This window comes from Panthera onca, chromosome D2 (genome assembly GCF_046562875.1).
Source record: "Panthera onca isolate mPanOnc1 chromosome D2, mPanOnc1 haplotype 2, whole genome shotgun sequence".
NCBI lineage: Eukaryota > Metazoa > Chordata > Mammalia > Carnivora > Felidae > Panthera > Panthera onca.
In genome coordinates this window covers 162,062-227,361 of record NC_138349.1, presented here as the reverse complement: position 1 = coordinate 227,361, position 65,300 = coordinate 162,062, and the positions used below count along the sequence as shown (strand labels likewise).

Sequence of the window (65,300 nt, the reverse complement as noted above, 5' to 3'; positions counted from 1 at the left end):
ATTCCATGAGTTTCCTCTTTGTCCATTATGTCGGCCACGAATAAAGACCATGTCAGAGGTACTGGGTGGTAAACTCGCTGCTCCTGGGCTTTGCACTTGAGTCCTCTCTGCTCTGCCAAGCCCACTCCATGTATCCAGTTTCTGGAGTTTTGTTGCTGCTGTCCTCTCTGTCATTGTCCTTAGTCTATGGGTTCCTTTCTCATCACTCTGGTGGGATTTAAGGCGGGAAGACGTGATGCTCAATCCACTATCTTTAACTGAAAACTGTGTCCTCACTGGGGCTGGGGGAGGAGACAGAGGAGGCCCTGGAGATGGCCTGTGGCGGGGGGAACGGCTGTCAACGGGACCGCTGGTGGTGAGGCGTTCCAGCCTACAGAGTTCTGTCTCCTCATCTGCTAATGGGTCATCCAGTTTCTTGTGGCTCTGGGGCATGGGGCAGGTCTGGCTCCACACTGCTGCTCAGACAGGAGTAGGGGCCTCCTCCTTGTCTGCTGCAATAGCCCCCAACTTCACAGTGAGCAGAGAGAGGGGTAGGAATATCCGTCTTCCAGAGTCTGAGGAAACAGAACAAATGGAGCATCAGATCAGTCAGTTCTGGCCCCAATGAGGAAGGAGCCAGCTGGATGCTCCCAGTGGATGCCAGGGGCCTCTCTCATGGCCTCCAGTCCTACAGCTGCCTTTCTCCCGGTGCTTGGTCCCTGCACCAGGGCACATGTGGACAGAGTGGCTGGGCCTGCAGGATGCTTCTGTCCACCTGAGGGTGGGGTGCCTGGAACACGTGTATATAGTACATGGACAGACACAGGTGGATACCCGGGGAGCTGGGGCAGTTTAGGGGATGTCTTTCTGTGTGAGCCCCACTTGGAGTCAAGCTTGTGAGAGGGGTCAGGGCAAAGGGGACTGTCCTCCTCAGTGTCCTCGGGTAGGGGCTGGTGAGACCTGGATCACAGGGTCTCAGTAAGGATTTGGGAATTTAACCTGTGGACAACAGGAGTCTGATGGCAGGGTCAAGTGAATGGGTGAGGGGTAGGAGACCAGGGTGGTCCCAGCAGGGGTTCTGCTTGGGGACGGTGTGGAGGGGGACAGAAGCACAGCCCTGCAGGGCTGGCAATGTGGGGTGAGCACAGGTGGATGCCAGTATTACAGCGTGGGGTCTCTCTGTCCCCCTGGAGGGGAAGTCATCCGAATTTGGTGGGAGGGGCCCCTGTGGAGTGGGGGCTGTTGAGAGGCCTGGAGCCCAGGACAGGGTGTGGGGTGGGGGTAGGTGGAGCTTAGGATGAGAATCGTCCCGGACCGGGTATGGCCTGGAGAGCAGGGGCCAGCTCAGAGAAGGGTGCCTTTTGTAGCTCTGGGGAGTCTGCTAGGGAGATTCCTCCTGTGGTCCTCGCTCAGAACGGGGAGAGCTGAGGGCTGGGCTCCCTCCCAGCTGAGGCCCTGGCCTGTTCCTGCCCAGATGGGCTACGTCCCTTTGCCTCAACCCCTCCCTCCTCAAGCTCTTCCCATCAGCTTACTCTGCAACAAGGAGCCCCCTCCCCCCAACAGCCGCCTCCTCTAGCAGCCCCCTCCTCCACCAGTGTTCCTTCAATGCCCTTTCTCCAGCTGACCTGGCAGGTGTGCCCCTTCCAGCACACCCTCTCCCTCTTCCACCTGACAGCCACCTGCTGATAAACCCAGTGGAACAGGTCTGTCCTCACTTGGTGCCTTACGGGGACCTCCCCCCTGGCCACCTCTCCTGCCTCAGGGCTTCCTTGCTGAGGGTGCTTCTCTGCTTCATCCCCGGCTGGTGACCTTCTCGTACTCCTGACGGCGCACCCTCTGTAAGCTGACGACTCTCCAAGTTCTGTTTCTGGTCACTTTTCCCTGGAGCTCCAGAGCCAGGAACCGGGCAACCTCTTGGGCTTTCCAGGGTCCTCCTTCTCAGACCTGCCTGTCTGGGTGGATGGACAGCTGACCACCCAGCCTCAGGTGGCCCAGAGCTCAGGCTCCTCTCTCGGGCGGTTCTGTAGCCTCACAGTCCTGCCCACGGTACCCGTGCCCCCCCAGACCAGGTCCTGCCCACGGCACCCGTGCCCCCCCGGACCAGGTCCTGCCCACGGCACCCGTGTCCCCCCGGACCAGGTCCTGCCCATGGCACCCGTGCCCCCCGAACCAGGTCCTGCCCACGGAACCCGTGCCCCCCCCCCCGACCAGGTCCTGCCCACGGCACCCGTGCCCCTTCCAGACCAGGTCCTGCCCACGGCACCTGTACCCCCTCCAGACCAGGTCCTGCCCACGGCACCTGTGCCCACCCAGACCAGGTCCTGCCCACGGCACCCGTGCCCCCCCGGACCAGGTCCTGCCCACGGCACCTGTGCCCCCTCCAGACCAGGTCCTGCCCACGGCACCTGTGCCCACCCGGACCAGGTCCTGCCCACGGCACCCGTGCCCCCCCGGACCAGGTCCTGCCCACGGCACCTGTGCCCCCTCCAGACCAGGTCCTGCCCACGGCACCTGTGCCCACCCGGACCAGGTCCTGCCCACGGCACCCGTGCCCCCCCGGACCAGGTCCTGCCCACGGCACCTGTGCCCCCTCCAGACCAGGTCCTGCCCACGGCACCTGTGCCCACCCAGACCAGGTCCTGCCCACGGCACCCGTGCCCCCCCGGACCAGGTCCTGCCCACGGCACCTGTGCCCCCTCCAGACCAGGTCCTGCCCACGGCACCTGTGCCCACCCGGACCAGGTCCTGCCCACGGCACATGTGCCCACCCGGACCAGGTCCTGCCCACGGCACCCGTGCCCCCCCTGACCAGGTCCTGCCCACAACACCAATGCCCGGCCTGGACCAGTTCTTGTGTCTCTGGCACCTCGGAGGCCCTGCTGTGTGGTGGGCCCGGACCCGAGCTGTGTCTGTTGCTTCCGGGTGTCTAAACCAGGCTGTGAATTCCCTGACCCAGCTGGTCTCTGCAGGGCCACACAGCACCCAGTGAGAGGCTGGCACTCAATACTTGCTTTATGAATTGACAAACCAGTGAGCACAATAGTATTTTCACCCCATGTTTTAAAGCAATCATTTTACAGTAGTTTGATTTGGAAGCACATCCACATGAAAGAGGGAGGTGCCTGAAATTGCAGACTTACAGGCACCTTTCATGGGACATTCGCTAACCCTAGTGGCCGCCACGGCAGTGGGGTCTGTGCCAAGACCCTTGGAAAGGACGCAGCGACGGGCTGGTCAGTGCTGGTCTGTCCAGCAGCAGCTCCCTGCTTAGCTCCGCCCATAGCCCTGGCCCCCGCTCCTTGCAGTGTCCTCCCTGGGACAACAGAGAGCCCCTCGCCGCCTAGCACCACCTCCTAACGCAATGATGGTCTGCTGCTACCTCGCTGCCCTGCGCTCCTTGAGCCCTTGCCCTCGGTAACACTGTGCTCGAGGTGGGGCCTGGTCTCACAGGCTTCGGGTCACGTTCAGCACAAGGCCCATCACACCCATTGAGCCCAGTGTGTGCTCAATGAGTGGTCTGAACCCTCAGTCTGTAGTGTGTTTCTGGGGTGGCCCTGAGAGTGAAGCTCAAAGCCCCCATCATCCATTGCACAAGACGAACATTCTAGGTTTCCCCAACCTTGCCAGCACAGTTGACATTTATTACCTGAAATCCTGCACAGGCACCACGAGATTTCTGACCAACTCTCAGGCTGCGTCTGCGGCACAGGCTGGGGCCAGGCCTTGTGACTCTAGAAGCTGCCGTGGAAAGTTCACGGCACCATCACAGTCATCTGCTGGCTCAGATGGAGTGCCTTTTGAAGCCAGGCGCCAAGGAGAGCAGGAGAGCAGGTGAGGGCTCCTCTGGGGAGACCCAGGTCCTGCTCTCCCGGGTCAGCCAGGCGTGCAGCGGGCGTGGACGCCACCCTATTGCCCCTTGGTGACAATGCGTGTGTGGGGGCTGTGGCTGGGGCAGGCATCAGGGCCCGCATACACTTTCAAGCCTGGCCTCGCTTACTCCACCTACTCCCAACAGAGAGGGATGCTGGTCACAGGGACACTGGTCAGGGGACGCTGGTTTCAGTGGCCAGTTCTGGCTTTCATTTTGGAATATCCACCACTCCTCAGAGTCTTATTTGCTCTGCTGGGTTGTCAACACACCTGCCCTGGGCATCACCCTGCACGGCCCAAGACCTCCCATAACTGCAGGGGGTCGTGGTGCTCCAGCTGACCAGGCCTCCGGGGGCCTGGTTAGAGGAGGGAGCGCCCAGCTGCCTGGGGCCTCAGCAAGGACGTGGGGCCAGCCTGCAACCTGGCCCCCCAATCTTGCATGATGTGGGGGACGGGGGTGTCCCCACCTGGGGCGGGGGCAACTGGTACTCTGCAGCAGTTGTAAAGTGTCCCAGGATGATACCTTGTGTGGCACCCGGAGAGGGTCAGGGTTGGGGGCTCCACACGGGGCGTCTGTTCCAGGCATTGGGAAGGGGTGAGCCAGGTTGGGGTGGTCACCAAACCTGTGTCCTGGGCAGGCACCACTCAGATGAGGGACAGGAAGGACTCTGCCTTCAGCCCCTCACCCCACCGGAGCCACTCAGGAGATAAACTGGAGACACAGAGGTCTGGAGCAGTTCTGAGGGAGCGCGAGGTCCCAGGGAGGCCCCTAGGACGGGGCACCCAGGGCCTGGGCCACCCTCTGCACTGCCTTGCGTAGGGCCTCCTTGACCTCCTGGTTCCGCAGGCAGTAGATGATGGGGTTGAGCAGGGGCGTGAGCACCGTGTAGACCACGGACACCACCTTGTTGAGGTCAAAGGAGTAGATGGCGCGTGGCCGGGCGTAGATGAAGAGGGAGGCGGAGTAGAAGATGACCACCACGGCCAGGTGCGAGGCACAGGTGGAGAAGGCCTTGCGCCGGCCGGCGGCGGACGGGATGCGCAGCACGGTGCCGAGGATGGCGGCGTACGAGAAGATGGTGAGCTGCAGCGGCCCCAGCAGGATGAGCAGAGCCAGGAGGAAGTCGACCAGCTCCGCCATGGACACGTCGGAGCACGCGAGGCTCAGCAGGGGGGACACGTCGCAGAAGAAGTGGTTCATGACGTTGGGGCCACAGTAGCCCAGGCGCGAGATGAAGAAGACCTTTCCCAGGGAGACGGCGAAGCCCGAGAGCCAGGAGCTGGCGGCCAGGAAGCTGCAGAGGCTGGGGCTCATGATGGCCGGGTAGCGCAGGGGGCTGCAGATGGCCACGTAGCGGTCGTAGGCCATGACCCCCAGGAGCGTGCACTCGGTGCAGGCCAGCGCCAGGAAGAAATACAGCTGCGCCATGCAGCCCGCGAAGGAGATGTGTCGGAACTGGGGCTCCGCCAGGCTGAGCAGCATCTTGGGCACGGTGACGGAGACGTACCACACCTCCAGGAAGGACAGGTTGCTGAGGAAGACATACATGGGCTTGTGCAGCTGGGGGCTGACCCGGATCACGGCGACGACGACCACGTTCTCTGTGACGGTCAGCATGTAGGCTAGCGTGAACAGCACCACCAGGCACACGTGGAGGCCCAGCGAGCCCGAGAAGCCCACCAGGATGAACTCTGTCACTTCCGAGCGATTGTCCCCGAAGGGCATGGTGTGCACCTGGTGGCAGAGACAATGGGTCAGATGCTGGCTGGTGGGTGGGGTGCTGGAGGCCACGGCCCCTGCTCTGCTGCCCACGGGTGGGCCTCCCCTCAGGCACTGGGTGGGATCTGGGCAGATGTGGGCTCTGCCCTGGGGCCACCGGCCCTGCCTGGCCGCAGACTGGATGAAGGCTGTGGTGTGCTGGGTGCCATGAGAACGTCTCAGGGGCCCGGACTGGGGACCTGCTCACGGGTGTGGATGGGGCCCCACAGGATGGTGGGGGAGGCCGTGGCCAAGGTCACCCAGGTTAGGAGAATGGGTGCTGTGGGGCAGGGGGCAAGGGGTTGGCCTGGGGTGGACAGGGACGTGCTGGGCTCCCGCCGTCTTCTTGGGTCAGGCGGGGGGGAGGGTATCTGCGGCCATGAGATGGGGCTTCCTCATCTGTATGCAGGACGACAGTCAGAACTTTCCCTGCAGGTTGGATGCAGACCTATCACACCTCCAGGGGGGTGGGATGCTGAGGAGGACGTCCGTGGGCTTGTGCCACAGGGGCTGATGGGGAACATGGCCACTCCTGGGGTGCCAGTTCCCTAGGAGAATTCAGGGTCCCAGGGAATTGGGAGGATGCAGGAGGCCGAGTTTCCCACCCTGGGTCCCCTTGACACCCTGTCCTGGCCAGGTGAGCCGTGCTCCCTGCCATGGGCCCTGGGGGTCCAGCCTTCCACCGCCCGACTCCATGTGTGGCTCGCCTGGTTCTGTCCAAGCCGCACTGGTACGGCCAGAGGTGTGCAGGGGGCCCTCAGGGCCATGACTTCCTGTGCCCCCCAATTCCAGCCCCTGCAGGGATGGCTAGGGGATCAAAGGGGCAGGACTGGCAGGTGGCTTCCTCGCCTCCACAAGGACCTGTTTCACAACAGTGAAAGGGCCAGACCCTAAAAACAGAAGTCAGCTTCCTTCACCCTGGGCATTCCCCTCCTGCCCGCCCACGGGTTTCCTGGCTCAGGGGCCCCCTGAAATGCTCCCCTGCACCCCGCCCCACATCAGCCAGGGCCTCTGTCCTAGGAACGTCCCTGCAGGCCACAGGCGTGCTTCCTGATCTTCAAAAACTGTGTCGGGACCAATCCACTCATTTGTAGGACGGTTGGGGTTTTGGCTTCTTACCTGCACCCTGAGTGCATCTGTACACTTGATGTGGAAGTGAGTTTGCTAAAACAAGCTGGCTGATATGGAGAATGGGCTTGGAGGACAAAAACCAGCCTCTGTTCTGCATCTTGCTGCCTTGAACCCTCAAGTTTAGTATATGTGCCGCTGAAGTGAGTGCTGCTGTGAGCCCTCAGAGGGCATCCCCCACACCAGGCCTTACCCACCGGGGCCTCAGACCTGAGCTTGGGGCCGAGCAGGGTGTGGAGGGCGGTCCTCCTGCCCTGATGGAGTAGATGCCCCTTCTGGGGCGGCCCTTGAGCCCAGGACCTGGTAGGGTGGGCTGCCCCCAGCCCAGGTGTCAGCTCTTCTCGGCTTCCTGCTTCTTCCCAGAACCCCAGAACTCCCCAGGGCTCCTCCTGGCCTGTGCCCTTGAGTGACCACAAGCCCTTTGCCTCTCTCCCCTGCATGCTGCCCCAGATCCCAGGCAGCAGATCCCAGAGCTCTAGGGTGTGGCTCTGGGATGGGTGGCTCCAGTTTAAACCCCACCCTCCAGGAGACACCTGTGCCTGGGATGGGATAGCCACCCTCTCTGCCTCGGTTGTCCCATGGGGTCAGAGCAAGACCCTTGCTGGGCTGTCCTGGCCCCAGAACGCCACGAGGGGGTGGGGATACACCAGCTCTGAGGACCACAGAAAGCCTGCACATCTGCTGCGTTCACTCGGGTGGGTTTGGTGGCCCAGGTGGGCAGCGATGCCTATGCAGCAGGAGGCGGCCTGGCCAGATCTCAGTGGGCCTGGTCAGCTCCCCCGTAGCTGGGGCTCTATCTCTCCCCGACCGTGGCCCCTGGTGACTCCAGCAGTGTCTGCTCAGACCTGCCACTGATCAGCTGTTGGACTTGGAATCAATGTCTCTCTCATCCAGAGCCTGTTTGTCTGTGTGAAAGAGGGAGCAAAACCATCCGCTTAGCCGACGGGATGGGAGACTGGTGCTTCATTAGGGGCCCCAAGATCTCGTCACACAGACAGGAGAGGACACACGGTGAGTCCCGAGGCTCCACCGTGATGCTCCATGTGTGCTCCCCAAACTTCACATGGGTGCAGAATCACACGTGTCCTCCCCCAAACAGATTCGCTCAGGCACCCAGCCTCCCTGAGTCAAAGCCCTGCACGCCCCACGAGAGGCCCCTGATGCAGGTGTTCATGCAGACACCAGGGTCCTGCCAGCTGGACGACGCACCTGCTCACGCCCCCCAGCAGATCCAGATCTGGCACACAGACCTCGGTGCCCAAGCCTTAGACACACAGATGCCCCGATAGCCCCGGTCCTGCCCAGGAGACGGGTGCTGGCCCCCACCCCCCACGGCCTAAGCCTCAGGAGCCATGCGCTGTGCCACAGAAACACACACGGACACAGGGATAAACCCCCAGACCACGGACACAGGGATAAACCCCCAGACCACAGACACCGGGCCCTCAGAGACACTGGTTCGAGACAGACTGTTCAGCTTGTTGCCTTCATCGCATGCGTGGGCACACACAAACTCACGAGCAGGAGCACACACAGACACAGGTGCACATGCCTGTGCACATTCAGGGATGCACTGCACACAGACACGTGCACCTTTCAGCTCTCACCTGTGTGGAGACTGCTGGTTTTAGGTGGGAGATCGGGTTTGGAATCCCAGCCCCGCCCGCCCTCTGCTCTCAACCCCCAGCCCCAGCTCCTCACGGGTGGAGGGGAGGGTCTCTCAGTTCTCTGGCTTTCCTCAGGACTCGGTGCTGTTCCAGCCAGGGACTCAGCAAAAGCGGGTCCCTACCTGGTCCTTGGGTGCTGAGAGGGGGCTCGGCATGAGAGGTGACAGAGGGCTCTGACAGGGCTGTGTCTTGCTCTCAGCTGAATGCTGCGCTGGGTGCCGGCCCCATGGGTCTCCCCCTCCCAGGGATGTCACATACCCCGTAAGCATGCAGGTCCAGGACAGAGCTTGGAAGACACGAAACGAGATGAGCCGCTGCGAAGACCCCTCCCCACAAATGAAAGAGACAAAGAGACCTCCAGTCCGAGGCGGCCACTGGTGCCTCCCCTGTTGTCTGCGTTTCACAGGACCAAGAGTCAGGTGTGGGGGGAAAGTACAGGGGACCCCCGGTTCGCGGCCTTTGGGAACATCCCCTCTGCATGGGGAGAGCTTGGGCAGCCCAGGAGCTGAGCACCCCCAGGCCCCCCAGACCACGAACGAGTGTGTTTCTAAAGCATAACCGAGCGGCAGACGGAAAGCTTACCTCAGCCCTCACTCACCATCTGCTCACTGGAGAAGGTCTCACAGGAGAGACAGGCAGAGCAGGAACTGGGCAGAGTGGCAAGGCTCCGTCCCTCCCCGCTGTCCCAGGGGCTGGTGCCCAAGACACCAGCGGCTCCTCTTGGGAAACCCTTGAGCCTCTGCTCAGGGACCCACACCCCCTGGGAGCAGCTTTGTCAGCCAAAGTGGCCAGAATCAGAGGCCAGATGGCCTCCCTGGCTTCCTCGTGGGCACAGGGCAGCTGTGACCTGATGGGGGTGGGGTGTGGGTATGGGGGTCACTCTCATCCAACCAGCAGCAGCTCAGTGCAGCAGAGGGGCCCGGAAGTCTCTGCCCCCACCCCGCCAGAACTGTGGGTGACGAGCAGGCCCAAGCTGGTCCCAGAGCCCTCTCCCCTGAATGGGCTCCATGCTGCCTCATGGTCACCCACCTCCCTGCTCTCCAGCTGGTCACTGTGAGGGTCACATGAGGTGGTCAGAGATGCCCCTTTGTCAGCTGTGACACAGCTGTGGGGCGGAGGTGTGTCCCTCTCTCCCACAGAGGTGGAGGTGAGAGGAAGGTGTCCAGGACCCCGCACTGGGCTACAGCCCTTCCCTGCCACATGGGGTCCAAGGTCTGCCCACACTGTCCTGTCAGTCTCTGTACTCAGTCAGAGAAGGGTCCCCACAGGCCACAGGGGACGGCAGACCGGCCCCTTAGAGGTGGGCAAGGGACCTGCTGTCTGCTGGGCCTGGGGTCTGTGCCTCAGTGGAATCCAGATCTCTGGAGCTGCCTCTCTGGTGGCCCAGGGCGGCATTGGTTGGCCTTGTGTCCCTGGGCCCCTAAGTCATTTTAAAGAAGGCACGTGTTCTCAGCAAAGTCTGCCGGCTCCTACAGCGTCTCAGCCGGGCCCTGGACTCCAGATACGACACTGAGCAGACAAGCTCCTGTGTGTGGCGCTCTGGTGCTGCAGGGAACCCACAAGCGGGATTGGGGAAGAGCGCTCCCGCCAGCGGGGTCACGGAGGAGGTCTGGGGTGCAGTTATAGCTTGTCCAGAATGCTGTGGACCGCGGGGGTGGCGTGGGCTGCCGGGTGGGGAATGGGGTGATTTCTGTGTGCTGGGTGTGGCGGGACAGGCCTGGACTCAGAGCTGGGGAGGGCTCAGCGGCCCAGCTCCCCGGTGGGTGCGGCCTGGCGGCGCCCCGGAGACGGCCCAGGTTCTGGGCAGAGCAGGGCTGCCGGGGAGGGGGGGCAGACTGGCGGGGTCCAGATGGGGTGCAGGCTGCAGTCCGAGCTCGCGATCGCCGTGGTGGCGCAGGGCGTCGCTGGGTTTGCTGATGGATCCGGCATGGGGTGCAGGAGCGAGGGCCCAAGGATGTGGGATCGGTGGCTTTTGGAGTCTTCGGAGGGGGGGCGGGAGGAAGTTTTCCGAGTGCAGATTTAGGATGAGAGGAAGTTAGGTGGGGGCGTGGACATGTGAGTCCGGAACCTCGCGGAACCTCCCGGAGGTGGGCGCTTGGGGGGCCAAGGAGGGTGCGGGAGCAGGGCTGGCTGGCTGCTCTTCCGTTGCTGTAGGCTAACTCTCACTCGCGCTGGACGAGGCTCTTCAGGTGTAGTGTGATGCGACAAGAGCGTGGCCAGCGCGAGTGGCCAAGAGAGGACGCTCAGATACTGGTCCACGTGTCCACACTCTCGGCCCCTATGCCATCTTCCCTGCTGGGCCCTGAGGCAGGGCTGACCATGGCGCCCTGGGCTCCACCTGTGCCACCAGGCAGCTTTGCAGAGAGGTGGCTGGAGCCTTCCAGAGCAGGAAGCTCTGTGACCCGTGTGAGTGTCCTCGCCCTCGCCCTCGCCCTGGCCTGCTTGGGGCTTCCTGCCCTGGTGCAAACCCCAGCACCCCTGCACCCTCCCGGGAGCCTGGCCTGTCTCCGGCAGTGGGGTCGGGGGTCTCTCCGCGGGTGTGTCTTGGGCTGTAGGGCTGCTGGCTTCTTGCTAGTTTGTTGCAGACTCTGGTGGCTGGGTGGAGTTTTTTTCTGGGGACCCCAGCATCCACAGACAGCCCTCCCCACTCACAGCTCCCGGCCTCCTGTTTCCCTGTGCCCGCTCAGCCCCTTCCCACAGACACCCCTGGCTTCCCATGGCCCAGAACCTCACCTCTGGATCCGAGCCGTGTAGATGAAGGTCCTGCCTGTTTCTCACATCACTCCCCCAGCACCTTAGTCCCACCTCGGGCCCACCACCCCCTCCCCAACCTCGGTGCTCACCCCTGCCCCCTGCAGCAAGATCTCTGGCAGCCTCCCCCCCGCCCCCCTGCCCCCCCCCCCCCCCGTCCCTGCCTTCCCCAAGCAGGTGTCCTAAACCCTGGCCCCCGCCCCACCCCTTCTCAGAAAACAAGCCAAGGGGCAGGGACTCTGACATCCTGCTTCAGACACCTTATCTTTATGCACACACATCCTGGGGGCTTTCCTGCTCCTGGCTGTGCTGAGCTCTGCACCTGGCCCCCAACCCCTAAGGGCCCTCCCCTGGCTTTTGCTGCTGGGTCTGCCTTCTAACGTCAGCATGGACACAGGCTCCAGCCTCCTGTTTGAGAAGCGAAAAGGAAGGAAACCCCAGCCCTCAGACTACACTCTCTGACCCTTGGTAGCAGCACCCGCCTGTCCTCATCCACCTTCTCCCCAGCTCTACTGTCCCTGTCAGCTGGGCAGCAGGCCACCCCTCCTGTCAAGAAGCAGAGAATCCCCTCCTAACCCTGCTGTCTGCTTCCGTCCACACTGGCTGGGCAACAAGCATTGGAGACCCCCACAACTGCGTTACTGCTAATCTAAATGGGGCTGCACAATTCTGATGCTCGTGGGTTTGACAGCTATGCCCGCCCATTCGGGATTCCATGTCAATTCTAGAATCATTTTGTTAGGTCCGGGATCCCTCCTTCAGCAGTTAATTTGGGAGATTTTTTTTTCTCTTTGCAAGATTGAGTCTTCTGGGCACCTGGGTGGTTCAGTTGGTTAAGCTTCTGACTCTTGGTTTCGGCTCAGGTCATGATCTTGGCTCATGGGATCGATCCTCATGAAGGGCTCTGTGATGATAGTGTGGAGTCTGGGATTCTCTTGGGATTCTCTCTCTCCGTCTCTGCCCCTCCCCTGCTCATTCTTACTCTCTCGCTCTCTCAAAATAAAGCAATAAACGTTAAAAATGAAGATAAACTTTTCTGACTCATAAACTTGGCATATTTCCATTCTTATTTAAACTTTGCTGTGATGTCTCAGTTGTCTGTGTAAAGGTTTTCCACATCTTTCATTAGAGTAATTCCTAGATATTTAATATTTTTGTTGTTTTTATAAGTGGTAGCTACTTAAAAGAATTCATTTTCTGTTTGCTGCTTTTATGTAGAAAGATAACGGCTTTTTGTTTATTAACTGTGTCCAGTGAGCTTGCTAAGTAAACTTTGTCATGAATTCTAACTTCTCTGCAGATTCTTCTGGATTCCCTATATTCCCGGTGACATTGTATGTGGGTAAGAGGGCTTCACCCTCCCATCCTGTCTTACAACTTCCTTCTCCTAACTGACTGCACCGTGAGAGCCCCCAGGGCAGAGCAGAGGCTGACAAGGTGGGGAGGGACAAGGTGGGGAGGGACAAAGTGGGAAGGGACAAGGTGGGGAGGGCTGTCCTGTGGTGTCTCCGGCCTCAGAGAGCCGGACACTTGCTGTGGCGTGTTTCCATGATCCTTGTTATCAGATTAAGGGAGTTCCCTGCTATTTCTAGTTTGCAAAGTATTTATTTATTGTAGTAAATGTTTTTTTTTAATATAAAACTTTTTGCCTCTTTTAAGATGATAATACGATTTTTCTCCCTTAGTATTTCAGTGTGACAAATGACAATGATGGATTTCCTAATGCCAAACCAACTTGGCACTCCTGGAAGAAAGCCATCATGGGCACCGCTGGTATGCTTTGTACGCATCGCTGATTTTATTGGTTCTGGGCCCAGGGTTTTCTTTGTGGGAGGATAATCTTTCCTTGAGAACAGGACTATTGAGGGACAATTGACATACATTAAATAGCACATATTTGAAGTGAACAATTTGATTAGCTTCGACATATACATATTTATATCTCCATGAAACCATTCCCACAACCAACGGAATGTGCATTTTCATCACCCCCAAAACTTTCCCCCTTCCTGCCCCTCCCCGTACCTACGTCTCCCGGCGACCACTGACCTGCTTTCTGTCACCGCAGGTTAGTTTGTAACCTGTTTGCATTTCCTGGAAATTTATGTAAGTGCAGAGGATGTGGAGGACCTGAAGCCCCACAGAGCACAACCACCTTGGAGACAGTTCCGACCTTTCATGGTGACTTACACACGGTCCTGCCGTCCGACCCCCCACTGTGCTCCTCAGTATTTACTTAAGAGAAATCAGAATATACATCCACCAAAAGGCTTGTACAAGAATGTTCTGAACAGTTTTATTTATAATAGTCCCAAACTGTACACAATCCAGGAAATACACTTTGGAACAATCCAGGGAGCTTTCTCAAGTTTTGCCGGTTGTGCATGTGCTCATTCGTGCGTCCGTGGAACTCACAATTTTACCACACGTGTAGCTTCAGGTGACCGCCACAGCAATGACGTGAACTCCCTGGGGCTGCCGCCTTGCATTCACACCCCTCCACCCCCACATACCTAACCCTGCTAACCTGTTCTCCATGTCTACTGTTATTTCAGAAATATCGTATACGCGGGATCATGCGATATGTGTCCCTTTCAGATTGCTGTTTTCATTCAGCATAATTTCCTTCAGGTTCACCCAAGTCGCCGTGTGTATCGATACCTTGGTCCTTCTTACTGCCGAGCAATGTTCCGTGTATGAATGCACCACGGTTTGTTAGCCGTTGAGCCACGGAAAGGCACCTAAGTAATTTCCAGTTTCTGGCTACCACGAATAAAGCCACTGTAAGCGCCAGAGTAAACGTTTCTGCACGAAGGGAAGTTTTCACTGCTCTGGGGTCAATGCCCAACTGTGCGGTCGCTGAGTCGTGCGGGCAAGTCTAGTCTGAGGGTGAAAAAGAACTGCTGAATTATTCCACAGGGCGGCCGTGGCTGCACTGTTCACCTCCCCACCGGCGATGCATGAGTGGTTTCGTTTCTTGACTTCTTGCCAGCATTTGGTATTATCACTAATTTTTTAAAAAGCCTTTCTGGTAGTTCTGTAGTGATACCTTATTGTGTTTTTTGTCTGCAGTCACTTAATGGCTAATGGAGGTGAGCATCCTTTCATGTCCTCGTATGACACATCTGTATGTCCTCTTTGCTGAAATGCTTGCACACACCCATTTTCTTTTCTTTTCTTTAAAAAAAATTTTAAAACATTTTAATTTATTTTTGAGAGACAGAGAGAGACAGAGCGTGAGCAGTGGAGGGGCAGAGAAAGAGAGAGAGAGAGAGAGGGAGAGAGAGAATCTCGAGCAGGCTCCACATTGTCAGCACAGAGCCTGGCATGGGGCTCAATCTCATGAATGGTAAGATCACGACCTGAGCCAAAGTCAAGAGTCAGATGCTCAACCGACTGAGCTACCCAGGCACCCTGGGTTATCACCTTTTCTATTCCAGGTATTGATTTGGGTCTTTTTTGATCTTTGTCAAACTTGTTAGAAGTGTGTTAATTTTATTTTTATTTTTTTCAAAAACCCAGCTTTTTGTTTCACTAATGTTTTGCTATTATTTTCCTGTTTTTAACTTCATTGATTTCTGGTTTTATCTTTTTTGTTTCCCTCCTTACTCCTTCCTTTATTCCTTTCCTTCCTTTCACTTTTTCTCTAGATTTTTGAGATAGCAATTCAGATTATGGATTTGAGATCTTTCCTCTCACGTAAGTATCAAACACTATAAATTTCCCTCTCACCATTACTTTAGCGGCATCCCATAAATTCTGATATGTTATTTTCATTTTTTATTCACTTTTTCGTATTTTCAAAATTTCATTTGAGACTTCATCATTAAGCCATGGCTTTTTTAGAAGTGTGTTTAATTTTCAAGTGTTTGCAGATTTTTCCATTGTCTCTCTGTTATTGAGTTCTTGTTTTTTTCTATTATGGTCAGAAAACATTCTGTATGATTTAAATTATTTTAAGCTTGTTAAGGTTTATTTTGTGACCTAGGATACAGTCAGTTTTGGTGAATGTACCATGTGTGCATGAAACGAATGTGTATTCGACTTTGTTGTAGGAAGTGCTCTGTGATCCTGTTGGTTGCTGTTCCATTCTTCCAGACCTTGCTGAGCTTCTGTTGATTGCTGTGAATGGCATCTTGAAGTGCCCAAGAATTGTGGATTTGTCTTTTTTCATTATGTAATGTCCCCCATTCTTCCTAGTAATTTCCTTTTATCTGAAAATTTTGTCTGATATCAATATAGCCACTTCTTTTTTTTGGTTTAATGTTCACATGAAATGTTTTTTTCTTGAATCAGCACACATTTGGATAATTTTTAAAAATTCACTCTGCCAACATCTGTCTTTTAATTTGTGTGGTTAGAACCTTTACATTTAAATTATTACTGATGTGTTGGGGCTTATATCTGCCACTTGCTTTTTATTTTCTATTTGTTCCCTTGTTTCTCATGTACATGTTTCTTTTTCTCTTGTCTCCTTGTGAGTTATGTGAACATTTTTTAGACTTCTATTTTGATGTATTTATAATATTTTTGTATTTTGTATAATTTTATTATTGGTTGCCTTGTATGGAACTTATAACAGCCTCCTGGTGTTGACATTTTACCACTTCAGGTGAAATATGGAAACCTTACTTAAATTTTGGTTTTTACCCTCCTAATTTAAACACATAATTGTGCTAAGTATTTCCTCTGTATTCCCTGAGCACTACTTCTGGTAGTGTCATAACATAAAATGTGATTGAAGAAACTCACAAAGTGAAGGACAGTCTGTTATAGTCACTCCTACTTTTATCCATTTCATTGTTCTTCTTTCCTTTCTGAAAGCCCCATCTTTTTGTTATCATTTTCTTTCTGTTTGGAGAGTTTTCTTTAACTATCATGTAATAATATGTCTGCTAGCAAGAAGTTCTTTTAGTTTTCCTTCACTTGAGCATGCCTTTACTTCCCCTTAATTTCTGCAGGATAGTTTCACACACGTAGAATTTAGGCTTGACACATCCTCTGTTTCAGCACTTAAAAACTGGTTCACTCCCTACTGGTCTCCATTTCAGAGGAGAAATTTGCTGTCATTCTAATTGGTTTTTCTCTGTAGATGATGTATCATTTTTCTTTGGCTGGTTTTAGGATTGTTTTAATCTTTAGTTTTCAGAATGTTAATTATGATGTGTTTTGGTGTGAATTTCTTTGGATTTATCCTGTTTGGAGTTTAGTCAGCTTCCTGAATCTGTAAGTTTATGTGTTGGGAAGTTTTCAGCCATTGTTTCTTCATATTCTTTCCTCTCTCCCCTACTTCTCAGATCTCCATTGATAGAAATAATGGATCTTTTGTTATTGTCCCAGAGGTCTCTGAGGCTATATTATTGTTGTCTGTTTTCTCTCTTTTGTTTATATTAGGTAAATTCTATTTATCTTCAAGTTGACTGATGCTGTCCTCTGTCATTTCCATTCTACTCTTGAGATCATTTGGTGATTTTTTTTTTTTTTTAAATTTTTTTTTCAACATTTTTTATTTATTTTTGGGACAGAGAGAGACAGAGCATGAACGGGGGAGGGGCAGAGAGAGAGGGAGACACAGAATCGGAAACAGGCTCCAGGCTCCGAGCCATCAGCCCAGAGCCTGACGCGGGGCTCGAACTCACGGACCGCGAGATCGTGACCTGGCTGAAGTCGGACGCTTAACCGACTGCGCCACCCAGGCGCCCCATTTGGTGATTTTTTAAAGCAACTTCAGTTACTGTATTTTCAGTTCTATAATCTCCACTTGGTTCTTTAAAAAGTAACAACTTTAGGGGCGCCTGGGTGGCTAAGCCAGTTGAGAGTTCAACTTTGGCTCAGGTCACGATCTCGTGGTTTGTGAGTTTGAGCCCTGCGTCAGGCTCTGTGTTGACAGCTTGGAGCCTGGAGCCTGCTTCAGATTCTGTGTCTCCCTCTCTCTCTGCCCCTACCCTTCACTCTGTCATTCTCTCTCCCTCTCTCAAAAATAAATAAACGTCACAAAATTTTAGAAAAAAGTGTATAATCCAGTAGTTTCTAGCATACTCAGAATTATGCAGCAATCACCACTAGTTGATTTCAGAGCATCTTCATCTCCCCCAAGGAAACCCCATATATATATATCAGCAGTCATTTCCATTTTCTCCTCCTTCCAGCCCCTGGCAGCCACCCAGCCACTGTCCCTGTCTGTGGATTTGCCTCGTCAGGACGTTTCATATCAGTGGAGTCATACAGGTGGTGTTTTGTGTCTGACAACTTTCACTGAGTGTGATGTTTTCAAATGATGAGTGATTTTCACTTGTGTTTTGGACAATTTTGGTTGTGATGTTATGAGACTTTTCCAGGTTGGCAGGTAGCCACCTGTTTGAGCTCAGGGTGTAGGTTCTGGCCTTTTGTGGCTTTGGTTCCAATGACAGTTCGGTTTTTAGGGGCTTCGTGAGGCTATCCTGGCCTGTCTCATTCTCCTGGTGCTGTGGGGCTCCCACTCAGTCCTTGCTGGTCCCCAGAAGTTGGTTGTCATTGTGTCACTGTCTGTGGTGGGGAGCCAGAGCCACTGGGCTTGGGTGGAAGGCAGAGGCACACAGGGCTTTGCGGCTGCGGTTGTGGGCAGATTGGACTACCTGCTTGATTTTGGGTCTGAGTGAACCTGGTCTGTCAGCAGTTATCAGTGTGAGAGGAAACCCGCAGCCTGGGGCCCTTGCTCATGTGCTCAGGGCTTCTGAGGCCCCTGATATGCTCTGGAAAGGCCCTTGCTGTCTCCACTGGTTCCTGGATGCCATTGGTGACTACTATTTCTGCATATTTCACTCTGGACTGAAATCTCTGCTCTTGTCCTAGTTGAACAGCAGGAACTGGTTGAGCCCTGGGGGTCACGGTGCCATGAAGGCAGCTCTCTGGGCCTTGGGACTGGGGACCCTTCTCCTCACTCTCAGGGCAGTCCCTGTTGGTAAGTTTCTCCTTCCTTCATCTATGGAGGCTTCTGGAGGCGGTGGTTCTGTAGAAGCTGAGACCCTGGGGTATGGGGATCTCCTGCTGTGACCAGATGTCTTTCTGGCTCTTGCTCAGCCTGGACGTGGATGGGTCGTCCACAGGAGGGCAGGAGGGCACGTGGGCTCCAAAGTTGTGTACCCCCAGAGACTCTTGTTCCAACACTGACTGAGCCTAACTCCAGGGTGAACCCAGGGTGCGGAGCTGGGTCAGAGCCTGGATGGAATGAGGGGGCATGGCTAGCGTCTGGTCCCAGTGACCCCGATGGACATGAGGTGCTGATAGGTCCAGCAGAAGGGCTGTTCCACCCCTGTCCCTGGGGCTGGGGTGCTGTTGGGGGAGTGTGAAAGCTGGCTGCACCTGGCATTGAGGGTGATCCCCAGCTCACTCACTGTTCCAGGGAGTGGCAACAACCTGGGGAGGGGGCCCAGGGGTGTGAGGGCTGCCGGGTCTAGAAGACAAGAGGCAGAATCATGGGCAGGAGCCTGTAGAGAGGGGTTCTGTCAGGTGGAACAGCACAGAGAGGCTGGACGTGACAGAATGACCCCTGGGGGTACTGCATACAGTAACGCGGAGCCTCTGGGTGAGTGTGTGATAGTATGTGTCAGAGAGGGTGTGAGAGCGTGTGTGTGTGTGTGTGTGTGTGTGTGTGGTAGGGAGTGTGTGAGAGCGTGCATGTGGGTGATAGTGATAGTGTCAGAGAGTGTGTGATAGCATGTGTGTGTGAGTGTCAGAGTGCATGCATGCATATGTGTGATAGTGTGTCAGAGAGTATATGAGAGCACGCACATGTGTGAGTGCGTGCGTGCGTGTGTGATAGTGTCAGAGAGTGTGAGAGTGTGCATGTGTGTGCGAGTACGTGCACGCATGTGAGTGGGGCAGAGAGACAGGAGAAGGTAGCAGTCGGTGTCCAGTGCTCTGGAAGCTGATGGAAGAACACTCTGTTGGGCAGGCCGATCCAGAGTCCAGCAAGGGGGTGACCTCAGGGCTGGACAGTAGGGGCATCCCGGGTGCTGGTGGCAGGAATCTGTGGGCAGTGATGCTGTCTGGCGGGAGCGGTGTGGGAACGCTGGAGGGGATCCCGTTTTGTGTTAAAGATGCAGATATGTGTGCACGTTTACGTCTGCAGAAGAACAGGCCGGCAGGGTGTGAGGAAGCTGTGGGGGAGGTTGCCAGCGGTGAATGACGACCATCACGGGGCGGTGAGAGGGGCAGTGAGAGGGGCATGCCTTTCTCTGGACCTATATGTGGGAGCCTGCGCTCTGTCCCCTCCTCACATGAGTTCAGGGTGGGCACTGGAGGTGGTCTGGGGTGGCCCAGGCTGGGACTGTGTGCAAGACTTCTTCATGGCTGCTGTTGTGTTTCTTCTGCACCAGCTGTGGATGGGATTGTGAGGACCAAGGGGCTGTGATGGGGAAAGGCTGTGCAGAGAGAACCAGGGCGCAGGGCCTAGAAGGGGCATGGTTGAGGAAGTGCATCCGTGGCCCTGGTGGGGAGGTCCTGTTGGTCCAAGTTCAGGTCCAGGGAGCTGCTGAGACCCTGAGACCTGAGGAGGCCGGCCTAGAGATTGTAACTGGAAGGGCAGGTGGCCGGCCGGTGAGGCAGGAAACAGAGAGTCAGGGGCCCCAGTGCCTCTACTGCACTGGAGAAAAGATTGGGGGTGGGGAGGGGTGGCCTGGCAGAGCCACCCCGCTTCCAGGCAGCGGAACACAAGGGCACTTCCTTGCCAAGAGGGTGGGGGTCACCCACATCGTGGGGGCCTCAGAGGGCTCGGGAGGGGAGCAGAGGCCGTGGTCCTGGAGGGAGGGAAGGGGGTCTGTGGAGGTGAGGATGCAGGGCTGCGTGGGGGCAGTAGGAGGGTTTCCATGTGACTCCACCCCATCACCTTTCTGGACTGTGAGTATCGGGGGTGGGGGTAGGGGGACCTGGCTTTGTGCTGAGGCCTCGCAGCAAGGCCTTGGAAGTGGCCCCAGGCAAACGCAGGAGTCTTCCTACCTCCCAGCGGGCGCTGGCTCACCCTCCACCCCGCGAACTGGTTCCGGGCCCCTCTGAGGCTGGCCTGTTCTTCCGTAGGTGGACCAAGAGACCTGAGGCTGGCGTACCGACACAGTCCCTGCGACGGAGTGGTGCTAGTCCTACACGATGGGCAGTGGGGACATGTGTGCAACCAGGAGTGGACGTTGGCAGAGGCATCCGTGGTCTGCAGGCAGCTGGGCTGTGGACATGCTGTGGGAGCCCCCAAGTACGTCCCACTGCCCGGGGAGATGGTGCGGCCCTGGCTCCACAACGTGTCCTGCAGTGGTGACGAGCCCTCCCTCTGGGAGTGCAGCCTCGGGGCCTGGACACAGACCGAGTGTCCCCATGAGTGGGTGGTGGTCGCTCTGTGTGCGAGTAAGTCTGAACAGGAGGGGGAAGAGGAGGAGGAGGGTGAGTCTGGGGGAGGAGGGGGAGGAGGGCTTGGTGGAGAGGGGGAGAGAGGGTCTAGTGCAGGGGGAGGAGGAGCCGGGTCTGGGGGAGGAGGGGAGGAGGAGGAGGTGTGTAGGCCTGGGGGGGAGGGGGAGGGGGAGGAATCTGGCGGGTCTGGGGGGGGAGGGGGAGGGGGAGGGGGAGGAAGCTGGCGGGTCTGAGGGGAAGGGGAGGGGGAGGGGGAGGAAGCTGGTGGGTCTGGGGGGAAGGGGAGGGGGAGGGGGAGGAAGCTGGCGGGTCTGGGGGAGGAGGGGGAGGAGGAGGAGGTGGGCGGGCCTGGGGGAGGGGTGGAGAGAGGGTCTGGTGGCTCTGTGGCGGAGGTGGGGGGCTCCTCCCAGGGCACTGGACCATGCTGACCTGTCATGGTTCCAGTCTCTCATGACTCGGTCACTCCTGTAAGAGGCCCTTCGTCTTTCACCCAACAGATGCTTATTCGCAAGGCTCTATTCTAGGTGCTTGGCCATATGCAGCTGTGAATAAACCAGACAAAAGTCCTGCTGCATGGAGCCTGTACTGTCCCGGGAGAAACAGTGAACAAATAAGTAAAACAGCAATGCGGGAATGTGGAGACGCAGAAACAGACGGGGGGAGGTCAGAGACACCTTGTCTTCTAGATGCCTGAGGGCCTGACACCCCTGTCCCTACCCCACCCCCACCCCCCACCATAGGTATTTAACATTAGGTATCTAAACATGATTTCAAAAGTGACCAGGAGGCAAATGCTTTCCCTGTGAGGTCTGTCGTGAGGGTCTTCTGCTGTCTCTGGGCACTTATGTGACAGGGAGCTCCTGAGGCCCCCTTACAACATCCTGTCTCTGAAGCTGACCCATGACATGGTTTATGGGCCCAGGATGAAGGGAAAATGCAGGGATCCTCGTTCAACAACAAGATTTTCAAGACAATGATGGCAGAATGTTAAACCAGGCATAGATCCCTCTGAGTGAGGGGTCCTCTGTGACCTCCCACCCAGAAAGGGCTCTCTCAGCCAGCGATGACCTTCTTGAAGGAGCAGGGTTGGTCTCAGGCTGTAACCCAGGCCCAGGGCGGAGGCCCAGGTAGGGGCTGCTTGCCCAGATGGCAACGTCTGGTCGCTGGGGCAGGTGATGGGCTCCAAAGGACCACGGGGCCCGCGGAGTCGGCGCCTTCCGTAATGTGGGCCTGTGCTTCTCAGATGGCACTTTTCGGGAGATCCGGCTGGTAAAGGGCCGCAGCCCCTGCTCCGGACTCCCAGAGATCAGGAATGCGAATGGGGTGGATCGCCTCTGTGGCCTCCATGAAGAGGAGGCCACGGTGTTCTGCCGGGAGCTGGGGTGTGGGCCTGCACTTCAGGCTCCCCGCCAGGATGTGGGCGTCGTTGGGAAGTATATGACGTGCCGGGGCACCGAGCCGACCATCCGGAACTGTAGACTCAACAACCGCCTGCGCAGGGGCTGTGACTTCCAGCACGATGCCGAGGTGGTCTGCTCAGGTGAGGCCCACCGGGCACAGCCAGGCTCTTGGGGGGGGGGGGGCGGTGCAGACCCTTGGGGGACGCTCTGTCCTCACATCTCACAGTGTGTCCCCCTCTTGATGCCTGTGCAGCCTGCTGTTCCAGAGGGACTAAGAGCGGGCTGGGTAGGCGAGGGAAGGCAGGGAGGAAGGCACTGTGCTGGGAAGATCCGCTGCTCTCTAGCTCAGGGTTGTTGCAGACAGAGGCCTAGAGGAGAGGGCACAGGAAGTGCTGGTGGATGGTTCACCGGTGGGTGTGTGGTGGGCTCAGGTCTGCGCCTATGTCCCAGCAGAGGTGTGCTGGCTCAGAAACCTGGGTCTGGGGGTGGGGGTGGGGGTGGGGGTGGGGTCCTGACTGTCCTGCAGCATCTGTGCTCTGATTATCGTGTGTCCAGTAGGAGTCAAGGTGGCTGGTGGTCACCCCCTCCCAGTCCTGTCTCAAAGGGGCAAGCGAATTGACCCTCAGATTCTGGCCATGTTCTGGGAATTAGGGCAGGCTAACGTGAGACGGAGAGGCCAGCCTCCTTGGTGCCCCTAAGAAGGCAGCGTTCTGTGGCCAGAGAGGTGCCTTGACCTGGCCTCCAAGACTATACAGGACCTTGATGCCACTGCCTTGGGCAGGCAGAGGCTATGTCACACATGTGGGCACCTGTAGGAGGTGACTCTGACCTCTGACCTCAGGGAAGTGACCAGGGACCCCTTCTCTGTTCTGGGTGCAGGGTGTATGGGTCTCTGGCTATCAGTTTCTGCCCAGGACTTGCAGACCCACTGCCTGGTCCCGGATGGTCTACCCTGGCCAGAGTCTCCTGTGGTCCAGGGAGGTGGCTGAACTGCTCACCTGAGAACACTTATCCCTAACTGAGAGTTTGTGTCTCCCCCAGGACACATGGAAGCCCGGCTGGAGGGCGGTGAGCACCCCTGTGCTGGGCGTCTGGAAGTGAGGCGCGGCCTGACCTGGGGCACTGTCTGTGATGCTGACCTGGACCGGGCGACGGCCCATGTGGTGTGCCGGGAGCTGCAGTGTGGTTCTGCTGTGTCCACTCCTGGGGGGGCCCACTTCGGCCAGGGCTCTGGGCTCGTGTGGACAGAGGCCTTCCGTTGTGCAGGCAATGAGTCTCTGCTGTTCCACTGCCCTCGGGGGCCCGGGCGCCAGTGTGGGCACCACCAGGACGCCGGGCTCAGGTGCTCAGGTGAGGCTGGGAGGGTGGGATCTGAGGCTCAGCCTTGCCTCCTTTCCTGCCAGCCTCCCTCAATGACTCCGCCTGGGGGCTCTAAGCTAAGCTCATGAAGGCCCCTCTGGCCAGTTGGGGGTGTGCGTGTCCTTGGCTAGGAAGTGTTGCTTCTGGGGGACAGGGGGGAGGGAAGAGAGGACTGTGTTCCCCACTAAGGCTATACCACAGACTGTAGGCCCATCTGCAGAGAGGCATGATCTGGATGCGGGGGGCTGAGGTGGGTAGGGGGCTGGTGAGGCAAGGGCCTGGCTCTGTGGTCACCACACTGGGTGCAACCGGAAGAAACTGCCCCAAGCTGGGTCTGTGGGTGAGGGAGGCGCTGACCCCTAGCCCCCTCTTTAGAGTTCCAGCTGGTTAACGGCAGCAGCAGCTGTGAGGGACGCGTGGAGCTCCAGGTGCAGGGGGCCTGGGCACCCCTCTGTGCTGCCCACTGGGACTTAGCGGATGCCACCGTCCTCTGCCACCAGCTCAACTGTGGCAGCGCGGTGGCCACACCCCGAGGAGGCCACTTTGGGGTCGGGGACGCTCCCATCTGGCCTGATGTGTTTCACTGTGTGGGGACAGAGCCCTACTTATGGAATTGCCCAGTAACTACCCTGGGGGCCCGGGTCTGTGCCCCGGGAAACGCAGCCACTGCCGTCTGCTCAGGTGGGTGCTGGAGGCTGGGAGTGGGAGGGGTCCTGCGGGGAGGGGTGGTCCTCTCCCCTTTGCAGGCTCAGGGCCCCTCCCCCGACACCCTGTCTCGCCCGCCGGTCTCCCCAGGTCTCCCCCACGCCCTGAGGCTGAGGGACGGACAGAGCCGCTGCGATGGCCGCGTGGAGGTCTCCCTGAACGGGGTGTGGGGCCGCGTCCTGGACGACGCGTGGGACCTGCGTGGCGCCCGCGTGGTGTGCAGGCAGCTCGGGTGCGGACAGGCCGACCGGGCGTACGACGCGCCGGCGCCTGGGCGCGGGGCGCTCCCCGTGGGGCTGAGCCGCGCGCGCTGTCTGGGCACTGAGACCCGCCTGACCCAGTGCAACGTGTCCGCGTCCCCGCTGGTGCCCGCGGGGGCCACGCGGGACGCGGGCGTCGTGTGTTCGGGTGAGTGAGGCCCGGGGTGCCCGCCCCTCGGCCCCTGGGCCCGCCGCCCTGACGCGGTGTCTCCGCAGGGAGCCGGCGTGTGCGACTGGTCGCGGGGCCGCACCGCTGCGCGGGGCGCGTGGAGGTGTTGCACGGGGGCGACTGGAGCACCGTGTGTGACGACGGCTGGGACCTGCGGGACGCCCAGGTGGTCTGCCGGCAGCTGGGCTGCGGCCGCGCCCTCCGCGCCCTGGGCGCCGCGCCCTTCGGTGCCGGGGCGGGGCGCATCTGGATGGCCGAGCTGGGCTGCAGGGGCCACGAGTCTGCGCTGTGGAGGTGCCCGTCGGGGGGCCGGGGCCCGCGGGACTGCGGGCACAAGGAGGACGCCGGCGTCGTCTGCTCAGGTCGGTAGTTGGGCGTCTTCTCGGGGCGGCTGGGTATCGAGCGGTGCACTGTCTTTGTGCGCCCAGGCCTTCTGTGGGCTTCCGCGGGCTTCCGTGGGTCTTCCGTGGCCTTCCACGGGACTTCCGCGGGGCTTCCGTGGGCCTTCCGCAGACCCTACTGACCCCTTCCCGAATGGGGCCCCCACCGTGTACCGCACCGTCCTCTTGCTGCCACGTTGCTGCGGGCCGGGGCGGGGCACAGCCAGGTCTCTCTCCCCGCTGCTCACAGGCTCGTCTCACATTTGTGCGGGAGGGTTCTCCCCCCAGCTCCTGGCCCGTGTTTCCGTGAGCTGCAGGAAAGGTGGTGTTTGGAGGGTCTTTGCTTTTCAGCTTGTGCATATCTGAGGTTCCTTACGTTGGTCTTGTCTGGGTGTGACCATTCTTGAGGGACAGGGTTCTGCGGTCACTGGGGAGCCTGGGAGGGGTGTGTACAGGGCAGCCTCCCGGGGACGTCTTCAGGCTCCCCTCCAGGGCGGGGGTGAGCATTCAGGTGTGGTTTCTTCTCAGTGATTTCAGCCGTTCCCTCAACTGTGTCTCAGATGATTGCATTCATTTCAATCGTCCTGTTTCTTTTAAAGTAACACTTGGGCTCATCATTTTACCTCTTCTCCATCCTTTTTATTCATTATCTTTTGGGGAGTCTGCTCTTTCTCATGAATTCTGGGAGAGTTTCCAGGTACCGTGCACATCACTGATTGGCTTAGCGTCTACACCGGTCCTACGTGCTCGGATGTACATTCCAAGTGGCCATTGTGCCTGCAGTTCTCCTCCGCCTTGTCTCATGGGCTCCCTCAGGCTGCTGGTCACCTGCCGACTGATAGGACTCTGCTGCTGGGGACTGGCTGCGGGCAGGGGTGGGGGAACGCTCTGTTTCTGTCACAATTCAACATGGAAGCAGTGTTCCCAAATCGAGAGCAGAAGCAGACGAGGCGCATGGGAAGCCCAGGCCTGGAAGGAGCGAGGGTTGCTCTTACCCCATGTGGTCAGTTGGCTGAAGTCCCAGGGCAGCCCAGAGTCAGGGGGGTGGGGACACAGACTCCTTTCTAGGGCTGTGGGTACAGGCAGGAGACCTTTGTGGACATGTTGGTAATCTGTCATGGATGTACTTCCTTCAAGTGTTTTTGTTTTTTAAAGGTTATTTAAATTTTAATTGGTTATGACTCTGTCACATGCAATTCATATCTTACTGTCTCCATTTATCCTGTGGAGGTATTTTTGATGTATCAGACATTCAAAACATAATTTTAAAGGGCTATCAAATCCTTTATTATTGGTGACATTATAGTCTCATTGCTTCGTCACACTGTTGTGGAGATTACTCTGCTTGAGGGCTTGGGCCCTGACCAGCCGGAGCTGCTGCTGTCTCCAAACATGGAACTCTGCACTCGTTACTTTTTTTTTTGCTTTTATTTTAATTTTTTATTTTTAAAAATTTGCATCCAATTAGTTAGCATAGAGTGCAACAATGATTTCCGGAGCAGATTCCTTAGTGCCCCTTACCCATGTAGCCCATCCCCCTCCCACAACCCCACCCGTAACCCTCAGTTTGTTCTCCATATTTATGAGTCTCTTACGTTTTGTCCCCCTCCCTGTTTTTATATTATTCTTGTTTCCCTTCCCTTACGTTCATCAGTTTTGTCTCTTAAAGTCCTCATATGAGTGAAGTCGTATGATTTTTGTCTTTCTCTGACTAATTTCACTTAGCATAATACCCTCCAGTTCCACACACGTAGTTGCAAATGGCAAGATTTCATTCTTTTTGATTGTCAAGGAATACTCTATTGTATATATATACCACACCTTCTTTTTTATTTTAATGTTTATTTATTTTTGAGACAGAGACAGAGTGTGAACAGGGGAGGGGCAGAGAGAGAGGGAGACACAGAATCTGAAACAGGCTCCAGTCTCTGAGCTGTCAGCACAGAGCCCGACGCGGGGCTCGAACCCACGAACCATGAGATCATGACCTGAGCTGAAGTTGGACGCTTAAACGACTGAGCCACCCAGGCACCGCTAAACCACATCTTCTTTATCTGTTCATCCATTGATGGACATTTGGGCTCTTTCCATACTTTGGCTATTGTTGATAGCACTGCTATAAACACGGGGGTGCATGTGTCCCTTCGAAACAGCACACCTGTATCTGGTGGATAAATGCCTAGTAGTGCAGTTGCTGGGTGGTAGCGTAGTTCTATTTTCAGTTTTTTGAGGAACCTCCATACTGTTTTCCAGAGTGGCTGCACCAGCTTGCATTGCCACCAACAATGCAAAAGAGATCCTCTTTCTCCACATCCTCGCCAACATCTGTTGTTGCCTGAGTTGTTAGTCATTCTGACAGCTGTGAGGTGGTATCTCATTGCGGTTTTAATTTGTATTTCCCTGATGACGAGTGATGTTGAACATTTTTTCATGTGTCAGTTGGCCATCTGGATGTCTTCTTTGGAGAAGTGTCTATGCATGTCTTTTGCCCATTTCTTCACTGGATTATTTGTTTTTTGGGTGTTGAGTTTGATAAATTCTTTACAAATTTTGGATACTAACCCTTTATCCGATATGTCATTTGCAAATATCTTCTCCCATCTGTCAGTTGCCTTTTAGTTTTGCTGTTTTTAAAAAAAACTTTTTATAATCACTGCTAAATTGATCATCTTGTGCAAAAGATTATTCTTTTTTGAATGATTTCCAAGGGTGGATTTCTGGACAATCAAGTGACAACTGCTAAGATGTTACAGCTGGCAGTTAAATGATCACCTGAGATTAACCGATACCTGCATCCTTGGGGTGGGAGGTTGCCACGGGGACACATGACTGACTTAAGGTTCTTGCTAGGGGCTCACTGGGTTCGATGCCCCTGAGCAGCATTGATTTTAGTGCTGGGACCTCTCATTTTGGCGTCATCCTTTGGAGATTTCTCCTGGCCTGACTGCTTTTGTCTTCCAGGGTCAGTGGCCCTGAGGCTGCGAGGTGGCACCCACCAGTGTGCTGGGTGGCTTGATGTGTTCTACAATGGGACGTGGGGTGCCGTGTGCAGTAATGCCCTGAAAGACATCTCCTTGTCCATCATCTGCAAGCAGCTGGGCTGTGGGGAGCAGGGCTGGCTAGAGAACAGGCCTGTCCACACTGGCTTGGGCACCTCCTGGCTGGACAACATCGAGTGTCGCAAGCTGAGAAACTCCACACTGTGGCAATGCCCCTCGGCACCATGGCACCCACGCTCCTGTGCCCATGGAGAGGAAGCTTGGGTCACCTGTGCAGGTGGGTCTCTGGCGGTTTTTGACAAGTCACCTGCAAGGCTGCCATTGATCCGTGACTTAGGGCCTGGAGTTCACTCAGGTTCCACACACTTCATTCTGAAGCTTTCAGGGCGTTTACAGAGGGATGGTCGCTGTTTAATCCCATAGGATTGTCAGAGAAAATGACACAGGATTCTGGGGAGACCAACTGCTCATCCGCCCACAGCTGCCCAGGTACCCTTCTGTCTGCCTCCCTGTGCACTCGTCACCTCGGTCCTGCCCTGCAGTGACCGCAGCCCCCTCTTCCAGGGGAGGGCATGCTGCGTGTGCGTGGAGGCAAGGACAGCTGCTCGGGCCGCGTGGAGCTCTGGCACGCTGGCTCCTGGGGCACCGTGTGTGACGATTCCTGGGACCTGGCAGACGCGGAGGTGGTATGCCGCCAGCTGGGCTGTGGCCCAGCTGTGGGTGCCCTTGCCGGGGCCGCCTTTGGCCCAGGCTCAGGGCCCGTGTGGCTGGACGAGGTGGGGTGCCGGGGCAGCGAGGCGTCTCTGTGGAACTGCCCCGCAGAGCCGTGGGGACTCGGAGACTGCGGGCACAAGGAGGACGCGGGCGTGCACTGCTCCCGTGAGTGGGGAGGGGAGGGGGCACAGGTGGGTGGGAGGGTTTGCCTGGGGCTGGGGAGGGGGTCTCCCCACCCAGAACATGGCCCTGAGGCCGTCCCTGTGCTGGGTCCCTCTGGCTGCCTCTGCGGCTGTCCCATGCCATGCTGGGCTCAGGCTGAGTGGGGCTGGGACACTTCCTGAGGGTGTGGGTGGAGGGTCTGGGCTGCCCAGGGCTGCGGCTGCCTCTCTTCCTGGGAGTCCCTCCCATTTCTCCTGCAGGTGACAGGGGGACCACGGTTCGGCCACCAGCACTGGGATGGACATCAGGTAGGTGTGCTCTCCCTCAGGGCTCAGGTCACGCCCTCTTGTCTGGCCCCGACCCAGAGGGGTCCTGCAGTGGGCTCTGCACAGAGGGGCAGTCTCCGGTGCGTGCCAGGGCCGCAGCCAGCCACTCTTTAGGCTGATCAGGCCAGGGTCAGGAGGGTCAGGACCGCCCACTCTGTCCTCTTGTGCTAGCCTGGGCAGAGAACCATGGGGAAGGACAGCAGGCCCAGCCACTTCTCTGGGGTCTTTCTTTCTTTTTTTTTTTTTCAATATATGAAATTTATTGTCAAATTGGTTTCCAAACAACACCCAGTGCTCATCCCAAAAGGTGCCCTCCTTAATACCCATCACCCACCCTCCCCTCCCTCCCACCCCCCATCAACCCTCAGTTTGTTCTCAGTTTTTAAGAGTCTGTTATGCTTTGGCTCTCTCCCACTCTAACCTCTTTTTTTTTTCCTTCCCCTCCCCCATGGGTTGCTGTTAAGTTTCTCAGGATCCACATAAGAGTGAAAACATATGGTATCTGTCTTTCTCTGTATGGCCTATTTCACTTAGCATCACACTCTCCAGTTCCATCCACGTTGCTACAAAGGGCCATATTTCGTTCTTTCTCATTGCCACGTAGTACTCCATTGTGTATATAAACCACAATTTCTTTATCCATTCATCAGTTGATGGACATTTAGGCTCTTTCCATAATTTGGCTATTGTTGAGAGTGCTGCTATAAACATTGGGGTACAAGTGCCCCTATGCATCAGTACTCCTGTATCCCTTGGGTAAATTCCTAGCAGTGCTATTGCTGGGTCATAGGGTAGGTCTATTTTTAATTTTCTGAGGAACCTCCACACTGTTTTCCAGAGTGGCTGCACCAATTTGCATTCCCACCAACAGTGCAAGAGGGTTCCCGTTTCTCCACATCCTCTCCAGCATCTATAGTCTCCTGATTTGTTCATTTTGGCCACTCTGACTGGCGTGAGGTGATATCTGAGTGTGGTTTTGATTTGTATTTCCCTGATGAGGAGCGACGTTGAGCATCTTTTCATGTGCCTGTTGGCCACCCAGATGTCTTCTTCAGAGAAGTGTCTATTCATGTTTTCTGCCCATTTCTTCACTGGGTTATTTGTTTTTCGGGTGTGGAGTTTGGTGAGCTCTTTATAGATTTTGGATACTAGCCCTTTGTCCGATATGTCATTTGCAATATCTTTTCCCATTCCGTTGGTTGCCTTTTAGTTTTGTTGGTTGTTTCCTTTGCTGTGCAGAAGATTTTTATCTTCATAAGGTCCCAGTAATTCATTTTTGCTTTTAATTCCCTTGCCTTTGGGGATGTGCCGAGTAAGAGATTGCTACGGCTGAGGTCAGAGAGGTCTTTTCCTGCTTTCTCCTCTAGGGTTTTGATGGTTTCCTGTCTCACATTCAGGTCCTTTATCCATTTTGAGTTTATTTTTGTGAATGGTGTCAGAAAGTGGTCTAGTTTCAACCTTCTGCATGCTGCTGTCCAGTTCTCCCAGCACCATTTGTTAAAGAGACTGTCTTTTTTCCATTGGATGTTCTTTCCTGCTTTGTCAAAGATGAGTTGGCCATACGTTTGTGGGTCTAGTTCTGGGGTTTCTATTCTATTCCATTGGTCTATGTGTCTGTTTTTGTGCCAATACCATGCTGTCTTGATGATGACAGCTTTGTAGTAGAGGCTAAAGTCTGGGATTGTGATGCCTCCTGCTTTGGTCTTCTTCTTCAAAGTTACTTTGGCTATTCGGGGCCTTTTGTGGTTCCATATGAATTTTAGGATTGCTTGTTCTAGTTTCGAGAAGAATGCTGGTGCAATTTTGATTGGGATTGCATTGAATGTGTAGATAGCTTTGGGTAGTATTGACATTTTGACAATATTTATTCTTCCAATCCATGAGCAGGGAATGTCTTTCCATTTCTTTATATCTTCTTCAATTACCTGCATAAGCTTTCTATAGTTTTCAGCACACAGATCTTTTACATCTTTGGTTAGATTTATTCCTAGGTATTTTATGCTTCTTGGTGCAATTGTGAATGGGATCAGTTTCTTCATTTGTCTTTCTGTTGCTTCATTGTTAGTGTATAAGAATGCAACTGATTTCTGCACATTGATTTTGTATCCTGCAACTTTGCTGAATTCATGTATCAGTTCTAGCAGACTTTTGGTGGAGTCTATCGGATTTTCCATGTATAATATCATGTCATCTGCAAAAAGCGAAAGCTTGACTTCATCTTTGCCAATTTTGATGCCTTTGATTTCCTTTTGTTGTCTGATTGCTGATGCTAGAACTTCCAACACTATGTTAAACAACAGCGGTGAGAGTGGGCATCCCTGTCGTGTTCCTGATCTCAGGGAAAAAGCTCTCAGTTTTTCCCCATTGAGGATGATGTTAGCTGTGGGCTTTTCATAAATGGCTTTTATGATGTTTAAGTATGTTCCTTCTATCCCGACTTTCTCAAGGGTTTTTATTAAGAAAGGGTGCTGAATTTTGTCAAAGGCCTTTTCTGCATCGATTGACAGGATCATATGGTTCTTATCTTTTCTTTTATTAATGTGATGTATCACGTTGATTGATTTGCGAATGTTGAACCAGCCCTGCATCCCAGGAATGAATCCCACTTGATCATGGTGAATAATTCTTTTTATATGCTGTTGAATTCGATTTGCTAGTATCTTATTGAGAATTTTTGCATCCATATTCATCAGGGATATTGGCCTGTGGTTCTCTTTTTTTACTGGGTGTCTGTCTGGTTTAGGAATCAAAGTAATACTGGCTTCATAGAATGAGTCTGGAAGTTTTCCTTCCCTTTCTATTTCTTGGAATAGCTTGAGAAGGATAGGTATTATCTCTGCTATAAACGTCTGGTAGAACTCCCCTGGGAAGCCATCTGGTCCTGGAGTCTTATTTGTTGGGAGATTTTTGATAACTGATTCAATTTCTTCGCTGGTTATGGGTCTGTTCAAGCTTTCTATTTCCTCCTGATTGAGTTTTGGAAGAGTGTGGGTGTTTAGGAATTTGTCCATTTCTTCCAGGTTGTCCAATTTGTTGGCATAGAATTTTTCATAGTATTCCCTGATAATTGTTTGTATCTCTGAGGGATTGGTTGTAATCATTCCATTTTCATTCATGATTTTATCTATTTGGGTCATCTCCCTTTTCTTTTTGAGAAGGCTGGCTAGAGGTTTGTCAATTTTGTTTATTTTTTCAAAAAAACAACTCTTGGTTTCATTGATCTGCTCTACAGTTTTTTTAGATTCTATATTGTTTATTTCTGCTCTGATCTTTATGATTTCTCTTCTTCTGCTGGGTTTAGGCTGCCTTTGCTGTTCTGCTTCTATTTCCTTTAGGTGTGCTGTTAGATTTTGTATTTGGGATTTTTCTTGTTTCTTGAGATAGGCCTGGATTGCAATGTATTTTCCTCTCAGGACTGCCTTCGCTGCGTCCCAAAGCGTTTGGATTGTTGTATTTTCATTTTCGTTTGTTTCCATATATTTTTAAATTTCTTCTCTAATTGCCTGGTTGACCCACTCATTCTTTTAGTAGGGTGTTCTTTAACCTCCATGCTTTTGGAGGTTTTCCAGACTTTTTCCTATGGTTGATTTCAAGCTTCATGGCATTGTGGTCTGAAAGTATCCATGGTATAATTTCAATTCTTGTATACTTATGAAGGGCTGTTTTGTGACCCAGTATATGATCTATCTTGGAGAATGTTCCATGTGCACTCGAGAAGAAAGTATATTCTGTTGCTTTGGGATGCCGAGTTCTAAATATATCTGTCAAGTCCATCTGATCCAAGGTGTCATTCAGGGCCCTTGTTTCTTTATTGACTGTGTGTCTAGATGATCTATCCATTTCTGTAAGTGGAGTGTTAAAGTCCCCTGCAATTACCACATTCTTATCAATAAGGTCGTTTATGTTTGTGAGTAATTGTTTTATATATTTGGGGGCTCCGGTATTCGGTGCATAGACATTTATAATTGTTACCTCTTCCTGATGGATAGACCCTGTAATTATTATATAATGCCCTTCTTCATCTCTTGTTACAGCCTTTAATTTAAAGTCTAGTTTGTCTGATATAAGTATGGCTACTCCAGCTTTCTTTTGGCTTCCAGTAGCATGATAAATAGTTCTCCATCCCTCACTCTCAATCTAAAGGTGTCCTCAGATCTAAAATGAGTCTCTTGTAGACAGCAAATAGATGGGTCTTGTTTTTTTATCCATTCTGATACCCTATGTCTTTTGGTTGGCGCATTTAATCCATTTACATTCAGTGTTATTATAGAAAGATATGGGTTTAGAGTCATTGTGATGTCTGTATGTTTTATGCTTGTAGTGATGTCTCTGGTACTTTGTCTCACAGGATCCCCCTTAGGATCTCTTGTAGGGCTGGTTTAGTGGTGACGAATTCCTTCAGTTTTTGTTTGTTTGGGAAGACCTTTATCTCTCCTTCTATTCTAAATGACAGACTTGCTGGATAAAGGATTCTTGGCTGCATATTTTTTTCTGTTCATCACATTGAAGATCTCCTGCCAATCCTTTCTGGCCTGCCAAGTTTCAAAAGAGAGATCAGTCACGAGTCTTATAGGTCTCCCTTTATATGTGAGGGCACGTTTATCCCTTGCTGCTTTCAGAATTTTCTCTTTATCCTTGTATTTTGCCAGTTTCACTATGATATGTCGTGCAGAAGATCGATTCAAGTTATGTCTGAAGGGAGTTCTCTGTGCCTCTTGGATTTCAATGCCTTTTTCCTTCCTCTGGGTTCTTTCTTTTACCCACTGGGGGCATTTGACCCTGGAACACTGGCCTCCCCCCTCCCTCCTGACCCTGGCCCTGTGACCTCAGCCTTGTGACCTCTGGGCCATCTCTGGGGGAGGAGCACTAGGGCCATCTCCTTTGGGTGCCCTCCCCCTCCCTGAAAGGTTCAGGTGGCCCAGGCCCAAGGTCACAATACCCCAGGCAGCACAGACACACAGGGGAGACCCCACCTCTCACTGTCCTCACAGGCGCCCCCCTCACCCCTCCAACTGCCCTCAAGGCCGGGAACCTGCCTATGACCTTTTGTCTTGTCCTGGCCACCCTCCTGGTCATCGTCTCCCTGGTCCTGGGGGTTCAGTGGTTCCGTGGAAGGAGAGTCTGCCAGGGTAGGTGGGTGTGGCCGGGGCGGGTGACACAGGACTGTGGGGGAGGGAGGTTGGGGGCATACTTGGAGACCCCAGCCCATCACAGGCCCTTTCTGCCAGGTCCCACCTGGAACCCTGCTGCATGGCAACTTCTCAGTGACACTCATGGGGCCAGGAGTAGTTGGGGTCAGGGGACCCTGGGCCCTGCTCCGCTTCTGAGGGGTGCCTGGGTGTGAGGACAGGGCCCCGGGGGTATCCCGATTCCCCATGTCATCTGCGTAGTAGGGCTAACTGCCCGGCTATCTGGGACGTGGCTCTGGGTGGGCACGCGTGAGACACCCCACGGGTCCAGCAGCGGGTGGGCCCAGACTGTGAGAGTGCCTGTCCTAGAAGCTGTGGCATGCCCTTTGCAGGTTCCAGAATGTTGGGGAGTCTGCCCTCAGAGGGTGTTTATGAGGACATCGGAGTTGTTCCCATGGGGGAGAAAGATGAGGGGCCCAGAGTGTCCCTGAACCTGGCCCTGGAGGAGGAGTATGATGACGCTGGGGAACCGGAACAGGGCCCTGAGGAGGAGGACGCGCCCCTGAACCCCGCCGGTGTGCACCTCTGCGCCTTGGCGCCTGCGCTGCTGTTCCTGCTGTACTCTTACGCCCAGGGCTCTGCTCTGGCCAGCGCCTACATTTAAAGACCCTGAGAGCCACCTCTCCACGAGTCCGTGACCCTCACTCCTGTGTCCAGGCTTAGACATTAGGGGATTCAGCTGTCCCTTCAAAGTTGCTCCTTAGACTGGAATCTTCTTGTGGGTGGACGTGGAGTCCAGGGAGGGTCCTGGAGTTTTATTTGGGTTTCTTTTTGTGGCTGCCCACAGGGTCCTTCTAGCACCTTGTCTCAGTCGGCTGCAGGGGGCCTGAGCAGAAAGGGTGGGAGGGTGGCCCCAGCTCATCCCGTCCTGTTCTTGTCTGATGTTCTGGCTTCAGGGTGCAGTGACACAGCAGGGCCCAGAGACTGTGGGGGCTCTGAGGGGTTTCCAGGGGGCCCAACGTGCATCTCTCTCCTTCAACACAGGTGGGGTTCCTTGCAGCCTGGGCCCCCAAGCTCCTGCTGAGACAGAAGAAGCAGCATGCCCTAGGACCTGATCACAGTGTGCTGGCCATGGGACGTCAGCGAGACCAGAGTGGGGAGAGAACCCAGGCCCCGGGGTCTTTCATTATCTTCATTTCTAAGAGAGATGTCATTAAACTCCCTTGGAAGTTCCTCATTCACCCATTAATTCATCTCAGAAGCATTACTCAGGCCCCACCACAGCCCGGGTTGTGTTTCCTCCCGCTTCACCCTGGTCAGATGCGGGCCGAGTGTGTCCGACTTCCTCACTTCTGCACGCACCGGGGTGGGGTAGCCAGTGAACCAGCTCCTTGCCACCCCTCCTCACATCTGCAGTGGTGTTCCGATGTTCCCTTGTGCCAGAGTCCCCAGTACTCCAGGAAGGACCCAGCCCTTTTCAACCACACCCTCCCTACCCCCACCCTCACACCTTCCTCTGACCACACCCTCCCTCCATGACCACACTGCACCCCACCCTCACACCTTCTTCTGACCACACCCGCCACGACCACACCCCGACCACACCCTTCCCACCATAACCCTCACATCTTCATTCCTGATCGCATCCTCCCCACTCAACCCTCTCTGACCACATTCACCGTGACCTCACCCTGACCATACCTGTCCCTCCCTCCCCTCCCATCCCACTCACACTGGATATCCTTGGGGCCTGGGGGTTGGGGGAAGATGTGCAGCAGGAGGGCATCCCTGGGGTCAGGAGGGAGAGAAATGAGCAGGCAGGCAGTGGTGTGGGGGTCTGAGTATGGGACAGGAGACCTGGAAGATATATGGGGAGCAGAGTAAGGATGTCAGCTGAGCAGCCCGAGTAGGTTGGGACTTAGAGGAAGGATGCAGGGCTCCTCCATCTGTGCTGCCCTACCCCAGTGCGGACTGCTCCCTGTCCCTTCCCCAGTGTGGACTGCTCCCCGTCCCATCCCCAGTGCGGAATGCTCCCCATCCCTTCCCCAGTACAGACTGTTCCCCATCCCTTCCCCAGTGCGGAATGCTCCCCATCCCTTCCCCAGTGCGGAGTGCTCCCTGTCCCTTCCCCAGTGCAGAGTGCTCCCCGTCCCTTCACCAGTAAGGAGTGCTCCCTGTCCTTCCCCAGTGTGGAGTGCTCCCCTGCAGAGTGCAGAGTGCTCCCTCCCCTGCCACAGTACAGAGTGCTCCCTGCCCTTCCCCGGTTAAGAGCACTCCCCTGCCCTTCTCCAGTGGAGAGTGCTTCCTGCCCTTCCCCTGTGCAGAGTGCTCCCTGTCCCTGCGCAGTGTAGAGTGCTCCCTGCCCTTCTCCAGTGCAGAGGGCTGTGCCTGTTTTTGTAGTTTTTCTGGCAGGAAACTAATGGGTTGCTGATCTGTTTGCTGCTTTTGAGGTTACATGTAAGTGCCCTGGGGTTGTCTAGAGTAGTCTTTATTCTGCAGCTAAGTTGGCCTCGCATCTGACCTACAGCCCTTCTGCATCCTCCACGGAGTATGTGAAGTCTCTATGAATCATGACGATGGGCAAACACATGTCACAGAGGAGGAACAATGAGTGCAGATTACATCAATGATGAAATAAAATTTCACTTTCAGATTGGAAATTTTGGTGAAGAGAAGGGGAAATTAATACATGTGTACATTGTTTGTATTTTGTGAACAAATAAAATTTGTCAGTGTTCATAAATATCCCTTCCAAGATTCATCCCCCTTCCCAGACTGTGTTCTGCATAAATACCCAGTGCTCAAATATTTATGAAAATACCAAGTGTAGCATTTTTATAACAAAAATGAAGTAATCAAATTTCCATCAATAAATGCCTGGCTAGGGGTGCCTGGGTGGCTCGGCCAGTTAAGCCTCTGACTCTCGGTTATGGCTCAGGTCATGATCTCACAGTCTGTGAGATCAAGCCCCATGTTGGGCTCTGTGCTGACAGCATAGAACCTGCTTAGAATTCACTCTCTCTCTCTGCCCCTCCCCTGCTTGTGCTCTCTCGCTCGCTTGCTCTCTCAAAATAACATTAAGAAAATTGGGAGATGAATTCTAAGTGACTAAAGTGGCCCGGAGGGCCCCGTTGAAACCGTTTTGATCCTGCTGAGTCACAAGCTGCCAGTGCTGTGTAACATTCTGTAGCCGGTTCATTTATCTTTTGGAGTCAGGCAAGATGAGAATGATAGAAATGCAGATGGCTGGATGGTGGTTGGAAACATTCCTGTGATTTCTATTTTGATAGAATTTGGAAGAAATCTTTTCCCTGTAATACTATCTTCAGAGCTCAAATACTGCGTTACCATCCGAAGCAGTGTGTGATCCTCTACAGCCTTCCCACAGCGTGACCATGCTGCCAGTGGTACATCAGGACCTGGTCACAGAGGGACTCATGTGCCGTGTGGTGACCCTTCCACAGCAGTGAAACATAACCTTCATGGAGCCTCTGGGAGCTGCCTGTGGCTGGGCCTTGCAGTGGGGAGATGACCCATGGCCTGCAGGCCATTGAGAGGGGTGTTCTGGGGGACACGATACACTTGCCAACCAGCTGAGCTGCCTACACTTACTAAGAAGGGTACTTCTGAAACCTCACATTATGATACTGGCAACTTCTCTTTAAACAAACAGTATATGAGTATTTCTGCTGAGTGAAAATTAAAAATTATCTGCTAAATGGAGGAATTTAGTTGAGGGGGTCCTCAGCTTTCTCTGGGTTGAGGGAGAGTATCAGATCCATGACAATACAGGAAAGTCATGCTTTTACCCTGGATCAGGAGTACTCACACCTTGGTTTACATGGGCATCACCCAGGGAGCCTGTTAAAATGCAGACTCTGATTCATTAGGTTTTAATGAGCTTTCCAAGTGATTCCTTTTTTAGTAGTAAAAATTAACAGTAAAATTAAAACTATTTTTAATCATGTGAAATTTCAAATGTATACGTGTAACAAGATGCTGACTTCTTGCCACATTTGCTTTATATCTCTGTGTAAGAAAACATCACAGAGCAACTCAAGTTTCCCATTTAATCTCTCTCCCTCCTTGCACACCAGATGTGACTGCTATTCTGAAGACTGAACATCATTTCATATGTTTTTGCATATATTTATTTTAGTAAACAATACGATGTATTATTTCAATATTTTTACAAATACGGCAATGCTTGCCACCTGTCTGCCGTCACTTTCTACTTGCTTTCCTTACTTGACATTATGCTTCTGCTGTGTGTCCCTGTGGAAAAGGCACATCCAACATGACAGTCCACGTGTGATGTGTGCCCACATTAATATGTATGGATTTGGGATGATAATAAATGTGTGATGAATCCATGGCTTGCTAATTTATCTTCCCATGGGCGGGTGGTTAGGTAGTTTCCACTTTTTTACTCCTGCACAAAGTGATGGAATAAACAACTGTGACCCTGTGTTGTACACACAGAAGTGAAATTGTTGTATAGTAGATATGTGCATCTTCACCTTGAATAGATGTGCAAAGTAAGACAGTCCTGTGGATCATGTGTCATTTAGTTATCACCTATTGTGTTCCAGGTCCTGTTTTCTTGCTGAGGATACAATGGTGAGCACAAACTATAGCCCCTCTCTTAATGAAACCCAGTATGAGAAATATTATGTAATCAACTGAATGAGTAGCTCTAAGGGAAATAAGAAGGCACTAGGAGGGCAGACGGTGGAGGGAGCTGACTCAGTCTGGTTAGGGGGAAATCACTTAGGATTTAACATGCAGCTGGGATGTGAAAAGAGCATGAGCTAACCAGGCAAATAGCATTCCGTGCAGAAATAATGTGTCCACAAGACTCAAGGAGGCATGTTGCCTTGGGTCATGAGGTTCTTATCCTATCCTTGGACCAGAGATTCTAGGGCCATCATTAGATGGGAAGGGGGATGTCTTAGGGTTCTCTGGAGAAACAGAACCAGTGGGAGATATACATACTTCTGGGCTTATGATGATTTATACACACACGCACACATATACATAATATGCACATACACACATGTGTATAACATAGTATAACTAATATATGTGTAATTACATGAACGGCATTATACAATATAGCGTACAATACACATATACATACGTATGGAGGCTCATTATTGAATTGGCTCATGCAGTTATGGAAGTCCCCACTACCAGCCATCTGTAAACTGGGGACCTAGAAGAACTGATGGACTAATTCAGTCCAAGTCTGAAGGCCTGTAAGTTGGGGGGCAACATGTAAGTCTGATTCTGGGTCTGAAAGCCAAAGAAGCAAGTATACTCTTCCTTCCCTTTTTTGTTCTATTCTGGCCCTCACTGGACTGAATGATGCCCATCCCTGCTGGTGAGGACAGTCTTCTTTATCCAGTTTTCCCGTTCAAATGTTCATCTCTTCCAGAGACACCCTCACAAGCACACCCAGAAATAATGTTTGACCAGCTGTCTGGTGTGCCGCTGCCCAGTCAGGTTGGCACACAAAAGCAACTATCGTAGGAGAGACATCCTCGGCGGTTCAGGACCGAGACCCACGTGGCCTAAGCAGAACTCTGGGCAGCTATACAGGGGCACTTTTAATGGAACTGAGCCAGCTCCCACCTCCTGAAGGTCAATAAGACATAGGCAGAGACTCTGGGTTGGTGAGCAATCCCAGGGATCTCAGAAGGAACCAATGCATCTGTTATGTGTTAATGTGTGTCATATTCCGGGAATTGCAAACTTTCAGTAACAGGCGGCCGAAAGCCACATCTCACTAGGATGCTGTGGAGAATCCACAGAGGAATATTTCCTCAACAAAACTGTTTTGAAGGTGTCAATGGCAACTCACATAGAAAGAGGGTATTTATAACAGGTAGGACACATAAGAGTCAGGGGTCAGAGAGCAACAAAGAACGCGAACTTTAGAAACTGCCCATTTACAGATTTTTGGCCATGTGCATCAAGATCTTCCTGAGAGCTGCCTTGATATCCTTGTTCCTCAGGCTGTAGATGAGAGGGTTCAAGGTGGGGCTCACAGTGGAGTAAAGCACAGCCACCACCTTGCCCGTCCCTGGGGAGTGGCTGGAGCCAGGGCTCAGGTAGGTGTAGATGATGGTGAAGTAGTACAAGGTGGCTGCAATGAAATGGGAGGAACAGGTGGAGAAGGCCCGCTGCTTCCCCTCGGCTGTTCGAACCCTCAGGATGGTGGACGTGATGAACCCGTAGGACACCATGGTGAGCAGGAAGTTCAACATGGCAAAGAAGACGTCAGCTATAATTGCCATGATGTTGTTCACATATGTGGAGGAGCAGGAGAGCAGCAGCAGAGGAGGGATCCCACAGAAGACGTGGCCAATCACGTTGGGCCCATGGAAGGTCCGCCGTGACATCAGGCAGGCATTGACTCCAGCGCCAAGCATGCTGATGCCCACACAACTCCAGCCCGCGCTGCACACACCCTGGGGCTCATCATGGAGCCGTAGTGCAGTGGCTGGCAGATGGCCACGGCAGTGAAGAGCAGCACCTCCCCTGCCACCGCCCACGACCACGCAGGGCCATGCAGCCCCAGTAGGAGATGCTCCTCTTCTCCGCCACCAGGATCCCTTGGGCACCATGGTGCATGTGCAGACAAGATCCAGCACAGACAGGTTGGCCAGGAAGAAGTACATGGGGGTGTGGAGCCTGGAGCTGAGGGTGACGGCCACCACGAGGAGGGAGTTGCCACAGAGTGCCACGGCGTAGAGGCAGAGGAAGAGAATGAAGAGGAGAGCCTGGAACGGCAGCACTTCTGAGAAGCCCTGCAGCGGGAATTGTGTCACCAGCATCTGATTACTCATGGGCTTTGGTCTGTCCAGACTCTTTCTGGTCAAGATACCTTCATATGTCAGACTCTCCCGAATTTACCAAATTTCTTATTTCATTAGACTCAGGCATCACCAGCTAACAAGCTCCTCTCAGGGAAACGGGTAGGAGCACTTACCCTTCCACCTCCTGCACTCAGGACTACCTCCCACCCCCCACGGCCCTACACTCAGGACTACCTCCCTGCCCCCCACACCCCTGTGCTCAGGACTACCCACGCCCCTGCCTGGTGCAGTGGTCTCCCACAGTGATTGTCTGACCTCACCCTGTCCCTGCTAGAGCCCTTCAGGAGCATGATATCCAGCATCCACAGTGGGCCTTAAAGTGTCCCCATGTCCCATCCTGGCCAGGGAGTGTCCAGCCTCACCCCTGCTCTTCTCCCCTCTCCCTCAAAGTGTCCTATCCTGCTCCCTCTGCCTGGTCCCCCAACCTCTGCACATCCCCTGATGAGCTGCCCCAGATGGGAGCTTCCACCTAAGTGAACGTCAGACCCCAACATGGAGCCTGGGCTCTGCTTAGGGGACAGGGGCTGCTGCCGGGGGAAGCAGGAGCCCAGGTTCAGGGCAGGGCGGTCTGCAGTCAGGTGGGAGAGTAAGTCACCAATGGGGACAGACACGAGGTCCAGGCTGGTGGGCAGAGTCAAGACCAGAAGAGGAAGGCCAGTGGTGGTTCAGGCAGTCCTGAAAGCAAGGAGGAGGTCCCAGGCTGAGGGTTCCAGGGCAGACACACAAAGAAGGAGCAGATCAAGGGGTTTCCCAGAGCACAGTGTTGCTGATTCTGCCCCTATGACTGCCCAGTCCTGGGAATGATACACCCAAGGCCAGGTCAAGGCAGCATCAACTGATTCTGTAGGGGTGACCTTGTCCGTAGCCCTTGTCCATGCTGATTCCGTGCTGGCCCTTTGGAACTTAGCACAACTGCAGATGTATTTCATATTCCCTAATCATATTTGTTGTATGAAAACAGACACAAGAGATATTTCAAGGATGAGCCTGTAAATGACAAGTGCATGAATGTCAAGCTCATGGAGAAGGCTGGACATTTCAGAAAGACACAGTTGCTCCAGTGGATGGGGTTACACAGCGTCCTGTTAACTGGACCCAGTATCAGGACCACACCCCCCACAAGCATACTTCACACGTGCAGACACAGGGGCCCTTTTCAGACAGGCAATCCTATTGCAGATCAGATGACAGTATTACCTACTGCTGAGTGGGAGAGTCTCTTTCTTCCATCCCAAGCCCAGATCTGCCTGAACGGAAGGACACTGTGAACCAGAGACAACCCAGCCTTGTGTGGTCTGCCAATTAAGTCTGTCAGTAAAGCACTTCTTAAAGGGTTTCCTATGACAAACGGGTGACATGTTGTATTGTCACTGTTCTAATGATGACTTTGTCCAGCAAAGGTACAAACCTTCCCCAAGTTCACAGGGGCAACCAGTCTTAAGAAAAATATTTCTGCTTAAAATATCAGGTGTGAATGGGTCCCAGCATCCTCATTTTTACAACCCAAGGGATTTTCATGTTGGAAAGACCAGCAAGCATGGGGTAGCCACTCTATCTTCTGAAGGAAGATACTGCTCCTGCTCTGTGCAGTAATGTGGTGTTAATAGGGACATTCTTGAAAGTGTCATTAAATACATCATTCTGGCAACTGGACCTGAAGTCAGACCCTTTCAGGCTTTTCCCATTGCAGAAAAGAGAAAAGTGCACAGAATGAGCTATTTCTGATCTGCTGCCCTTGGGTTGGGCTGTGCTGTGAACATGAGGGGCCCAAGAAGAGCAGAGGCTGAAGTCTGAGGGTCAGAGGAGAGCAGTGGGAACATAGAAGCACCGTAGGGCAAACCCTCCGCTCTTGTGAAGACGCAGAAAACTCCCACTCTGCTCTCCTTTCCGGCCACAGAAGAACTGAGCCTGGACAGTGTGTGGTCAGTTGCTGGTTTATGAAATTGCAACTTATCATAACAACATATTCCCTCAAAAAGCAGAAGCCAGTTGCTTTCAAACTCTCCCTAATGTCCAGGACAGACTTGCACACGACACCCTCCCAGGGCACAGCCAGGGTACGTGGCCCAGACAGACAGAAATGGCAGAACTTAAGGGCACTGGGCTCTGGGGGGCAGCAGGCCACCACGGACGTGACCACACGCAAACCCAGGACTGACGGTGCGTCAGCCAGTGGGAGATGGGAGCAACCGGGGGCCTGTCTCACTTCCTTGGGGTCAGGAGAGGTGACAAGTGTGGCGGCACCCACCTCAGAGGAGAGCCGTGCTGTCTTCTGCCTTCCTGGCAGATATTTGGAGGCGTCTGCTGGTGGTCCAGAGAGGACGGGGCACATCTCTGCCCTTGCACCTGCCCTGAGCTGCAGAACTCATGTATGTGGACCTCAGCCACAGAGTCCTAGCCCCTACTCCCTTCCCTGCCCTGCTCTCTCTGTGAACACTGAAGCTGATTAAACCCCTTAAAATTCAAAACTGCTCAATAACTTACGACCTAGAAAATAAAAACTTTCATGATCTAAGTTATTGTATTCCACTAATTTTGTAAAGTGAATCTCTCCAACTATAGCAAGAAATTCACAATCAAGAATAAATACACAGTACCACTTAAACAATTTTTTGGCAGATTGAAGCTTCTTCTCAAGTCCTGGAAACATTGCAGATGGTCCTTAAACTGCCGAGGGAGTCCCCTTGGGACTGATTCAGAAGAAACAAACCACATCCCCTTGTGCAGGCACTGTCTGGGTCCTCCTGTGCTCAGGATGGGGGACAGTAGCCGGAGCCGAGGGTGGCCTGGTTTTAAAGAGCCAGGCTGCTGTGTGACGCAGCGAGTGAGGGACTCGTAAACCTACTGGGACTCAGCTCCAGATCCTGTCACTTAGAGGTACTCAGAAGTCCTGGGGGCCTCTGAACCTGAGGGCGGTGGCTGCAGCACAGAGCGGGTAGCACTATGGACAGAGACAAGAGGTGTTGACATTAGCTGTCCCTCCTCGAGATTCAGCAGACAAGAACTTACTTCCTTACGGGGCTGTGGTGGGGAATGTCTGCCAGACAACGAAATGCCAAGTGCACACTCCGAGTGCTGGTTCCTTGTGGAAACACAGCGCTGGAAGTCTCCTTGGAGGTGATGGTGCTGACCCTCATGTACAGAGGAGAAAGCAGTGCAGCGAGGGGGGGATCGCCCCACATCATGGGCCTGTGGATGGCAGAGCAGAGCTGGACGTGGCCCCACGCACAGCCTCCAGGCTGGGAGTGTTGTCCCACAAGTGATTCTGGGCCTCCAGCTTGGAGCCTGCTTCGGATTCTGGGTCTCCTTCTCTCTCTGCCCTTCCCCGCTGGTGCTCTGTCTCTCTTTCCCAAAAATAAATAAACATTAAAAAAATTAAAACAAAAACAGAACAAAGAATGTGCAAATAAAGGTTGTATCTATTCAAGGGTATGTGACTTAATATTCTCCCACAGCATTTCTACATTTCCTTATTGTGGTAAAATACCCATAACATAAAGTTTACTATTTTAACCATTTTACATTTTTTCTAAAGTAAGATTCTTCCCCAGCACAGATCCTGGTGTGGGGCTTGAACTCAAGACCGTGAGATCAAGACCTGAGCTGAGATCTAGAGTCAGATGCTTAACCAACTGAGCCACCCACATGTCCTTATTTTAACCATTTTATTTTATTTTTATTTTGTAAAAAGTTTTTTAATGTTTATTTATTTTTGAGAGAGACAGAGTGCAAGCGGAGGAGGGCAGAGAAAGGGACACACAGAATCTGAAGCAGGCCCCAGGCTCCGAGCTGTCAGCACAGAGCCTGACATGGGCTTGAACCCACAAACTGAGAGATGGTGACCTGGGCTGAAGTCGGACGCTTAACCGACTGAGTCACCCAGGTGCCCCTTAACCATTTAAAGTGAACAACTCAGCGGCACCGATGACGTTCTTGATGTCATGTGACCGTTACCACTGTCTAGGTGCAGAACTTTCTTGGCGCCCAAACGGAGATGCTGTAGCTCTCAAGTGGTCACTCCACATCCGCGCTGTCGGCCCCGGCAACCGCGTCTGCGGCCCGGCACGTGGTGTTGCCTGTGGTGGACGTTCCCTGTCCTCACTGTAGCCTGAACCACAGCAACAATGAGGCATGCCTTGAAGACCACCGTTTGGGTCATGGCCAAGCTATGGCGCCTCTCACCAGGGCAGCGCGTCAGGTAGGATGAAGGTCTCCGAGTCACCGTCTTCAAGACACTGAAAATGGCAAGTTATAGAACAAGAAGCATATCTTGCTGCTAACAAGAAAATTATGAGGCAGGGGCTATAATTCTCTGTATAAACACAGGCACGCGAATACACAGGCAGCAGTTTCTGTGGACACACGACACACGACAGTGGTGCTGGGGGTGGTCGAGGGCCTTCAGCTCTGGCTATTGATGTTTGGGTTTCCAGGGGGAATGTGTTCCCCTGTGAGTGTGTCATTATAGTGAATTAAATTGAGAAAAAAGGGGAAAAGTGGAAGAGAGGGAACAGTGGACGGAGGGAAAGGCCAGAAGGGAGGCCCACAGAGGCATTCTCTCTGGAGCGGGGTGTGGGGTGCTGTGTTTGAGTTTAATTGTTTTCAACACCACAAGTGGGCTCCTGAATCCCCATCACTCTCCACCCCACCCACCTCCCCTCTGGTGACCAGCAGTGTGTTCCTTGTAGTTGAGTCTGTTTCTTGGTTTGTCTCTCTGTCTCTTTTTCCCTTTGCCCATTTGTTTTCTTTCTTAAATTCCACACACAAGTGAAGTCATAGGGTATTTGTCTTTCTCTGACTAACTTGCTTTGCTTAGCACAGCACTCTCCAGTTCCATCTGCGTTGTTGCAAATGGCAAGATTTTATTCTTTTTCATGGCTGAGTAATATTCTACATGCCTGCACCCTCTTCAGCATGAGGTGTTTGGCAGGGGTTGTCCCACTGGGAGACGAGCTGGACGCTGGTGATTCTGGGCCAGTCCCAGGGTTGCAAAGCCCAGAGGCCAGTTCAGGGTGAAGCCACTCCTTTGGCAGGGAAGTCTTGCTCCGTAAGCAGTGTTTGGATTTTAGAGAAAATTCTCCAAGCTAATCAAGTTGTTCTTCTCGTGTTGCCGATTCTCAAGCAAGTGTATGGGATGGGCGCTAAACCCACCCCAGTGTGGGGCTCAGTGCTCCGAGGGGCTGCCATCCGCCGCCCTGGGGCCTTGCTACTGTCCCACCTTCTCTCCTGCCACCGCCCTCATGCCGAGCCCCAGGGACATGTCCACCCAGAATCATGGTGGTCTGTTTGCCAATGGACGGTGTCTCCAACCCCGACTAGGCACAAACCCCACAGACAAAACGGCTATGTTGTCCTGCCTGCTGGGTGGACACAGGATTGTGGCTCTCTTGGAGATAGAGGCACATGGAGGTCCAGTCCAGAAGAGGCCAGCAGAGCTCAGCCAGGGGAGTGGAGGTTAGGGTACAGGTGACCTGGTCAGAGTGGGGACAACATCTGTTACTGTGGATGTGGACACGGCAGTCACCACGTATGAGAAGTAAGCACCTGCCTTGCAGAGACTCTGGCCACTGGCCTGCCTGGTGCCCAGGGGTCCTCACACACTAGCTGACCTCGGTGAAGACACTTGGCAGCAGACGAGCAACCTGCCGGATCTAATGGGCGTCGTAGCCAACAGATTGTGGAACATCGTGTGTCTTCAGCTAAAGTGCAACTTGGTTCCAGTGCTGCCAATGGAACCAGTGACACATTGAGGGGCCTGGCAAGGTTCCTGGGCACACAGCTAACGGAGCTCCCTTCCTCCTGCCTCCCTCTTTCCATCCACGGGGAGCTAAGGGCCTGAGCAAGGAGCTCAGGGCCTCACGAGAGGGATGAGAATGCAGCAAGGGCATGGCGGCCTGTGGCTTTGCGGAAGACCCTCCCGAGGCCAGCGTGGGAAGTAGATCGAGGCCGGGCTGTAGGGAAGGCAACAAGTGAACAGTTTTGTAGGAATCAAGGAAGAAATTGTAGAGGCAGTGGAGCTGGGCCACGTCTCGAGACGTTTGAGGAGGTTGGCCGGTGCCCCCGGGTGTGGTGGGAGAGGAGGAGCCAGGACGGCTGTGCAGTTGGCACACAGGTCCTTGAGAAGCGAACAGAGAAGCGCTGTTCTCATCACCCCCTCCACTGCGGTCTGGGGAGACTGCACAGCAGTGGGGGCTTTCTGCCTTCACGCCAGAGACAAAACAGACGCCGGGGAGCTTGACGAGAGTGGACAGGAGGGAGAAACCATGGCAAGTGACTTAGCGGATGGGTGCCTGAAGTTTTTCATTCATAGAGTGTGGATAAACTTACCTCGAAGAGCTGTTATAAAGATTAATTTGGAGACCCAGTGGAGGCTTGCCACCGGTTCTGACTCAGTGTTTGAGAAGTGGTGGGCACATGGTTTGGGAGGTGAGAGTGTAGAGTGGTAAGAGCACAAGCTTTGGGGAGACAGAGGGCGTGCCCAGTCCCCACTGCATTTCAACCCAGGCTTCCTGCAGCCACCACTCTGCTGGGATGTACACACAGGGGCTTAGGGGCCCACTCAGCCTACCCCTTGTGCTGGGCCCTGCCCACCAGGTGTCTGGCAGAGTTGCTCACCCTCTGACCTCGGCTTCTCCACCGTCCTGGCCTGGGCCCTGCTCTACATTGGGTGTCCCCCCTCCCACCCCTCAGAGGCCTCCTCCTCTGCTCTGCCCTCTCTCCCACGTAGTGAACTTTCCCTCCTGTCTGCCTCCTTCCCTCACTGGTCACATATTAAATCAAAGAAGCAAAAAGGCAGAACAATCTTGCCTGCAAGTCACGTCCCCTCACAGCTCAAGGTTTGAAGGGTCATCTTGCGCGAACATTCACTCTCTGCAGACGTCCTTCACCTTGTTCTCGCATGCCCTTGGCTGCACGGAAGTGTCTCCTGGAAGGTCCTCCGACTCTTCCCCATCTACTCTTGTCCCCTGTCTCCTGTCACTGTGCTCTGGCTGGCTGGTCTCAGACACACGCAGCTCACTCCCAGCTGGCCCTCTTGCAGTCTCCTGTCACATGCCCTGCTTCTGTGAGGGCCCCTCATCCCAACTGCCTCCTTGAAGCCTACCCTTCTTGCTTTGCCAAGAATATGTTATTCTGGCCCTTTGCTTTCTTTTTTTTTTAAAAAAAAATTTTAATATTTATTTTTGAGAGACAGAGAGAGAGAGAGAGAGAGAGCAGGGGAGGGGCAGAGAGAGAGGGAGACACAGAATCCGAAGCAGGCTCCAGGCTCCGAGCTGTCAGCACAGAGCCTGAGGCGGGGCTCGAACCCACGAACCGTGAGATCATGACCAGAGCCAAAGTCGGACGCCTAACCGACTGAGCCCCCCAGGTGCCCCAGGCCACTTGCCTCTGACATCGCACTTCCCCACCCATAGCCCTACATGAGAGGTTAGAGTCCCTGACGGGTGCCCCTGGAATATAGGTATTTTATATCAAACACTTACAGAGCTTCAAGGACATCACTTTTCTTGTTTTTTATTTTTGTTTTTGTTTTTGTTTGTGTAAAGGCAGCCCCCTGCCCTGGACAGTAAAATCCCTGAGGTGGGGGCTCTGCACAGAGTGTCTAATCATCCTCCTTCAGAGTGTGGTGCTGATCAGACAGCAGTGCACGTCTGAGGTCAGTGGTGGTGGGGCCGTGAATGGAAGATGAGTACCATCTGGTAAAGGACCTGAAGACACAATACGTACTCATACAAGCTCAAGGGAAGTTGGGGAAATATGGGTTATCTCGTAGAAGCATGATGTTTGACGTGGGGAGGAACACGCGATTGCTGGTGCTGTTGTTGAGTTTGCTCTGACGCTCCTGACGGAAAACACCCTGCTCAGCTTCTCGGCCTGTAAACCACGTTGCCCCCAAATGCTCTGACCCTCCCATCATCAGTGAGTGACCTCACTGCCCCCAGGGCCTCCCCCTCCCCCTCCTAGGTGAAGTTCACTGGCTTGAAGATGGCATTTTTAGGTTGAATTTCTACATTATTGCTGTTTTATTGCTGTTTTTTTAAATCTCATTTAATATATTTTATTGAAGACTAGAAAGGCTAAGACACCACAGTTGTACCTGATTTTCTCAGAGGAACACACACTTCACGTGTCACTGAGCCACAAGCATGCTCACGTGCTCCTGGGTGACCCTCTTAACCGAGGCCCCACCAGGTCCAGCTGCTAGTTCCCTCACACTCAATCCTGGCCCCTCAGAATGGGGCCTGATGCTGTCTGGAGACTCAGTGCATGCTAAGGGAATTGACTGTATGGGATGGAAATTGAAAACCGAGGTGCATAGAAATGGAATGCCATGGACACCAAAGCCAGACAGGAGCCGGAGACTTTTCTGGCCTATACCCTTGGCAGAGACTCACTAAGAGACTGAGACCTGATCCTAGGACTGCAGAAGGCTTTTCCTGCCTCCGCATCATGACCACATTCTTAAGACCTACTTACACTAGTCCCTTCACCCGTTCTATCATAGCTGCCTCTGAAAAAGGGATTACTGGAATATCAAAAGACAAAAAGTACAAATTGAAGACACAGAACAAACATCAGAACCAGACATGACGGGGATGTTGGAATGATCAGACCAAGAATTTAAAACAATTCTAATTAATAGGTGGGCAATGTAAGCAGAGAGGTAGAATCCCAAGAAAGAACAAAAGTGAAATTCTAGATATACAAATCACTGTAACAGAAATGAAGAATGTCTTTTATGGGCACACTAGTAGACTGGACATGGTGGAAAAAACAATATCTGAGCTACAGGATAAATCAGTGGAATTTTCAACAATTGCAAAGCAGAGAGGAAAAAGATTGAAACAAAAAAGCAGACTATCCTCAGGCTGTGGGGCAAGTGCAGAAGGTGAAACACACGTGTAATGGTAAGAATAGAAGGAGAAAAAGGAGAGAGAGGAAGGGAGAAAATCTTTGAAGCAACCATGACATAGGAAATAGCTACTTTAGAGTAATTGTCTGATAAATCCAACATCTGGGTCATCACAAGGTCTAATTGTATCAACTGTGTTTTTGTCTGTCTTTGGTCACACGCCTTCTTTATTGTATGTGTAATATTGGACTACTAGACCTTGTAAATGAAACTTCACAAAGACTCCGATTATGTTACCTTCATGTGAAGACTGATGACTTTTTCTTCTAGTGGAGTTAAATTACTGGGGGATCTTATGGAGGCTTAGTTTTGTTTGTTAGAGGTTACTTTTTATTTTGTCAGGATAGTTCTGTTTTGGTTTTGACCTCAGTTTTTCCCTCATTATTTTAAATTTATTTTTTCTGGATTTATTGAGATATAATTGACATAAAACATTTATAAGTTAAGGTGTACAGCCTCTTGATTTTATACGTTTGTATATTGAAAAGTTTGTGTATTGTAAAATATTACCACCAGAGCATTAGCTAATACCTCCATCATGTCAAATAATTACCATTTCTTTTTTGTGGTAAGAACATTTAAGATCTACTCTCTTAGTAACATTCAAGTATGTAAATAGTATTATTAGCTATAATAACCATGATGTACATTAGATCCCCAGAACTTGTTAATCTTATAACTGGAAGTTTGTACCCTTTGACCAATATCTCTCCAATTTCCTACCCCACACCCTCTAGCCCCTGTTAATCCTCACCTTACAGTCTGTTTCTCTTGTTTTTTTTTTTTTTTTAGATTCCACACATAAGAGATATCATACACTATGTATCTTTCTCTGTCCACATACCTCAGTTGGCACAATGTCCTCAAGGTACATACAAGTTTTATAAATGGCAGATCTCCTTCTTTCTCATGGGTGAATAGTATTCTACTGTATATGAGCCATATATTTATCCATTCATCCACCAACAGATGCTTAGGTTGTTTCTGCATCTTGCCTATTATGAGCAATGTTGTGATGGACACGGGAGTGCAGGTGTCTCTACAAGATTCTGATTCAATCCCTTTGGATAGGTACCCAGAAGTACAACTGTTGCATGATGAGGTAGTTGTATGTTAATTTTTGAGGAACCTCCGTGGTGTTTTCCACACTGGCTGCACCAGTTTGCATCCTCACCAATAGTGCAAGAGAGTTCCTTTTTCTCCACATTCCTGCTAACACATATTATCTCTTGTCTTTTTGATGTGAGCCATCTGACAGGTGTGAGGTGACACATCATTATGGTTTTGATTTGTATTTGAGTGATCTTAGTCTTAAGGTAAACCTTTGGTCCTGTGACATAGTCTTTATTCCTTAGGTGTGGCCCTTCTTGGGTTTTAATGGAGATGTTGAGGTGTTTACCAAGCCCCTCTAATGTGGGAGGACTTGAATTTCAAACTCCATCTGTCCCATGATGAGAAGTAGCTCATGTATCAGCCACTAGAGCCTGCCAGATATTGTCTCCTTTCAGGGCCCCCTTTTCATGCACAGTTCAAGTATCAGCCAATGGCTGGAAGACCTTTCCCCACCCCCAGAAGCTCTTGACTTTTTCTGAGACATTTATCCTCAATTTCCATCTGCCTGGCAGCCACAATCTCTGTCCTCTGAGACCTTGGACCAACAGGTCTATGGCCCGGTGATGAGTCATAAGTGCTCTGAATTCATTAGCAGTTGAGCTTAGATACAGGAGATATTTACAGTGACTCCATTCGTTCGAGGTTTATTCCTACCCAGATTTTCCTGGTTTAGGTCACTCTCAGGTGCTAGAAAGAGTTGTGACATTTAAAAAATATTTATTCAGGAGATTGTAATTGGTATCTATGTGAGGGCTACTGACAGTCTAGAAACAGCCCACTGTATCCTTTTTAATTCAAATTTTTCCAAAAATCCTTAAATATGCATACATTTTATTCTGAAGTAAGAAAAGAACAAAAGACTTGCTGATAATTTGAACACAGGGGCTTGAGAAGAGGGAGAAGGCCAACATTTCTAACACATGTGTCTGAGGCACTGGTGAGCCTCTGAACCTGTGTATACACGCTGGTAACTAAAGTGAACACTTCCAATGTGAACTAATTTGGGAGAACCTGGAATGAGAAGGAAAGGATTACACAGTGTTTTTTAAACTGAAAGGAACAGTTTATAAAATAATAAGTATAAAGTTATTCTATATTTATTAAAGTCTGTGTATATGTGCAAACATAGGCAAACAAAAAATTGTTCATACCAGCCTTTGGATGAAATTAAAAGGCTTTGCTTTTTTACTTTCTCCTTTTAAATGTCTTTGTTTTCCAATTTTATTAGCATGAAATACACATTTGGAAAGATAAGAAACCCCATGGATCTTTTTCAGAGAATCCCTACCACACAGAGCAACAGAAAACCTAGGAGCAGATACGAGTTAAGGGTGTGAGTCATGCTGGGGGTCCCTGGGCCTGGGGTCCTCCGTGGTGGCTCCAGACCCTCCCCTCTGCAGAATGCCTCCCTCAACCCGAGGGTGGGAACTGGCGCCTCTCCTGCAGAGTTCTGGCCCCAGAGTTTATCCCTGGGAGCATTTCTGGCAACCGTCTCCCACTGTGGTCCGAGCAGCAAGGCAGGCTAAGCCACCTCTGTGGCTGCAGCCAGTCCCAACATGGCTGTGCTGACCAGCCACCCTCCTGTGTCCTGTGCAAAGCTTGGAGGCTCCAGGACTGTGTTGCAAACTCTGCCCCTGGCCACCATCCTGATAGCTCTGCCCAGGTTCCACAGGTTCTGTAAACCTCATAAACGTGAAGTTTATTTCCAATTAGGGAAAAATAAAGAGAATGGTCACTGTCCCCCTGACTAACCATGTCACAAACATGCTTCTGTGCAGCCTTTCCAAAACTACTTCTAATTGGTAGAAATCATCCCTGGATGATTGGTCCATTCTGTCAGCTGGTATTTACTGGGTTCCTGCCATGTGCCTGGTGCACAATGCTTGCAAGTGAATTGATTTAGACAAACAGCCCTGGTGCAGGAGTAAGAAGGTGAACAGGACATTGTCCTTGTCCTCAAAGAGTTTAAAGTCTGTAGAGGGAGATAGACAAGGCGACGTGGAGGAGGGCGGGCCTGGAAACATGGTGACAGAGCATGTGGGGGTCACAGCCCTGTTCCATCAAAGGACCATTTCTGTCCACGAGCTTCCAAACTACACATGTTCTTGCACCCCGTCCCAGCCCTGCACAGTTAGATCTCAAGGGGGAATGGGGTGTTTGGGCCACGAGGAGCTTCGCTTCCCTCAGGCCTCCCCTGGTGCCCAAATTCTCTGGAACCCAAACCTCCTCGGGTCCAGGGTCGACAGGTTCCTGGTTTGTGACGGAAGACGGCAGGGCACAGCCACCCTGGTTCACCTCCCACACTGATGACCATCTCCATATTCCAGACTTGAAAAAGCCTTGTCAGAATATCACTCTAAAAAGTGCTAACATTTTTTTAAAGACTACTCTTGGAGACTCTGTTTCCAGGCAGAACCTCTTCTCCTAAAAACAAATCCTCCCCCAAGCTGCCACCCTCACTGGCTCTGCCTCGAGACAGCCTCGAGAGTGTGGGGGTGGGGGGGGCACGGGCCCCACTTAAAGCCCGTGCCTTGAGCCCCTGCCTTGAGCACAGGCATGTTGGAGAGAAAATTGGTAGCCAGGGCTGGGGACAGGGCCATGTCCACACTGATGACTTCTTTAATCTATTTAGTGCCTTTCAGTCCACAGAGCTGCCACACAGGTCTCCTTGACCCTACAGGGCAGGACACCCAGCGTCTGGGAAGATAAGGGGCTTCCTGGGGCCCCAGGGTGCAGTGGTGTCACAGCTGGGCCCCATGGATGCTGCACAGCACATTGAGATGTGCGTTCAGGGAGCAGGACACTAGGACACATCTCACTTTAGGGAAAGCTGCACCCTGGATCACTGCCTTTTGCCAAACCCTTCGGGGAAGGTGGCGGGGCCTGGGCATTGGGCACACAGACCTTAGCTCAGGAGAACAGCCTCCGGAGGGCAGCTTTGACCTCCGTGTTCCTCAGGGAGTAGATAAGGGGGTTCAGGGAGGGCGCCACCGAAGTGTAGATCACAGACACCACCTTGTCCTTGTGCAACGAGTATCTGGATGCTGGGCGGATGTAGGTGTAGATGACAGTGCAGTAGTACAGGGAGACCACCAGGAGGTGGGAGGAGCAGGTGGAGAAGGCCCGTCGCTTGCCTGAGGCCGAGCGGATGCGCAGGATGCTGGCGATGATGCAGCCGTAGGAGAGCATGATCACAGAGAAGTTCCCCAAGGCCAGGATCACGTCTGCAGTGAAGGCCATGGCCTCGTTCAGGCGTGTCGGGGCACAGGCGAGCTTCAGCAGAGGGGGGATCTCGCAGAAGAAGTGCTCGACCACGTTGGAACGGCAGAAGGGCAGGTGCAGCAGGAGGCCGGTGTTCACACTAGTGTTGGCCAGGCTGATGGTCCACACTGCCACGGCCAAGAGCCTGCAAACCCGGGAGTCCATGAGGGTGCTGTAGCGCAGGGGCCAGCAGATGGCCACGTAGCGGTCATAGGCCATGGCGGAAAACAGCAGCAGCTCAGCTCCCAGAGACCACGTGAAGGAGAAAAGCTGCACTATGCAACCCCCGTAGGAGATGGTCCTGTCAGCCACCATGCTGCCCAGCAGCTTGGGCAGGATCGTGGAGGTGCAGAAGATGTCCACCACGGCCAGGTTTACCAGGAAGAAGTACATGGGGGTGTGCAAGGCAGGGCAGGAGCCAATGGCCACCATGATGAGCAGGTTTCCAGAGAGGGCCACCACGTAGAGGAGGAGGAAGACAGGAAAGAGGAGCATTTGCAGGTGAGGTGTTTCTGAGAATCCCAGAATGAGGAACTCGGTGACCAATGTCTGGTTCATCACAGCCACTGGGGGTGAGGCTCTGACCCTGCTGTGAAGGAAAGACGTTCTCACTGTTTCAACTTGTTCTGAGCATCCCGCAAATATGTGTGTGACCCGCTTTGAAAGAGAACTTCAAATACTATTTTGGTAATAAAAATGGAGATTTGTGTCCTGGAAAACTTTGGGGGGCAGGGACATCACAGAAGAAGCAGTTGCCCCTAATGTGCAGAGAAGTCCCAGTCCTCACCCCTCCCCTCCCTGGTGCAGGACTGAGACCCCACTCACAAGATCACTGGACCTGGGGCCCTGGTCGGCAAGGGCTGGTCTCCCCACCACACAGAACACTGAGCATGCATGGTGTTGGGGGGCTTATGGAGAACTGGGGGACCTGATTGTGTTTACAGCCCACTCACCCACTCAGACAGGGTCTGGGGACAGAGAAGGGGTGGGAGGGAGGGGGAGAAGGGAGAACTGCTTCTGAAGTCCACTGTCTTCTTCCCAGACTGACCACACCGAGGCAGCACTGGCTGAGAGGGACCCAGGGTCCTCACACACATGCACTGGGCGCGAGGGGCAGGCCTGTCTTTAGGGTGCAGAATGGCCCACAACAGCACCCCCCCGATCAAAGACAAATCACCACCAAACTCTTCAGCTGAATCAAAAGTTCCCCCAAGATAAACCTGGGATAGCACAGACCCAGGTTCATCCATGCAGCTTCTGTAAGTGGGGGTGGCATGACTCCTTCTAGATTATTGTGTCCTGTGGGGCCACTGTGTTGATTTCAAAACAGTGCATCTTGGAAATGTTTCACTGCTTAGATGATAGCCCTTTAATGAGAAAAGAAGAGTTTCAGACATCCGCATAAAGTCAGGGGCTTGGCAACCTACTTGCTGGCATTGCTGTTGGGGTGTTGGCTTTCACTAAACATTACAAGGACATGTTATGAGGGGTGGTCTGAGAATGAGGAATCAGATCACCCACTGGAATGTGCCCACTGGTGTGGAAAATGTTGACACATTTCAGCCAAAAATCTGATACTTTAAAAAAGAGAAAGATGAGAGATGGGGGAGAGAGAAAGGGAGAGAGTGTTAGAAAGAGGGGAGAGAGGAGAGAGGGAGAGAGAGAGTGTTAGAGGGAGAGAGAGGGGGTGAGAGAAAGGGAGAGAGTGTTAGAGAGAGGGGAGACAGAGGGGAGAGAGAGGGAGAGAGAGAGTGTTAGAGGGAGAGAGAGGGGGTGAGAGAAAGGGAGAGAGTGTTAGAGAGAGGGGAGACAGAGGGGAGAGAGAGGGAGAGAGAGAGTGTTAGAGGGAGAGACCGAGGGAGAGAGAGAGAGAGGGAGAGAGGTGGATCTTATACTACATACTCTCCATGTTGTTCTGTTTACTTTTTAAAAATACGATTAGAGAATTATCATCCTCAAACATAACAGCCAAAGGGATATCATGATTCTTAGTCACAGAGTAAAATGTAATTGTCCACATGATCAAAGCGCTGTTTATATTTAAAACATACACGATACACAGAATCAACATTCAATGATAGTAGGTGCTTACAAAAATATGAAAAAAGGCTTCTGGAATCCCTGGTATCCTCTCAAGAAACTTCCTTCTTGGTCCCAAGGAAAAATCTTTAGAGAATCAGAAATTATTAGGAAATAGAGTTGGTTTTAAAAAGAAAAACTACAGCGAGTGACACTTGCAGCCAAGAGCAGGGTCAGTTGGAGATTTGTAACCAGGGCTGGAGAAGCCCTGTACCATCTGGAGTAGGTAGACACGGCTCACAGGTAGTGCTTGGTGCACCCTGAGGGACCAATTAGCACAGAACCTGCTCACGCATGGATTCAGGACTCTCTGGAGAAGCTGACCAGCACCTGGGGGACCCATCTAATCACCACCAAGTAAGAACAGAACATATTCTTGGCACCTGATGGTGTGGTCCAGACTCAAACAGGGGCTGGTGCTCAGCAGTAACCAGGGGCTGGCTGCCCAATGGGCATCAGGAGGAGCCAATGGGCATGCCAGGCAGTGAGACTGTCATGGTATTGAGCCAATGAACACACTGACCCACCATTTCTGCCTCGGGCAGACCTTGTCCTTTCTTCCCAGATAGAAGTGTGCAAATATTGGGAAGCCTGGGTGGCTCAGATGGCTAAGTGACTGACTCTTGATTTTGGCTCAGGTCATGATCTCAGGATCATGAAATTGAGCCCCTTGTCAGGCTCTGTGCTGAGTGTCAAGTCTGCTTAAGATTCTCTCTCTCTCTCTCTCTCTCTCTCTCTCTGTCCCACCCCCCCCATCTCTCTCTCAAAAAGAAAAATCAAGGTCAACTCCCATTGGCCTAGAGCTGTTGCTGGACATTACCAGGTCCCAGAACCTTGGAGTAGCTAATAGTCAGTTATCAGTGGCCACTGGACATTGTCCTCAGCTTTCTGTGCCCCCTGCTTCACACACAGAGCTAGTGCAGATGCCATCCAGTCAGGCAGCACTCGTCTCCTTACTCCACAAACCTGGGAGAATGGATAGTTGCCCTGGGGAAACCACACTAACCCAGGCCAGTGGTGTCAGGCTGCCTCGTTCCTGGAAAGGGTGCGTCTTACAGCTGGTAGCTTTTCATGCCTCTGGGACATTGACTCCAGGACAGTATGTGGAAGCAGTGACTGGCTGGTCACCAGGTCTTCTCAGACTTGTCCAAACTGCTGATCTGGGCTGGACATTTTCAGTTCAAGGTCAGGGCACTTGTCAGCTTGAGTCTCATCTCGTGTTCACCTTAACCCTCAACTGCTTGGTTTCAGAGAAAGGGTCAGCCTGTCACTTGGGATGTTTCCCGTAGTTTTATTTAGGTATGGATGACAAATGAAAGTTGTATGTACTTTGTGTTAACAGTGTAAGTTTTTTTTGAAATATACAATATGATGATTTGATAGATGTGTACATTGTGAAGTGATTGCCACAACCAAGTTAAATAACATATCCATCATCTTGCAGAGTTACTTTTTTGTTGTTATTGAGAAAGCTTAATATGTATGGTCGTAGCAAATGTCAGGTATACAGTACGGTGTATTTCACCATGCGGCACGCTCACTCCTCAAACCCACTCATCTTGTAACTGAAGGCTTGAACCTTTGTTCAGAATCTCTCTATTCCCCACACCCTTGGCTCCTGGCAGGCACTATTCTACTCTCTGTTTCTATGTGATCACCTTTTTTCAGATTCCACATAGAAAGAATACCATACACTGATGATCATTTTTGTGTGGTGGATTTCACTGAACATTATGTTCTCTAGGCTCATCCATGTTATTGCAAATGTCAGGAGATGTTTCTGGCAATGTTCAGTATTCTCTATATACAAGATCATGTTATCTGCAGGCAAGTTACTTCCTTCTTTCCAATTTGGATGGCTTTTATCTCTTTTTTTGACTTATTTATTATTTCTCTATTTTTTCCAAATTTTTATTTTGTTTTTGTCTCTTTAAAATTTATTTAAATTTTAGTTAACATGCAGTGCAATATGGGTTTCAGTAGTAGAACTCAGTGATTTATCACTTAAATACAACACCCAGTGCTCATCCCAACAAGTGCCTTCCTTAATGCCCATCACCCATTTAGCCCATCCCCTCACCCACTTCCTTCCATCAACCCTCAATTTGTTCTCTATTGTTCAATGTCTCTTATGGTTCCCCTTTTTCTCCCCCCCCTCAAAATGTTAATCTGTTTTGTTTCCCAAACTCCACATATGAGTGAAATCATATGAAATTTGTCTTTCTCTGAATGACTTATTTTGCTTAGCATGATACAAATTGCAAGATTTGTAGCAAATGGCAAGATTTCATTCTTTTTGATGGATGAGTAATATTCCATTGTGTGTATATATATCACATCTTCTTTATCCATTCATCAGTCAATGGACATTTAAGCTCTTTCCTTAATTTGGCAATTTCTGGTAGCACTGCTAAAAACATTGGAACATATGTACCCCTTCAAATCAACATTTTTGTATCATGTGGATAAATACCTGGTAGTGCAATTCCTGGATCATAGGATAGTTCTATTTTTATTTTTTTTCAGGAACCGCCATACTGTTTTCCAGTGTGGCTGCACCAGTTTGCATTCCCACTAACAGTGGAAGAGGGTTTCCCCTTTCTCCACATCTTTGCCCACACCTGTTGTTTCCTGAGTTGTTAATTTTAGCTGTTATGACAGGTGTGAAGTGGTATCTCATTGTGATTTTGATTTGTATTTCTCTGATGATGAACGATGTTGAGAATCTTTTCATGTGTCCGTTAGCCATATGGAGGTCTTTTTTGGAAAAGTGTCTATTCATGTATTCTACCTATTTCTTCAATGGATTATTTTTGTTGGCGGGGCGTGTTGAGGTTGAAAAGTTCTTTATACATTTTGGATACTAACCCTTTATCTGATATGTCATTTCCAAATATCTTTTCCCATTCTTTCAGTTGCCTTTTAGTTTTATTGATTGTTTCCTTCACTGTTCAGAAGCTTTTAATCTTGATGAAGTCCCAAAAGTTAACGTTTGCTTCTGTTTCCCTTGCCTTCAGTGATGTGTCTAGTAAGAAGTTGCTATGGCTGTGGTCAAATAGATTGCTGCCTGTGTTCTCCTCTAAGATTTTAATGGTTTCCTAGGGGTGCCTGGGTGGCTCGGTTGGTTAAGCTCCAACTTTGGCTCAGGTTATGATGTTGTGGTTCGTGGGTTCGAGCCCCGCATCGGGCTCTGTGCTGACAGCTCAGAGCCTGGAGCCTGCTTCTGATTCTGTGTCTCCCTTTCTCTCTGCCCCTCCCCCGCTCAGGTTCTGTCTCTCTCTGTCTCTCAAAACTAAATAAACATTAAAAAAAAGATTTTAATGGTTTCCTGTCTCACATTTAGGTCTTTCATCCATTTTGAATTTATTTTTGTGCATGGTATAAGAAAGTGGTCAAGTTTCATTCTTCTACACATTGTTGTCCAGTTTTCCCAACACCATTTGTTGAAGAGACTGTCTTTTTTTTCAGTTGGATATTCTTTCCTGCTTCATCGAAGATTAGTTGACCATAGAGTTGTGGGTCCATTTCTGGGTTTTCTTTTCTGTTCCATTGATCTATGTGTCTGTTTTTGTGACAGTACCATACTGTCTTGATGACCAAAGCTTTTTAATATAGCTTGACATCTGGAATCATGATGCCTCCAGTTTTCTTTTTTAGGATTGCTTTGGCTCTTGGGGACCTTTTGGGGTTCCATACAAATTTTAAGATTGTTTGTTCTAGCTCTGTGAAAAATACTGGTGTTATTTTGATAGGGATTGCATTAAATGTGTAGATTGTTTTGTGTAGACATTTTAACAATATTTGTTTCTCTAATCCATGAACATGGAATATTTTTCCATTTCTTTGTGTTCTCTTCAATTTCTTTCATAAGTTTTCTATAGTTTTCATGGTACAGATCTTTTACCTCTTTAATTAGTTTTATTCCTAAGTATCTTATTGTTCTGGTGCAACTGCAAATGGGATTGATTCCTTGATTCCTTTTTTTCCCAAGATGTATTTTATTTTCTTATTTTTAAAATAAATTGAATTGAATTAAATTAAATTATTAAAATTTACATCCAAGTTAGTTAGGATATAGTGCAACAATGACTTGAGGGGTAGATTACTTAAGGCCCCTTACCCATTTAGACCATCCCCCCTCCCACAGCCCCTCCAGAAACCCTCTGTTTGTTCTCCATATTTAAGAGTCTCTTATGTTTTGCCCCGCTCCCTGTTTTTATATTATTTTTGCTTCCCTTCCCTTGTGTTCATCCGTTCTGTGTCTTAAAGTCCTCATATGAGTGAAGTCATATGATATTTCTCTTTCTCTGACTAATTTCACTTAGCATAATACCCTCTAGTTCCATCCATGTGGCTGCAAATAGCAAGATTTCATTCTTTTTGATTGCCGAGTAATACTCCATTGTATATATATACCACATCTTCTTTATCCATTCATCCTTCGATGGACATTTGGGCTCTTTCCATACTTTGGCTATTGTTGATAGTGCTGCTATCAACATGGGGGTGCATGTGCTCCTTTGAAACAGCCTACCTCTATCCCTTGGATAAATACCTAGTAGTGCAATTGCTGGGTTGTAAGGTAGTTCTATTTTTCATTTTTTGAGTAACCTCCATACTGTTTTCCAGAGTGGCTACACCAGTTTGCATTCCCACCAGCAGTGCAAAAGAGATCCTTTTTCTCCACATCCTCGCCAACATGTGTTGTTGCCTGAGTTGTTAATGTGAGCCATTCTGACAGGTGTGAGGTGGTATCTCCTTGTGGTTTTGATTTGTATTTCCCTGATGATGAGTGATGTTGAACATATTTTCATGTGTCAGTTGGCCATCTGGATGTCTTCTTTGGAGAAGTGTCTATTCATGTCTTCTGCCCACTTCTTCATTGGATTATTTGTTTTTGGGTGTTGAGTTTGATAAGTTCTTTATAGACTTTGGATACTAACCCTTTATCTGATATGTCGCTTGCAAATATCTTCTCCCATTCCGTCAGCTGCCTTTTAGTTTTGCTGATTGTTTCCCTCACTGTGCAGAAGCTTTTTATTTTGATGAAGTCCTAGTAGTTCATTTTTGCTTTGGTGTCCCTTCCCTCTGGAGACATGTTGAGTAAGAAGTTGCTGTGGCCAAGATCAAAGAGGTTTTTGCCTGCTTTCTCCTGAAGGATTCTGATGGCTTCCTGTCTTAAATTTAGGTCTTTCATCCATTTCGAGTTTGTTTTTGTGTATGGTGTAAGAAAGTGGTCCAGGTTCATTCTGCATGTCGCTGTCCAGTTTTCCCAGCACCACTTGTTGAAGAGACTGTCTTGATCCCACTGGATATTCTTTCCTGCTTTGTCAAAGATTAGTTGGCCATGCATTTGTGGGTCCATTTCTGGGTTCTCTATTTTGTTCCATTGATCTGAGTATCTGTTCTTGTGCCAGTACCATACAGTCTTGATGATTACAGCTTTGTAATACAGTTTGAAGTCTGGGATTGTGATGCCTTCTGCTTTGGTTTTCTTTTTCAGGATTGCTTTGGCTATTTGGGATCTTTTCTGGTTCCATACAAATTTTAGGATTGTTTGTTCTAGCTCTGTGAAGAATGCTGGTGTTATTTTGATAGGGATTGCATTGAATATGTAGATTGCTTTGGGTAGTAGTGACATTTTAATAATATTTGTTCTTCCTATCCAGGAGCATGGAATATTTTTCCTTTCTTTGTGTGTCTTCTTCAATTTCTTTCATAAGGTTTCTATAGTTTTCAATGTGTAGATTTTTGACTTCTTTGGTTAGATTTATTCCTAGGTATTCTATGCTTTTTGGTGCAATTATAAATGGGATTGATTCCTTGATTTCCCTTTCTGTTGCTTCATTGCCGGTGTATAGGTAAGCAACCGATTTCTGATTTTATATCCTGCCACTTTGCTGAATTCATGAACCAATTCTAGCAGTTTTTTGGTGGAATCTTTTGGGTTTTCCATATAGAGTATCATGTCATCTGCAAAGAGTGAAAGTTTGACTTCCTCCTGGCTGATTTGGATGCCTTTTATTTCTTTTTGTTGTCTGATTGCTTAGGCTAAGACTTCCAATACTATGTTGAATAACAGTGGTGAGAGTGGATATCCCTGTCATGTTCCTGACCTTAGGGGGAAAGTTCTCAGTTCCTCCCCATTGAGGATGATATTAGCATTGCATCTTTCATGTATGGATTTTATGATCTTGAGGTATGATCTTTCTATCCCTACTTTCTTGAGGGTTTTTATCAAGAAAGGATGCTGTATTTTGTCAAATGCTTTCTCTGCATCTATTGAGAGTATCATGTGGTTCTTGTCCTTTCTTTTATTGATGTGATGAATCACCTTGATTGTTTTGTGGATATTGAACCAGCCCTGCATCCCAGGTATAAATCCCACTTGGTTGTGGTGAATAATTTTTTAAATGTACTGTTGGATCTGGTTCTCTAATATCTTGATGAGGATTTTTGCATCCATGTTCATCAGGGATGTTGGTCTATAGTTCTCCTTTTTAGTGGGGTCTTTGTCTGGTTTTGGAATCAAGGTAATGCTGGCTTCATAGAAAGAGTTTGGAAGTTTTCCTTCCATTTCTATTTTTTGGAACAGCTTCAAGAGAATAGGTGTTAACTTTTCCTTAAATGTTTGGTAGAATTCCCCTGGAAAGCAATCTGGCCCTGGAGTCTTGATTTTTTTTGGGGGGAGATTTTTGATTACTAATTCAATTTCTTTACTGGTTATGGGTCTGTTCAAATTTTCTATTTCTTCCTGTTTCAGTTTTGGTAGTTCATATGTTTCTAGGAATTTTTCCATTTCTTCCAGATTGTCCATCTTATTGGCGTATAATTACTCACAATATTCTCTTATTATTGTTTTTATTTCTGCTGTGTTGGCTGTGATCTGTCCTCTTTAATTCTTGATTTCATTTATTTGGGTCCTTTCCTTTTTCTTTTTGATCAAACTGGCTAGTGGTTTATCAATTTTGTTTATTCTTGCAAAGAACCAGCTTCTGGTTTCATTGATTTGTTCTACTGTTTGTTTGTTTGTTTGTTTGTTTCGAAAGCATTAATTTCTGCTCTAATCTTTATTATTTCCCGTCTTCTGCTCGTTTTGGGTTTTGCTTGCTGTTTTCTTCCAGCTCTTTAAGGTGTAAGGTTGGGTTGTGTATCTGAGACCTTTCTTCCTACTTAGGAATGCCTGGATTGCTATATACTTTCCTGTTATGACCGCCTTTTCTGCATCCTAGAGGTTTTGGGCTGTGGTGTTATTTTCATTGGCTTCCATGTACTTTTTAATTTCTTCTTTAACTTCTTGGTTAGCCCATTCATTCCTTAGTAGGATGTTCTTTAGTCTCCAAGTATTTGTTACCTTTCCAAATTTTTTCTTGTTGTTGATTTCGAGTTTCACAGTGTTATGGTCTGAAAATATGCATGATATGATCTCGATCTTTTTGTACTTGTTGAGGGATGATTTGTGTCCCAGTATGTGGTCTATTCTGGAGAACATTCCATGTGCACTGGAGAAGAATGAATATTCTGCTCTTTTAGGATGAAATGTTCTGAATATATCTGTTAAGTCCATCTGGTCCAGTGTGTCATTCAAAGCCACTGTTTCCTGCTTTATTTTCTGATTAAGTGATCTGTCCATTGTTGTCAGTGGGGTGTTGAAGTCCCCTGCTATTATGGTATTGTTATCAATGAGTTTCTTTATGTTTGTGATTAATTGATTTATATATTTGGGTGTTCTCACATTTGGAGCACAAATGTTTACAATTGTTAGGTCTTGGTGGATAGACCCTTTAATTATGATATAATGCCTTCATTCGTGTTTTGTTACAGTCTTTATTTTAAAGTCTGGGTTGTCTGATATAAGTATGGCTACTCCGGCTACTCCATCTTATCATTAGCATGATAGATGGTTCTCCATCCACTTACGTTCAATCTAAAGGTGTCTTTAGGTCTAAAGTGGGTCTCTTGTAAACAGCATGTAGATTGACCTTGTTTTCTTATCCATTCTGTTACCCTATGTCTTTTGATTGGAGCATTTAGTCCATTGACATTTAGAGTGGGTACTGAAAGATATGAATTTATTGCCATTATGTTGCTTGTAGAGTTAGAGCTTCTGGTGGGGTTCTCTGGTCCTTTCTAGTCTTTGTTGCTTTTGGTATTTATTTATTTATTTATTTATTTATTTATTTATTTATTTAGTCTTTTCTCCCCTCAGAGAGTCTCCTTTAAAATTTCTTGCAGGGCTGGTTTAGTGGTCACGAACTCCTTTAATTTTTGTTTGTCTGGAAAACTTTAAATCTCTCCTTCTGTTTTGAATGACAGCCTTGCTGGATAAAGAATTCTTGGCTGCATATTCTTCCCATTTATCACATTGAATATATCCTTCCACTCCTTTCTGGCCTGCCAAGTTTCTGTGGATAGGTCTGCTGGAAACCTGATATGTCTTCCCTTGTAGGTTAAGGACTTTTTTCCCTTGTTGGTTTCATGATTCTCTCCTTGCCCGAGTATTTTGTGAATTTGATTATGATATGCCTTGTTGATGGTCAGTTTTTGTTGAATCTGATGGGGGTACTCTGTGCTTCCTGGATTTTGATGTCTGTGTCTTTACCCAGGTTAGGAAAGTTTTCTGCTATGATTTGCTCACATAACCCTTCTACCCTTATTTCTCTCTCTTCCTCTTCTGGGACCCCTATAATTCTGATGTTGCTCCTTTTTAATGAGTCACTGATTTCTCTAATTCTTAAATCGTGCTCTTTTGCCTTAGTCTCCCTCTTTTTTTTCTGCTTCAGTATTCTCCATAAGTTTGTCCTCTATATCACTGATTCTCTGTTCTGCCTCATCCATCCTTGCTGCTGTGGCATCCATTCGAGACTGCACCTCAGTTATGGCATTTTTTATTTCATCCTGACTAGCTTTTACTTCTTTTATT

The 65,300-nt window shown here is 51.1% G+C and overlaps 3 protein-coding genes and 1 pseudogene across 4 annotated transcripts; 1 reads left to right on the top strand and 3 right to left on the bottom strand.

Annotated features, from left to right (window-relative positions):
* Positions 1–4,569: 4,569 nt before the first annotated feature.
* Positions 4,570–5,575, bottom strand: LOC132684706 (olfactory receptor 226-like). The gene has a single exon (XM_060641120.2). It carries the CDS (start codon positions 5,573–5,575, stop codon positions 4,619–4,621), a length of 957 nt encoding a protein of 318 aa, XP_060497103.1. The 3' UTR covers positions 4,570–4,618.
* An 11,681-nt stretch (positions 5,576–17,256) lies between these two features.
* SCART1 (scavenger receptor family member expressed on T cells 1) lies at positions 17,257–38,359 on the top strand. 2 transcript variants are annotated; one of them, XM_078435051.2, is made up of 14 exons: positions 17,266–18,094; positions 20,209–20,526; positions 21,773–22,069; positions 22,971–23,279; positions 23,664–23,969; positions 24,084–24,401; positions 24,470–24,784; positions 27,764–28,078; positions 28,225–28,290; positions 28,366–28,680; positions 28,938–28,985; positions 33,995–34,132; positions 34,525–34,707; positions 35,177–38,359. In XM_078435051.2, the coding sequence occupies exons 1-14, from the start codon at positions 18,028–18,030 to the stop codon at positions 35,245–35,247; spliced, it is 3,066 nt and encodes a 1,021-aa protein (XP_078291177.2). In that variant the 5' UTR covers positions 17,266–18,027; the 3' UTR covers positions 35,248–38,359. The 2 variants fall into 2 exon arrangements, with proteins under 2 accessions (XP_078291178.2, XP_078291177.2); XM_078435052.2 differs by lacking the exon at positions 35,177–38,359 and having other exon boundaries at positions 17,257–18,094; positions 33,995–34,136; positions 34,525–34,674.
* A 1,724-nt stretch (positions 38,360–40,083) lies between these two features.
* LOC144613249 (olfactory receptor 13A1-like) lies at positions 40,084–41,155 on the bottom strand (annotated as a pseudogene).
* A 12,792-nt stretch (positions 41,156–53,947) lies between these two features.
* Positions 53,948–54,856, bottom strand: LOC132674708 (olfactory receptor 13G1-like). The gene has a single exon (XM_060627268.3). The coding sequence runs from the start codon at positions 54,854–54,856 to the stop codon at positions 53,948–53,950; it is 909 nt and encodes a 302-aa protein (XP_060483251.3).
* Positions 54,857–65,300: the final 10,444 nt, after the last annotated feature.

Excerpts from the sequence above, each read along its gene's own strand:
- LOC132684706 (XM_060641120.2), bottom strand. The coding sequence starts at position 5,575 with ATGCCCTTCGGGGACAATCGCTCGGAAGTGACAGAGTTCATCCTGGTG.
- SCART1 (XM_078435051.2), top strand. The coding sequence starts at position 18,028 with ATGAAGGCAGCTCTCTGGGCCTTGGGACTGGGGACCCTTCTCCTCACT. Across the intron at positions 18,095-20,208 it reads TCTCAGGGCAGTCCCTGTTG|GTGGACCAAGAGACCTGAGG; the intron begins GTAAGTTTCTCC and ends GTTCTTCCGTAG. Across the intron at positions 22,070-22,970 it reads TGCCGAGGTGGTCTGCTCAG|GACACATGGAAGCCCGGCTG; the intron begins GTGAGGCCCACC and ends TGTCTCCCCCAG.
- LOC132674708 (XM_060627268.3), bottom strand. The coding sequence starts at position 54,856 with ATGAACCAGACATTGGTCACCGAGTTCCTCATTCTGGGATTCTCAGAA.